This window comes from Triticum dicoccoides, chromosome 3B, assembly GCF_002162155.2.
Source record: "Triticum dicoccoides isolate Atlit2015 ecotype Zavitan chromosome 3B, WEW_v2.0, whole genome shotgun sequence".
In the NCBI taxonomy this organism is placed as follows: Eukaryota; Viridiplantae; Streptophyta; class Magnoliopsida; order Poales; family Poaceae; genus Triticum; species Triticum dicoccoides.
Window position 1 is genome coordinate 670985270 of NC_041385.1, and position 71464 is coordinate 671056733.

At 48.0% G+C, this 71464-nt stretch overlaps 3 protein-coding genes across 3 annotated transcripts; 2 read left to right on the forward strand and 1 right to left on the reverse strand.

Moving 5' to 3' along the window:
* The first annotated feature begins 28193 nt into the window (after window positions 1–28193).
* On the forward strand, window positions 28194–32954 carry LOC119277750 (serine/threonine-protein kinase SAPK4-like). Its single transcript, XM_037559067.1, has 9 exons — window positions 28194–28591; window positions 28746–28820; window positions 29305–29406; window positions 29489–29542; window positions 29759–29851; window positions 29936–30028; window positions 31875–31979; window positions 32083–32181; window positions 32285–32954. Exons 1-9 carry the CDS (start codon window positions 28472–28474, stop codon window positions 32633–32635), a joined length of 1092 nt encoding a protein of 363 aa, XP_037414964.1. The 5' UTR covers window positions 28194–28471; the 3' UTR covers window positions 32636–32954.
* A 566-nt stretch (window positions 32955–33520) lies between these two features.
* On the reverse strand, window positions 33521–38781 carry LOC119277751 (probable ion channel POLLUX). Its single transcript, XM_037559068.1, has 12 exons — window positions 37800–38781; window positions 37643–37711; window positions 36935–37546; window positions 36405–36587; window positions 36235–36294; window positions 35939–36142; window positions 35540–35788; window positions 35325–35423; window positions 35050–35244; window positions 34784–34876; window positions 34324–34587; window positions 33521–34115 (listed from the first exon to the last, which is right to left on the reverse strand). The coding sequence occupies exons 1-12, from the start codon at window positions 38373–38375 to the stop codon at window positions 33897–33899; spliced, it is 2823 nt and encodes a 940-aa protein (XP_037414965.1). The 5' UTR covers window positions 38376–38781; the 3' UTR covers window positions 33521–33896.
* Window positions 38782–61570: 22789 nt separating this feature from the next.
* Window positions 61571–63476, forward strand: LOC119279774 (UDP-glucuronate:xylan alpha-glucuronosyltransferase 1-like). Its single transcript, XM_037560900.1, has 2 exons — window positions 61571–61641; window positions 61748–63476. Exons 1-2 carry the CDS (start codon window positions 61571–61573, stop codon window positions 63474–63476), a joined length of 1800 nt encoding a protein of 599 aa, XP_037416797.1.
* Window positions 63477–71464: the final 7988 nt, after the last annotated feature.

Consider the following 71464-nt stretch of genomic DNA (forward strand, 5'->3'; position numbering starts at 1 on the left):
CGGTGACTCAGTACAAATCTCTTACGATTTCTTCCGTGTCACACGAAGGGCCGGTTTTTACCTGGCCGGGTGTCTACAACACCTGAATTTGGATAGTCGAACAATACAAGGGGCTACGCCTACAATCTTATTGTAAAATTCCCATGGCTAAGTGAGAGTGATAAAGCTGCATAGTATGATTGCCTGGTTCGCCGCACTAGCACCTCCTTCAAGGACCAAGTCATTGGGATAAGTGTGCTTTTGTGCTGTTACGAACACCCCCGTAGTATCTACGCGAGGGGATGAAGCCGACGACTGGCCAACTCTCAGCTTTCATAAACGGCCACAACAGAGGATAAATAATTTCACAGGAAACCAGACTAAAATTATATGAACGATTTGTTTTCATTACAAAGTTCAGGCATCACAGATACATTCATTCAAACATGACATCCTTCGAATACAAGCCCTCTATAATGCGGGATCCTTCAAGGACGTCGTTGAAATACTTCTCCGGCGTACGATGCTCCTTGCATGCAGGCGGTCCCTTGGTTGCAAGATCGGTGGCATTCATCTTCGCCCACTGTACCTTGACACGGGTGAAGGCCATCTGGCACCTTCGATGTAGACCGACCGCTTTATAGCATCTAACCGTGGGCAGGCATCGACCAGCCACTTCAGAAGCCCAAAGTAGCTATTAGGTATTGGTTCGGCTGGCTAGAGACGGACTATAACATCCTTCATGGCCAGTTCGGCCATCCTATGTAGCTCAGTCAGTTGTTTCAGCTGATCGCTGAGGGGCAAGGGCTGCTCTAGCTCAAGGTATTGTGACCAGAACAATTTCTCTGTTGAGCCCCCCTCTTCGGCTTGGAAGAACTCCGTGGCATCTGCAACACTTCGGGGCAGATCCGCAAACGCTCCTGGGTAACTCCAAATGCGTGTCAGAAAGTTATACTTCCTCCTTACGTATTTGCTCTGCATATTAAAAGTCTTACCAGTCGCGATCTTCTTGGCTTCGCGGATCTCCTGATAGGCACCTTGGCTTCAACCCGGGCCTCTTTTGCACTTTGGAGAACCGCAGCAAGTTTGGATTCTTGATCCGACACCTTGTGCTCCAAAGTCTCACACTCTCTTATAGCATCTGTGAGCTCTTGTTCGACTTCATCCAACCTCGCCTCGTGCTTTTGGCGGGCAGCTCGTTCCTCGTCCGCCTCCTTCCTGGCTTCGGCCGGTGCACTCTTGAGGGCTTCGACATCAGACGTGTCAACTATGAGCATAAACATAAAGCTTAGTCAGATAACAAATTTGAACTTATATCAGTTCGGATATGCTCCGGTACCAGATACCTTATTTTTCCTCCAGCCTCCGCTTTAGCTTGGAGACTTCGGCCGCATGCGAGGCTACTTTTAGCTTCACAGCCTGCTCATGCAAATAAACATATGTGTTAGCTCCTGTGACATATTATTCGATCCTCTGTTCGCCCCTTCTTCGGGAAATGTCGAACAGAGTCGCAGGGGCTACTATCTATATATAGTTGTTCCTTTTGGACATAACTAAAAATATATTACTTCACATACCTCAAAGCCTGTTAGAAGGCTGTTAAAGGCTTGGTTCCATCCGCTTTTAGCGGATCGAACCTTTTCAACCACTGTACCCATAAGGGTACGGTGCTTGTCGGTGTCAAAACCGGCGGATCTCGGGTAGGGGGTCCCGAACTATGCGTCTAGGCGGATGGTAACAAGAGACAAGGGACACGATGTTTTTACCCAAGTTCGGGCCCTCTCGATGGAGGTAAAACCCTACTCCTGCTTGATTAATATTGATGATATGGGTAGTACAAGAGTAGATCTACCATGAGATCGGAGTGGCTAAACCCTAGAAGCTAGCTTATGGTATGATTGTTGTTCGTCCTACGGACTAAAACTCTCCGGTTAATATAGACACCGGAGAGGGCTAGGGTTACACAGAGTCGGTTACAATGGGAGGAGATCTTCATATCGTATCGCCAAGCTTGCCTTCCACCCCAAGGAAAGTCCCATCCGGACACGGGACGGAGTCTTCAATCTTGTATCTTCATAGTCCAGGAGTCCGGCCAAAGGTCTTAGTCCGGCTAGCCGGACACCCCCTAATCCAGGACTCCCTCAGTAGCCCCCGAACCAGGCTTCAATGACGTCGAGTCCGGCGCGCAAGTTGTCTTCGGCATTGTAAGGTGGGTTCTCCTTCAAATTCCTTGTATCCGTCGAATAGTGTCCGGCTTCTAGTGCATGCTGTCCTCCTCGGCTTCTGTGCCCCATAATGACCATCTTCCATGCGTCAAAGAATGCAAAAAGCCAGGGGATTTTCTTTTCACTTACCCCCCTGGTTGCGTTAATGAGCCGCCCATAAAAGAGACGGGGATTTAGATCCAATTCGCACCATCTTCCCTCCGCGAGTCTTCATCAGAGCGTCTCTGACAGAGATCCATTCCACCATGGTCAGTCAGTGTCGCTCCTCCTCTCGCGCCTCCAGCCCTCGGCCCGGAGATTGGGGGCGGTGCTCCGTCCCGCATAGCGAGTTAGTAGTGCTTCAGTCCAAGGGGCTCCTCCCCCCAGCATATATGGTCCCAGTTCGAGCCAGGATCGCTGCTTATAACGGCGGAGAGCAGGCGGAGGGCATTCCCAATCCCTCTCAAGGAGAGCAGGTATGTTTAGTCCCTTATTTGATGAGAGGGCTAGGGTTTCCAATTCATCCGTTTCTCTGAGGGTTGCTAGAGTTCTACGACCTCCAGCTACATAACCTCACGCCCGCCTCCATTTTACACATCGCGGGCTTCGTGGCCCTCTGTGAGCTGTTCTTGGGTGTTGAGGCCCATTTCGCACTGTGGAAGAGGTTGTTTTGCCTTGTGCCCCATTCTCAGGAGGGGTCTATTTATCAGGTGGGCGGAGCCGAACTATGGCGCATCGCCGGGACCGGATATCTATCCGGCACCCCAAAGAGGGTGTCCGAAGACTGGCCCTCGGAGTGGTTTTATATTGATGACGTCCCCCTGTCGGACCCTGTACGGATCGGCCTCCCCGAATTCAATAACGCCCCGTTGAAGAAGCGCCTGAGTTGGCGCCCGTGGAACCCTCAAAGGGAAGCTGACAGGGACGTCCTGTACCTGATGAGCCGGATAAGGTTATTGGCTCATTCCGGACTGACCATGATCAAGGTCATGGCCATATGCATTACGCAAGGGGTGCAGCCGCTTCAATACAGAGGCCACCCCATGTGGGATTTCAACGGGGAGGATGACGCTACCCGGTGCGGTCGCAAGGGGCCAGATTCGGCCGCCACTTTAACGAGAATCTTATCCGCTTTATATAAGGGGGAAGAGGAAGAATTCCTCCGTGTCAACCCGGAAGGCGGATTCTCCATGTACAATCCACCTAGTTGGGTGAGCGGACACTGTCACTTGCCCATCTGCTTTTGAAATTCCCATGGTTGAGTACTTAGTGTAGTAATGTTTAAACGCAAGAGCGGCGCCAGGCTGTGAACGAAATAAACAACACTGCTCCACAACCCGAGGACCCGGAACGGTCCCTCGATCCGGACTCCCAAGAAGATCCGGACTTATGCGTGGAGTTGATTGATGGAGTATTTCATCAATTGAGTAAGGATAACTCCTTAGTGGCCATCACGGCCGACTATCCCGGACTACTTCCAGCCTCCAAGGTAATTAAGACCGAAGTCCCAGTATTCTCATGCTTTATCTTGCACGCCGTATACTAACAGCGTTTCACAGGGTAAATCCTTGAGGCGGAAGGCCGAGCCCACGGCGGGCAGCCAACAAGGGCCACTGAAGCCAGGCGGGTCAAAAAGAAGTGCGGACCAGATCGAGATTCCGGCGCAACGGTATGGCGTGCCAATTTAATGCCTAGGGTTTATGCCCTTGAGTCCTACTAATGCTCATGATTTTTTAGAAAGAAGAGAGCCCGCCGGACTATGTCCATTGGCCAAGGTTCGAGGCCGGGTCCGGAAGCGGAGGCGGACACGGGACGCGCCTCGGGCGCTCCTCCGACAGAGGACGACGACGGGCTATCTGCCACCAATTCAGAAGTGGAGAGTGCCCTGAACCACAGGCATCGCCGGACTGTTCTTCGTGAAGCGTGTTTTTCCCCGGAGGCGTTGGACGCCTTTAATATAGGAGATGCGTATCTCCGTGGTGCTCAAAGTGGTCTAGCCAGAGCCATAGAGCAGTATGTGAAAGACATACAGGTGAGTAGAATTGAAGGTTATATATGTCAGTAGCCCCTAAGACTTGAAACAGTGAAGATAACTGTTTGAAGGATCATGTGTTATGCAGTGTCTTACAAAGAAGAATAGGCAATTGTCCCAGGAGCTCGAAGAGTGCAAGTCCCAGCTCGAGGCCGCATTAGCCTCTTCAGAAAATGTCACGGGGACGCCCGCAGGTAATATATACTTTGAAAGATACTTCCGTTTTGAAATGCGGCAGGCGTGCAACCCTGACGATAATAATGCAGATGAGGCCGGAGTAAATCCGGACAGGCAACAACTCCTACGCCAACTAAAGGCTGGCGAGAGCATGCTGACAAGGGTGAGGCAAGAGAAGAACAAGCTTCAAGACGCCAATACCCAGCTGGGCGAGGAACTGAAAGATGTTCGCATTCAGCTGTCTTCTACCGTGAAGGAGAATCGGCGACTTCGACGCGGCATTTTTAGTAAGTGCTTGAACAAATCTTCAAAAAAAGAATTCGGCGAGGAAGTCGATTAACAGAGCTATGTTTGTAGGTGTGCTGACGGATCGTCCTGCGGAGGAAATGCCTGGTTCAACGGGAGACCTTCTTCCCGAGCTGTTGCAACTACACGAACAAGTTCGGCAGGCAATGCAAAGCATCATCCAGGCTATGTGGCCATCCCTCTCCGTGCCCGAAGGCCTTGAGGAGCTTACAAAGAAGCTGGAGGGAGTGCAGCAGCGCTTCCGGTTGTGGAAGATATCGGCTTGCCGTCAAGGTGCCAGGGAGGCCTGGGCCATGGTGAAGACTCGGTACACGAAGGCTGACCCAAACCACATGGCCGAGGTCGGCCCTATAGGTCTGGACGGAAAGGACATACCAGTCAGCTTAGCATATGGCCAGGTGGAGCTGGCTGCAAAGTATTCCCAACAGGACTGTAAATTAGACCGCCTGTTGGATGGTATTGAAGCAGAATATGCCGAGTCGGAATGACTCTGTAAAAATGACATAAAATATGCCTTCTAGCCGGATTGTAGATCGTTTGTCATTGCGGACCTTTTCGCTTCGACCTCTGGACCCTATAGTCCGGAGTGTTTCCGAATACCCTCTCGATTATGTAAGAACCGGGGCATGCATGGAGACAAGGCGTAGGGGTCATAAGTGCTTTAGCAGACAAGTGCCCAACTAGTTATGTTATATTACATGGTTAGTAAGAAACATCTTCCAGGGAGAATAGTTCCGTTAGGGGTTCCTTTCCCTGGGAGGCATGCCCTAAAGTGCATGTCCGAACTGCCATAAAGGGCAGAAAAGCATCTGGGGGCAAATGAATAAATACGAAAGATCATCTTTTAGTTCACCGACCGAATATTCCCTTAAGAACGCTAGCTTTCGGCTTCACCCAGTCTGAGCTACACATCCGGCTGACCCGGCAGTAACAATCGCAGAGGTGCTCCCTTTACCACCTAGCCGAACGAACGGGAACGTAGGGGTAAGCACAGGAGCCAGGCAACCCAGCTTGGCCAAAACTTAAGTCATATCGATGCATATAATGGTGTATAAAAGGTTCATGCGGAAGCACCACACATGTTTTGGGCATGAGGCCCATTTTATATAAACTTCTTGGTAAAGAAGCCCCCAGGTATTATGAGCGCAGGTAGCGCGTCGGGTGTGTGCGAACAATGCACAAGCAAGCCCCTAAGGGCTTGTTAGAAAAAGAGGGTAGGGAGAAGGAACAAAATCCTGGACTGCCAACAAAAAAATAAAAAATAAAACAAAGGGATGGAGGAAGGAAACGAACATGGAGTCCGGCGCTAGGCGTAGAACCTTCGTAGGCGTGCTACGTTCCATGGGTTCGGCTCGAGTCGGTTATCCGATGCGTTTTGCAGACGGTACGCTCCGCCAGTCAGTACTTGGTCGATTATGAAGGGGCCCTCCCATTTGGGCTTTAATTTATCCTTTTTCTTGTCCGGCAGGCGTAGAACTAGTTCGCCAATGTTATAGGTTTTGGCCCGTACTTCTCTTCTTTGGTATCTTCGAGCCTGCTGTTGATAGGATGTGGAACGAGCTTTTGCCACGTCGTGCTCCTCTTCCAATGCATCCAAGCTGTCCTGCCGATCGAGCTCGGCTTCTCTTTCTTCGTACATATGCACTCTAGGTGAGTCATGGATTATGTCGCATGGCAGTACTGCCTGTGCACCGTATATCATAAAAAATGGTGTGAATCCGGTAGTGCGATTCGGCGTGGTTCGCAACCCCCAGAGTACGGAGTCAAGCTCCTCTACCCAGTGCGTGTTAGATTCCTTGAGGGATCACACTAGTCTGGGTTTGATGCCGCTCATAATGAGATCGTTGGCCCGTTCGACTTGACCGTTAGTTTGAGGGTGATAGACTGAAGCATAGTCGAGCTTGATGCCCATGTTTTTGCACCAAAGTTTGACTTCCTCGGCCGTGAAGTTTGTGCCGTTGTCGGTTATGATGCTGTGGGGGACGCCGTAACGATGTACTACCACGGATATGAAGTCTATCAATGGTCTGGATTCGGCCGTCTTTACAGGCTTGGCTTCTATCCATTTGGTGAATTTGTCCACCATGACTAGTAGATATTTTTGCTTGTGGGTTCCTCCTTTAAGGGGTCCGACCATGTCAAGCCCCCAGACCGCGAAAGGCCAGGTAATGGGTATAGTTTGTAGGGCGGTAGGCGGCATGTGGCTTTGGTTGGCGAATAACTGGCAACCAACACATTGTTGCACTAAGTCTTGAGCGTCTGCCCGGGCCGTTGGCCAATAAAATCCGGTACGGAAGGCCTTGCTTACAAGGGCCCGGGCTGCGGCGTGGTGCCTGCCGAGTCCGGCATGAATTTCAGCCAAAAGGTCTCGCCCTTCCTCTTCGGAGATACACCTTTGAAGGACTCCGGTTGTGCTTTTCTTGTAAAGTTCTCCCTCGTGGACTTTGTAGGCTTTAGATCGCCGCACTATGCAGCGGGCCTCGTTTTCGTCCTCGGGAAGTTCCTTCCTAGTTAGGTAGGCTAGGAATGGTCTGTCCAAGGGGCAATCACTGCCATTATTGCGTGAGCTGACGGGTGTTGTTTCGTTGGCGGAGCCCCCGTCTGTGCCAGAGTGTTCGGTGAGGGGCGGTGTAGCTGTGTCCGGGCTATTGTCTCCGGATTCTCCTTCCCATGAGACAGATGGCTTGAACAGCCTTTCTAGGAAGATGTTGGGAGGGACGGCCTCGCGCTTAGCGCCAATGCGTGCCAACACGTCTGCTGCCTGGTTATTTTCCCGGGCTATGTGATGAAATTCAAGCCCCTCAAACTGAGCTGACATCTTTAAGATGGCGTTGCGATAAGCTGCCATTTTCGGATCCTTGGCGTCGAAGTCTCCATTTATTTTGGGATATTGCGAGGTTTGAATCCCCGCGGACCTCTAGGCGCTGAATGCCCATGGAGACTGCCATCCGGAGGCCATGTAAAAGGGCCTCGTATTCGGCTGTGTTGTTGGAATCCGTGTACATTATCTGAAGTACGTATTGGACTGTGTCTCCGGTTGGGGACGTCAGAACGACGCCAGCCCCCAGGCCAGCCAACATTTTGGAGCCGTCGAAGTGCATGATCCAGTTGGAGTATGCGCCGTACTCTTTAGGGAGTTCAGCTTCGGTCCATCCGGCGATGAAGTCGGCCAAAACCTGCGACTTAATAGCTCGCCTTGGTTTGTAGGTTATGTCGAACGGGAGGAGCTCGATGGCCCATTTGGCAATCCGGCCCGTTGCGTCGCGGTTGTTTATAATATCACTAAGGGGTACTTCGGATGCCACTGTTATGGAGCACTCTTGAAAGTAGTGTCGCAGCTTCCGGGATGCCATGAACACCGCGTACGCTATCTTTTGGTAATGCGGGTACCGTGACTTGCATGGAGTTAGTACAGTGGACACGTAGTACACTGGTTTTTGGAGGGGGAACTTGTGTCCGTCCGCTTCTCGTTCGACGATGAGCACCGCGCTTACAACTTGATGGGTTGCCGTGATGTATAATAGCATTGGTTCGCCTGTGTTGGGTGCGGCCAAGACCAGATTTGTTGCCAGTATGGCTTTTATTTCTTCGAGTCCGGCCGTGGCGGCATCCGTCCACTCGAAGTGGTTAGTGCACCGCAGGAGACGGTAGAGGGGTAATGCCTTTTCTCCTAAGCGGGAGATAAAGCGGCTTAGAGCCGCCATGCATCCTGTCAGTTTTTGTATCTGTTTGAGGTCCTTTGGGGTATCCAATTGTGACAGAGCTCGGATCTTGGCTGGGTTTGCTTCAATTCCTCTACCGGATACGATGAAGCCCAAGAGCTTTCCGGCTGGTACGCCGAAAACGCATTTTTCCGGGTTGAGCTTGATGTCATATGTTCGGAGATTGTTGAACGTGAGCCTCAAGTCATCTACTAGAGTGTCGACGTGTTTTGTTTTGACGACCACGTCGTCTATGTATGCTTCAACTGTTTTGCCGATCTGGTTTGCCAGACATGTCTGAATCATGCGCTGATATGTTGCGCCAGCATTTTCGAGCCCGAAGGGCATCGTGTTGAAGCAGAATGGGCCGTATGGGGTGATGAATGCCGTTGCAGCTTGGTCTGACTCTGCCATCTTGATTTGATGGTAGCCAGAGTATGCATCGAGGAAACACAATGAGCCGTGTCCTGCGGTGGTGTCGATGATTTGATCAATTCGGGGGAGTGGGAAAGGGTCCTTTGGACAGGCCTTATTTAGGTCTTTGAAATCGACACATAGGCGCCAAGATTTGTCCTTCTTTGGTACCATCACCAGGTTTGCTAGCCAGTCCGGATGTTTTATGTCTCTGATGAATCCGGCTTCCAGCAGTTTTGCTAGCTCCTCTCCCATGGCTTGTCTCTTGGGCTCGGAAAAACGCCGTAGAGTCTGCTTGATGGGTTTAAACCCTTTTAGGATGTTCAGGCTGTGCTCAGCCAGCCTGCGTGGGATTCCTGGCATATCTGAGGGGTGCCAGGCGAAAATGTCCCAATTTTCTCGCAGGAAGTCTCTGAGTGCGGCGTCTACATCGGGTTTTACTTGTGCCCCGATGGAGGCCGTTTTTGTAGGGTCCGTTGGATGGACTTGGAATTTGACTATTTCGTCCACTGGTTTAAAAGAGGTGGACTTGGATCTCTTGTCTAGTATCACGTCGTCCCTGTCCACCATAGAGCGCAACGCGGTTAATTCCTCGGCCACTAGGGCCTCGGATAATGCCTCCAGGGCCAGTGCGACTGTCTTGTTTTCAGGATGGAGCGCTATGTCCGGATCACTTGCGAGAGTGATAATTCCGTTGGGTCTGGGCATTTTGAGCTTCATGTACCCGTAATGGGGTATGGCTTGGAAAATTGTAAATGCTTCTCGCCCTAGCAGAGCGTGGTATCCGCTGCTGAACGGGGCCACTTGAAATGTGACTTCCTCGGATCTGTAATTATCCAGCTTGCCGAACACCACATACAGTGTGATTTTTCCTGAACAGCACGCTTCCCAACTTGGAATTATTCCCCTAAAAGTTGTGTTGCTTCGCTCAATGCGGTTCCAGTCAATTTCCATTTTTCGCAGGGTTTCCTCGTAGATGAGGTTGAGTCCGCTGCCGCCGTCCATGAGTACCTTTGTGAGTCGGAAGTTGTCCACTATCGGACTGAGGACCAATGCGGCTGGTGCTCGGGCTGTCGGGAATTTAGGTTCGTCACTAGCATTAAAGGTGATAGCCGTGTCACTCCATGGGTTTATTGTTGCTACTTGGTAGACGTCGGCAAGGTTGCAGAGCGTTCGTTTCCTTGCATTGTTTGATGTGAAGGTCTCGAAGACTGTCGACACCGTACTGGGGAGGTATTCTTCGGGTGCTGGAGTTAAAAGCTCCTCGCCACTGCGGGCCACCTGCCGTAGTATCCAACATGCTCTAAGGCTGTGCGTTGGTGTGGCTTCCCCCAAATTATGAATTTTACAGGGTCCATTGAGCCATCCTTCCAATACGGTCTCGTACCCTGTAGAGGGTTTTTGTTTTTTGATGTTCGATTCAGATGCCTGGCGATAATGCGCCCTTTTGTTTCGGACTCGTGTTATATTCGGGGCCGGATTGTCCCAAAATTTATCTTCGGTTTTCCGAACGCTTTCAGTCGCACAGTACTTTCGTACTATGGATGTCAAGTCGGCGAATCGTGTAATTTCGCGGCGACTTATGGTGTTGAGGATTCCGATGTGCGTGCAATTGTAGCAGAAGAGTCAAATTGCTTCTTTCTCATGGCAGTCCTTTATCCTGTTCATAACCAGGAGGAATCTGGCCCAGTAGTGGTGTACTGTTTCTCCGGGCTCTTGTCGTATTAGGGATAAATCCCGTATAGTTGGGTGGGTGGGTGGAGTAAATTCCGGAACCCTGCCCGATGTAAGATTCAAGGGCCCAGCGGTTTCCGAATTCGGAAGCTTTCTTTCTTGGATATTATTCAATGAATCGGGCCTGCTGTCTGACTTTAGGTTCAGGGTTTGGGCGACATCCTCCCCTCCCCGGGTGTCCGTCTTGGAGGGATCGGGAATCCGGACACATCTGGTCCTTAGGGCGGGCGAAGACTCGCCGCATTGTTCTTCCACCACTTCGACGTGATGGGTGATCTGGGAAGAGTCAATCTCTCTCTGATCGGGTTTAAGCCCAATCTGGTCGTAATCAGTAGCGACTCCTAGGGCCGCGATGCGATCCAAGAGCTCGTTCAGGGAGACGAGCTCTATCGGATCTAACTGCTCGGCAAGCTCCAAGCTGATGTGAAGATTGCTTTCGATGGCCCGAGAGGTCATCGTCGGTGCGGCGGCCGGACAGGCGGTCATCAAAAACCCGCCTAGCCGGAGAGTTTGGCCGACAGCCAAAGCTCCTTTAGCAACGACGCCGTCTTTAAAGACGTGATGCGGCATCCTTCCTTGTGGTGAAGACACAGCGGAACTCTCAATGAAAGCACCAATGTCGGTGTCAAAACCGGCGGATCTCAGGTAGGGGGTCCCAAACTGTGCGTCTAGGCGAATGGTAACAGGAGACAAGGGACACGATGTTTTTACCCAGGTTCGGGCCCTCTCAATGGAGGTAAAACCCTACTCATGCTTGATTCATATTGATGATATGGGTAGTACAAGAGTAGATCTACCACGAGATCGGAGTGGCTAAACCCTAGAAGCTAGCTGTCGGTGTCAAAACCGGCGGATCTCAGGTAGGGGGTCCCGAACTGTGCGTCTAGGCGGATGGTAACAGGAGACAAGGGACACGATGTTTTACCCAGGTTCGGGCCCTCTTGATGGAGGTAAAACCCTACGTCCTGCTTGATTAATATTGATGATGTGTGTTACAAGAGTGGATCTACCACGAGATCAAGGAGGCTAAACCCTAGAAGCTAGCCTATGGTATGATTGTTGTTCGTCCTATGGACTAAAGCCATCCGGTTTATATAGACACCGGAGAGGGCTAGGGTTACACAGAGTCGGTTACAATGGTAGGAGATCTACATATCCGTATCGCCAAGCTTGCCTTCCACGCCAAGGAAAGTCCCATCCGGACACGGGATGAAGTCTTCAATCTTGTATCTTCATAGTCTTGGAGTCCGGCCGATGATGATAGTTTGGCTATCCGGACACCCCCTAGTCCAGGACTCCCTCAGTAGCCCTCGAACCAGGCTTCAATGACGAGTCCGGCGCGTATATTGTCTTCGGCATTGCAAGGCGGGTTCTCCTTCAAACTTCATGTTCCTGTCGAATAGTGTCCGGCTTTCTTATAAATGTCGTGCTCCTTGGCTTCTATGCCCAATAATGGCCTTCTTCCACGTGTCGTATGAATGCGAAAAGCTAGGGTATTTTTACATTTTTCCCCTAGTCGTGCGAACGAGCCGCCTATAAGAGAGGCGAGGATCTAGATCCAACTCACACCATCCTCCTTCCGCAAGTACTCATCGAAGCGCCTCTGACAAAAATCCATTCTATCATGGATAGTCGATGCGGCTCCTCCTCTCGCGCTCCCAGCCCTAAGCCAGGAGATTGGGGGAGATGCTCAGTTCCACACAGCGAGCTAGTGGCGCTCCAAACCGAGGGATATCTTCCCCCAGCCTTCATGGTTCCGGTTCGAGCCGGACTGGCCACCTTCAGGGGTGGAAAGCAGGCGAAGAGCGTTCCCAACCCCTCCAAAGGAGAGCGGGTATGCTTTGTCCCTTATCTAATAAGGGGACTCGAATTTCCCATACATCTGTTTCTCCGGGGGCTCCTGGAGTTCTACGGACTCCAGCTTCACCACCTTACACCTGCCTCCATTTTGCACATCGCGGGCTTCGTAGCTCTTTGCGAGATGTTCTTGGGCATCAAGCCCCATTTTACGCTATGGAAGAGATTGTTTTGCCTCGTACCCCGTTCTCACGAGGGGTCGATATATCAAGTGGGTGGAGCCGAAATATGGCGCATCGCCAGGACCGGATATCTATCTGGCACCCCGAAGAAGGCGTCCGAAGACTGGCCTTTGGAATGGTTCTATACGGAGGACGCCCCTCTGCCGGATCCAGTTCGGATCGGCCTCCCAGAGTTCAGCAATGCTCCCTTGAAGAAACGCCTGAGTTGGCGCCCGCGGAGCCCTCAACGGGAGGATGACGGGAGCGTCCATTATCTGATGGGCCAGATTAGGTTACTGGCCCACTCCGGACTGACCATGATCGGAATCATGGCCACGTGCATTATGCGAGGGGTGCAGCCACTCCAATATAGGGGCCACCCCATGTGGGATTTCAACGGGGAGAAAGACACCACCCATCATGGCCGCAAGGGGCCGGGATCGGTTGCGGATCTGGTGAAGATCCTGTCGGGCTTGTACAAGGGGGAGAAGGAGGACTTTCTCCAGACGAGCCCATTGAATGGGTTCTCCATGAATAACCCTCGGAGTTGGGTAAGCGAACGTTTATTCATCCGACCCGTGCTTTCGAAGTTAAATGCCTTACTTTATGATTTTGACACAGGAACTGCATCGGGGTGTGGAGGGCATACACAGTCCGGCTCCACAACCCGAGGATCCGGGAAGATCCCTTGATCCGGCCTCCGAAGAGGATCCGGACATAAAGGTGGATCTAATTGGCGGGGTGTTCCACCAACTCAGCATGGATAATGCTTTAGTCTCCATTACGGCTGACTACCCCGGTTTGTTTCCGGCCTCCCAGGTGACTACGACCGAGGCCCTGACACCATCATTTGATCCATGCTCAATTCTGACCATCCGATACTGGTGGTGCATCGCAGGAGGTGCCTTTAAGGCGGGAAGCCGAACCCACGGCGGCTGACCAGCACGGGTCAGTTCGGCCCAGCAGGCAGAAGAGGAGTGCGACGCGAATCGAAACGTCGCTGCAACGGTACGGCGCACCGCTGTTTTTAAGGGAAGGATCCCTAGGAGGTATATTAATGCTCATAACTTTTCCAGGAGAAAGAGCACTCGCCGGACAGTGTCCGGAGAGGTTGCCAATCAAGCCTCCGCCAGCCATGCTCCAACGCGTGGTCCGGAAGGGGAGGCCAACACAGGGCATGAGCCGGATGCTCCTCCAACGGAGGAGGCCGACAGGTTGTCCGCCACCCGTTCTGAGGTGGAGAGCGCCATGAATCACAGGCGTCGTCGGACAGTTCTTCGTGACGCGTGTTTCTCCCTGGAGGCGTTGAATGCCTTTGATGCGGGAGACGCGCACCTCCGTGCCGCTCAAGATGGTTTAACCAAGCCACGGAGCAGTATGTGAAGGACATACGGTTAAGTAATTTAATAGTTATATATGCCAGTAGCCCCCGAGACTTAAAATAGTTAAAATAACTGATTTAAGGATCATTTATTATGCAGGATCTTACGGAGAAGAATACCCACCTGTCCCAGGAGCTTCAAGAGTGCAAGGCCCAACTTGAGGCCGCACTGGCCGCCATAGGGGGAGCCACAGAGACCCCCGCTGGTAATACGTACTTCGAAAAAGATAAGTAGTTAACAAAGTGCGGCATGTGCGTAAATCTGACAATAATATTGCAGATGTTGCCGGACTTGATCCGGACAAGCAACAGCTACTGCGCCAGTTGAAGGCCGGCGAGAGGGTGCTTATGAAGGTGCAGCAGGAGAGGAACAAACTCCAAGATGCCCACACCCAGCTTGGAGAAGAGCTAAAAGGTATTCGGGCCCAGCTGTCTAGCTCCTTGAAGGAGAATCAGCGGCTTCGTCGCGGCATATATAGTAAGTGCTTGAGCAAACTCTTTTGAAAAGAAGAGTTCGGCGAGGAAGTCGGTTGACAGAAATATGTCTGTAGGTGTGCTCACAGGTCGCCCTATGGAGGAAATGTCCGGTTCAACGGGTCACCAACTTCCCGAGCTGGTGCAACTGCTTGAACGTGTTCGGCAGGCGATGAGTGGCGTCGTTCAGGCCTTATGGCCTTCCGTCTCCCTACCTGAGGGCCTTGGAGGGCTTGCTGAGAAGCTTCAGGGAGTACGGCGACGTCTCCGTCTGTGGAAAATATCGGCATGCCGTCAAGGCGCCAGGGAGGCCTGGGCCATGGTGAAGACGCGGTACCCGAAGGCTGACCCAAACCACATGGCCGAGGTCGGACCTGCGGGGCCTGATGGGAAGGAGATCCCTGTGAGCTTGATGTACGGCCAAGTAGAGATGGCCGCGAAATATTCCCAACAGGACTGTAAATAAGACAACCTGTTAGATGGGATTGAAGAGGAGTACAATCAGTCAGTTTGACAATGTAATTTTAAAATGACATGTAAAATGCCTTCTAGCCGGATTGTAGATCGTTTGCCTTTGCGGACCTTTTCGCTTCAACCTCGGGACCCAACGGTCCGGAGTGTGTCCGAATACCCTGACGGTTATAAAAGAACCGGGGCATGCATGGAGACAAGGCGTAGGGGTCATAATTGCTTTATTAGACAAGTGCCCAACTAGCTATGTTATATTACATGGTTAGTAAGAAACATCTTCCAGGGAGAATAGTTCCGTTAAGGGTTCCTTTCCCTGGGAGGCATGCCCTAAAGTGCATGTCCGGACTGCGAAAATAGCAGAAAAAGCATCTAGGGGCAGATAAATAAGTAAGTAATAAATCATCTTTCAGGTCACCGACCGAATATTCCCTTAAGAACGCTAGCCTTCGGCTTCACCCAGTCTGAGGTACACATCCGGCTGACCCGGCAGTAACAATCACAGAGGTGCTCCCTTTACCTCCTAGCCGAACAATTGGGAACGTAGGGGTAAGCACAGGAGCCAGGCAACCCGTCTTGGCCAAAACTTAAGTCATATCGATGCATATAATGGTGATCAAAAGGTACATGCGGAAGTGTGACACATGTGGTGGGCATGAAGCCCATATAAATAAGCTTTTGTTAAAGAAGCCCCCAGGTATAACGAGTGCGAGTAGCACATCGAGCGAGTGCGAACAAAGCACAGATTAGCCCTCAAGAGGTTTGTACTGAAAGAGGGAGGAAAAGGGAGGGAAAACGAAGACAGCGAAAAAACATGAAAGGTGGACGGAGGAAGGAGACGAACCCTGAGTCCGGCGCTAGGCGTAAAATCTTCGGAGACGGGCTGCGTTCCATGGGTTTGGCTCGAGTCGGTTGTCAGATGCGTTGCGTAGACGGTATGCACCGCCAGTAAGGACTTGGTCGATGATGAATGGACCTTCCCATTTGGGCTTAAGTTTGTCCTTTTTCTTGTCCGGCAGGCGTAGAACTAGCTCGCCAACATTGTAAGTTTTGGCCCGTACTTCTCTGCTTTGATATCTTCGAGCCTGCTGTTGATAGAATGCCGAACGGGATTTTGCCACGTCGCGCTCCTCCTCTAAAGCGTCCAAACTGTCCTGCCGATCCAACTCGGCTTCTCTTTCTTCGTACATGCGCACGCGAGGTGAGTCATGAATTATATTGCAGGGCAGAACTGCCTCTGCGCCGTACACCATAAAAAATGGTGTGAATCCGGTAGTGCGGTTTGGCGTGGTCCGCAGCCCCCAGAGTACGGAGTCGAGCTCCTCTACCCAGTGCGTGTTAGATTCCGTGAGGGACCGCACTAATCTAGGTTTAATGCCGCTCATGATGAGACCATTTGCCTATTCCACTTGACCATTAGTTTGAGGGTGGTAGACTGAAGCGTAGTCGAGCTTGATGCCCATGTTTTTGCACCAGAGTTTAACCTCGTCGGCCGTGAAATTCGTGCCATTGTCAGTGATGATGCTGTGGGGGACGCCAAAACGGTGTACTACCCCGGATATGAAGTCTATCACAGGTCCGGATTCTGCCGTTTTAACCGGCTTGGCCTCTATCCATTTGGTGAATTTGTCCACCATGACCAATAAGTATTTGTGCTTGTGGGTTCCCCCTTTAAGGGGTCCAACCATGTCAAGCCCCCAGACCGCGAACGTCCAGGTGATGGGTATAGTTTTGAGGGCGGTGGGTGGCATGTGGCTCTGATTAGCAAAGAGTTGGCAACCGACGCATCGTTGGACTAAGTCCTGAGCATCTGCCCGGGCTGTCCGCCAATAAAATCCTGTACGGAAGGCCTTGCCTACAAGGGCCCGGGCTGCAGCGTGGTGCCCGCCGAGTCCGGCGTGAATTTCAGCCAGGAGATTTCGCCCTTCCTCTTCGGAGATACACCTTTGAAGGACTCCGGTTGTGCTTTTCTTATAAAGTTCTCCCTCATGGACCTTGTAGGCTTTAGATCACCGAACTATGCAGCGGGCCTCGTTTTGGTCTTCGGGAAGTTCCTGCCGGATTAGGTAGGCTAGGAATGGTTCCGTCCACGGGGCAATTATTGCCAGTATTTCGTGGGCTGAATCTGTTATTTCATTGGCTGAGCCACCGATTGTGTCAGAATGTTCTGCGTTAGGTGATGCAGTTGGTTCCGGATTGTTATTTTTGGACTCCTCTTCCCATAATACGGATGGCTTAAAGAGCCGTTCTAGGAAGATGTTTGGAGGGACGGCGTCGCGTTTTGCGCCGATGCGTGCCAACACGTCTGCTGCCTGGTTATTATCTCTTGCTACATGGTGGAATTCGAGTCCTTCGAACCGAGCTGACATTTTTAGGACGGCGTTGCGGTAGGCTGCCATTTTCGGATCTTTGGCGTCAAATTCTCCATTTACTTGGGATATTGCAAGGTTTGAATCCCCGCGCACCTCTATGCGTTGAATGCCCATGGAGATTGCCATCCGAAGGCCATGTAGAAGGGCCTCGTATTCGGCTGCATTGTTGGAGTCTGTGTATATTATTTGAAGTACGTATTGGACTGTGTCTCCGGTTGGGGACGTCAAGACGACGCCAGCCCCCAAGCCAGCCAACATTTTGGATCCGTCGAAATGCATGATCCAGTTGGAGTACGCGCCGTACTCTTTAGGGAGTTCGGCTTCGGTCCATTCGGCGACGAAGTCAGCCAGAACTTGCGACTTTATAGCTCGCCGTGGTTTGTAGGTTATGTCAAATGGTAAGAGCTCAATGGCCCATTTTGCAATCCTGCCCGTTGCGTCGCGATTGTTTATAATATCGTTGAGAGGTACTTCGGAGGCCACCGTTATGGAACACTCTTGAAAGTAGTGCCGCAGCTTCCGGGATGCCATGAACACCGCATACGCTATCTTTTGATAGTGTGGGTACTGGGACTTGCATGGAGTTAAGGCAGTGGATACGTAGTACACTGGTTTTTGAAGAGGGAATTTGTGCCCTTCTATTTCTCGTTCGACGACGAGTACCGCGCTGACAACTTGATGTGTTGCTGCTATATATAACAGCATTGGTTCGCCCAGGTTGGGCGCCGCCAGGACCGGATTTGTTGCCAATACGGCCTTTATTTCTTCGAGTCCGGCCGTGGCAGCATCCGTCCATTCGAAATGTTCGGTGCGCCGGAGGAGGCGATAGAGGGGCAGTGCCTTCCTAGACGGGAGATGAAGCGGCTTAGAGCCGCCACGCATCCAGTTAGTTTTTGTATTTGCTTGAGGTCTTTTGGGATATCCAATTGTGACAGAGCTTGGATCTTGGCTGGGTTTGCTTCAATTCCTCTACCGGATACAATGAAGCCCAAGAGCTTTCCGGCTGGTACGCCGAAACGCATTTTTCCGGGTTGAGCTTAATGTCATATGCTCGGAGGTTGTCGAATGTCACCCTCAAGTCGTGTACTAGAGTTTCAACGTGTTTGGTCTTGACGACCACATCGTCTATGTATGCCTCTACTGTTTTGCCTATCTGGGTAGCCAGACATGTCTGAATCATGCGCTGATATGTTGCGCCGGTGTTTTTGAGTCCGAAGGGCATTCTGTTGAAGCAGAATGGCCCATATGGAGTAATGAATGCCGTTGCGGCCTGGTCTTTTTCCTCCATCTTGATTTGATGGTATCCGGAGTATGCGTCGAGGAAGCACAATGAATCGTGCCCTGCGGTAGCATCGATGATTTGGTCGATGCGAGGGAGAGGGAAAGGGTCCTTTGGACATGCCTTGTTAAGGTCTTTGAAATCGACGCAAAGGCGCCAGGATTTGTCCTTTTTTGGTACCATTACTAGGTTGGCTAGCCAGTCCGGATGTTTTATATCTCTGATGAATCCGGCTTCTAAGAGTTTGGCTAGCTCCTCTCCCATTGCCTGTCTTTTGGGTTCGGAAAATCCCCGAAGAGCTTGTTTGACTGGCTTGAATCCTTTTAGGATATTTAGGCTATGCTCTGCCAGCCTGCGTGGGATTCCTGGCATGTCTGAAGGGTGCCAGGCAAAAATGTCCCAATTTTCCCGAAGGAATTCTCGTAGTGCGGCTTCTACATCCGGATTTAATTGTGCCCCAATGGAGGCCGTCTTTGTGGGGTCCGTTGGATGGACCTGAAATTTGACTATTTCGTCTGCTGGTTTAAAAGAGGTGGACTTGGACCTCTTATCGAGTATCACATCGTCCCTATCCACCGTGGAGCGCAGCGCAGTTAGTTCCTCTGCCGCTAGGGCTTCGGATAATGCCTCTAGGGCCAGTGCGGCTGTCTTATTTTCAGTGCGGGAGTGCTATATCTGGATCACTGGCGAGAGTGATTATTCCATTGGGTCCGGGCATTTTGGGCTTCATGTACCCGTAATGGGGTATAGCTTGGAAGATTGTGAATGCTTCTCGCCCTAACAAGGCGTGATATCCGCTGCCGAATGGGGCCACTTGGAACGTGACCTCTTCGGACCTGTAATTGTTCGGCGAGCCGAACACTACATCTAGTGTGATTTTTCCTGTGCAGCGTACTTCTCGACTAGGGATTATTCCCCTGAAGGTTGTGCTGCTTCGCTCAATGCGGCTCCAGTCAATTTCCATTTTTTGAAGGGTTTCTTCGTAGATGAGGTTTAATCCGCTGCCGCCATCCATGAGTACCTTGGTAAGACGAAAGCTGTCTACTATCGGACTGAGGACCAATGCGGCTGGTGCTCTAGCTGTTCGGAATTTAGGTTCGTCGCTGGCATTGAAGGTGATAGCCGTGTCACTCCATGGATTTGTTGTTGCTACTTGGTAGACTTCGGCGAGGCTGCGGATTGTTCGTTTCTGCATGTTATTTGATGCGAAAGTCTCGAAGACTGTTAATACCGTACTGGTACTGCTGGGCTGGTTACCCGGGGCTAAAAATCCTTCGCCACTTTTGGCCACCTGCCGTAGTATCCAACATGCTCGAAGGCTATGTGTTGGAGTAGCGCCCTCCGTACTGTGGATTTTGCAGGGTCCGCTGAGCCATCCCTCCAGTACGGTTCCGTACCCTTTAGGGGGGTTTTGCTTCTTGGTTTTTAACCCAGGCGCTTGAGTATGACGCACCCTTTTATTTCGGACTGGGGCTGTATTCAGGGCCGGATTGTCCCAAAACCTAGTTTCGGTTTTCCAGGCACTCTCCATCGCGCAGTATTTTTGTACAATGGTCGCTAGGTCGGCGAAGCGTGTAACTTCGCAACGACTGATGGCGTTTATGATTCCCTTGTCCGTGCAATTGTTGCAGAAAATTGAAATCACGCTTTCTTCACGGCAGTCCATTATCCTGTTCATAACCAGGAGGAATCTGGCCCAGTAATGATGTACTGTTTCATCGGGCTCTTGCCGTATTTGAGATAGATCGCTTATGTTTGGGTGGGCGGGTGGAATTAAGTTCGGAACCCCGCCTGATCTGAGGCTCAAAGGCCAAGAAGCTTCCGGATTTGGAAGCTTGGTTTGTTTGATGCTTTCCAACAAATCTGGTCCGGTGCCTGACTTTAGGTTCAACATTTGGTTGGCGCCCGTCCCTCCGCGGGAATCCGGCATGGAGGGATCGGGAATCCGGACATAGTTGGTTTTTAACATAGAAGAAGAGTCGCCGCATTGTTCCTCTACCACAACAACGTGGTGGGTAACCTGGGGAGAGTTAATTTCTCTCAGATCGGTTTTAATCCCAATCTGATCGTAGTCGGTAGCGACTCCCAGGGCGGCGATGCGATCCAAGAGCCCGTTTACGGAGGAGAGCTCAATTGGATCTAGCTGCTCGGCGAATTCCAAGCTGACGTGAAGATCGCTTTTAATGACCTGAGAGGTCATTGTCGGAGTGGTGGCCGAACAGGCGGTCATAAGAAAACCGCCTAGCCGGATAGTCTCGCCGGCGGCCAAAGCTCCCTTGATGACGGCGCCATCTTTAAATACGGGAAAAGGCATCCTTCCTGATGGCGACGGCACAGAGAAACTCTCAATGAAAGCACCAATGTAGGTGTCAAAACCGACGGATCTCGGGTAGGGGGTCCCGAACTGTGCGTCTAGGCGGATGGTAACAGGAGACACGGGACACGATGTTTTACCCAGGTTCGGGCCCTCTTGATGGAGGTAAAACCCTACGTCCTGCTTGATTAATATTGATGATGTGTGTTACAAGAATGGATCTACCACGAGATCAAGGAGGCTAAACCCTAGAAGCTAGCCTATGGTATGATTGTTGTTCGTCCTATGGACTAAATCCATCCGGTTTATATAGACACCGGAGAGGGCTGGGGTTACACAGAGTCGGTTACAATGGTAGGAGATCTACATATCCGTATCGCCAAGCTTGCCTTCCACGCCAAGGAAAGTCCCATCCGGACACGGGACGAAGTCTTCAATCTTGTATCTTCATAGTCTTGGAGTCCGGCCGATGATGATAGTTCGGCTATCCGGACACCCCCTAGTCCAGGACTCCCTCACTAGCCTATGGTATGATTGTTGTTCGTCCTACGGACTAAAACTCTCCGGTTTATATAGACACCGGAGAGGGCTAGGGTTACACAGAGTCGGTTACAATGGGAGGAGATCTTCATATCGTATCGCCAAGCTTGCCTTCCACGCCAAGGAAAGTCCCATCCGGACACGGGACGGAGTCTTCAATCTTGTATCTTCATAGTCCAGGAGTCCGGCCAAAGGTCTTAGTCCGGCTAGCCGGACACCCCCTAATCCAGGACTCCCTCAGTGCTCCTCCACAATGGAAGCACCTTGAAGCGCTTCAGAGTGTCCAGCACCTCTGGATTGACATAGGACACCGGTGGAGACGGCACACCCCCTTCCCTTGAAGAAGGCTGCTGGTCCGATTTCGGAGTCGTATGGGTCTCCAAAATAATATTCGGTTGGGGGCCAAATTGAGTGTTGCCCCCATCGCCGATCTCCATGGGGTTTGATTTCCCCCTATTTTCGGCAACAGAGGTATTACCCTCCGTCGCCACCTTCACGGCCTCCCGAGACAACACTTCAGTGTTATCCTGGGCAGTGGGTGGAGAGATCTGCAGAGGCGACTCGCTCTCCATTGCATTCGTCCCTAGCGAGTTCCCAGATGACGATGATCGTTGGGGGAGATCGCAAGTCGGCCTATAATGCACACTTTAGTATGATAAAATAATAAGGTATAAAATCGAATGTGTATATGGTGTCTTCGGATACTTGCGATTCAGCCGAAGGCTTTGGCCTGAGGCACCGCTTTGGGGTGGCGTCGGCATCCGCTTCGGAATCATCCAAAAACGAGGGTTTTCCCTTCTTGGCCGCCTCCGCCTCCAGATCTGTGGAAGCCACCCTTTTCTTCTCCCCCCCTTGGGGGGAGAGTTGCTCTCTTCCTCCTCTACGTCTTCGTCATGGGAGGAGGCGACTTCGGAGTCTTCGGACATGGCGTCTAAAGTACCTTTACGACGGAGGCCACCTCTGGTCTCCTTGCCCTTCTTCTTGGCCTTCTTCTCCGGTGCCGATACGACGCCCGAACCAACATCTTGGCCAGCAAGGGAGTGGCTTGGTCCTTGGGCAGCGGAGCCGGACATTCGATCTGCTCCGCCTTCTTTATCCAGCCCTGTGGGAACCAGAAAGTTCAGTATACCCCTTGTATTTACAAATAAAAGTTATCATTAAAACTTACGAGAGTGGCCGGAAATGTGCTATCATAGCCGCGGTCTTCGGCTATCCCTGGCCACGACTTTTGGGTCTTGAAAAGAAGTTTCCATATGTCTTCGTGCGTCGTGCCGAAGAACCGCTGCAGAGTCCGAGGACCGGCAAGGTCGAATTCCCACATATATTGAGTCCGGCGTTAACAAGGGAGAATCCAGCGAAAAAGCATCACCTGGATCACGCTGGCGAGGAGCGAGTGTTCTTATTTATCACGCCCTTGACACGGCTCTCCAGCGCCGTCACCTCGTTAGGCGATTCCCAATCCAGACCCTTATTAATCCAGGATGTAAGCCGCATCGGGGCCCCAGATTTGAACTCAAGAGCAGCGGCCCATGCGACATCGTGGGGTTCCGTGATGTAGAACCACCCCTGATGCCATCCTTTGACGCTTTCCACGAAGGTCCCCTTTGGCCAGTTAACGTTGGGGAGTTTACTCACCATGGCCCCGCCGCACTCCGTGTGTTGGCCCTCGACCACCTTCGGCTTCACATTGAAGACCTTGAGCCATAGGCCAAAGTGGGGAGGGATACGGAGGAATGCCTCGCACATGACGATAAACACCGAAAGGTTGAGGAAAGAATTTGGGGCTAGATCATGGAAATCTAGCCCATAGTAGAACATGAGACCGCGCACGAAAGGATGAAGGGGAAACCCTAGTCCGCAGAGGAAATGGGGGATGAACACTACCCTTTCGTTGGGCTCTGGAGTGGGAATGATCTGCTTTTTAGCAGGGAGCCGATGGACTATGTCCGTGGCCAGATACCCAGCCTCCCAGAGCTTCGTGATGCTCTCCTCTGTAACAGAGGAGGCCATCCATTTGCCCTGTGCTCCAGATCCGGACATGGCTAGGAGTGCTTGGGTGAGGGGAAGGACTGATACTTGGGCATTGGATCTCGAGCGGCGGATAGGCAGAGGAAGGAGAAGGCGTGGGGTAAAAAGGCGGATTCTTATCTTCTTATAAAGGCAGTGGATGTCAAGCGCCCCTCACAAGCCTTAAATCTCGCCTATTCCCAAGGGGACGTGTGAACGACACGGTTGGATAACCCAAACCCTCATTATGAAAATCCCGTGACAAGGGGACACGATCTCTGATTTGACAAGACGTGTCAATGGTCATGCCTCGAAATACGAAATGAGGTTGTGAAACGGTTCAGAATTCTAACCAGGCCAGGACATAATGCCTCGCTGGAAAAATCGCCTATGTACGTGGCTTGTTTCGTTTCGAATGTTTTTGCCTTTACAGCTTAAGGTTGTAATTGTTCAAAGCCGGATACAACTGTTTTGCAAGGAGGAATGCATTGAAGTATTCGGAGAAGGAACCTGCCTTGCAATGCCGAAGACAATCTGCGTGCCGAACACATCGTCATTCAAGCCCGGTTCAGGGGCTACTGAGGGAGTCCTGGACTATGGGGTCCTCGAGAAGTCGGCCTATGTGACATGGGCCGGACTGGTGGGCCGTGAAGATACAAGGTAGAAGGACCTCTCCCCTATCCGGATAGGGCTCTCCCTTGCATGGACGGCAAGCTTAGCGTTCAGATCATGTACCTTCCTTTCTTTGTAACCGACTTTGTACAGCCCTAGATCCCTCCGGTGTCTATATAAACTGGAGGGCTTAGTCCATAGGCAGGAGAACAATCATACATGCCAGACATCTAGGGTTTAGCCATTACGATCTCGAGGTAGATCAACTCTTGTAACCCCTATACTCATCAAAGTCAATCAAGCAGGAAGTAGGGTATTACCTCCATTAAGAGGGCCTGAACCTGGGTAAACATCCTGTCCCCTGCCTCCTTGTTACCTTCGATCCTTAGACGCATAGTTCGGGACTCCCTACCCGAGATCTACCGGTTTTGACACCGACAGAGAGCCCCGAACCTGGGTAAACCACTGTGTGTTGTTTACCCAATCCCGTCCCCGGATATTCCACTGTAGCCTTGCTCCACCACGATAAGCCACCCCGTGGCATCTGCTGTGACGCGGTATCCCCTGGCTACCCCCGCGAAAATACCACGACATAATGCATGGTTCCTCGTTTTTTGGTTGTCAACATGGATTTGGTGGTGTCTATTATTTTTGTCGATGTGTTTTCCTTAAGTTGCAGCCAACCAATTGAGGATCCTTTGTGGTGTAGTGACCCACGGGTCGAGGGTTTAAGAAGAGTGGGTTCCACACTTTTGTTGATCGTTTGGTGGTCATTGGGCTTTGTTGTCTAGAGTAGTATGCATGTCTTGTAAGGTTGCTACTTGTTTGTATTTTGTCTTGAAGTTTGTAACGGTTGTCGTTAGATTTTCGCTAATTATTTGAAAAAATATTTTTGTTTAACTAATGGATGAGTCAAATATTTAGTCTTCATTTTGAAATCAAAATTAACACAACTGTTGAAGGAACCCAAGGAAAATAAAATTAGCCAGGTCCAGCAGCTTTGTGAGATATAGGAAACATAGAAAGAAATCCAGTCCTCAGTAGATGTTGACCTTGTTGGAGATACTTTGGCCAGCCTCCCCTGCTGTCGTCTTGCTTTGACACAACAAGGGAATAAGGGCCTCCCATTATAGGGTGCAGATGAAGCCATACAGGGTCAATGACAAAGTCGATGGGTGGTCGGCGATCCACCCATGCCTCCCCAGAGGCACATCACATAGTTTTTGTAGATCCACAACCTAGGTGCCGGAGGTCTTTATGTGCAATAAGATCATTGATGCCACCCCCCTAGAGTGACAGATCAAAGGAAATCGAAGACAGATTCACCCCCAGTTCTTTTACCGCCCCACGATGGTTTGGGAAGAGGGAATGGAGATTTGGCACACCGCCAAGCTTATTGAGGGAGGGATTTGTTGGGAAACGTAGTACAAAACAAAAAAATCGCCCTACGATCACCCAGGGACTAATGAAGATGCATATAGGGTTCAGATCAACGATCATTACCGACTCCGGGAGTGCAGCGAAACTAGACGAGTCGGTGTAGATCCTACTTGGACTCCCTCAAAAATCGACGAAGATCCTGCGAACCGCCCTGGAATGATCCTTCGAGCAGAAGACGGAAGGCATGACCTCTCTACTTGGTTGCAAGCGTACGGTCTTCGCAATCCGGCGGCGCTTCGCCATCCAGAACTAATCATCGCTGGAGAATTAGAGGGAGAAGATTAGAAACCACACAAGGCTTCTAATTATGAGGAATAAAGGTGGCTAGGGCTAGCTCTAATTAGTCAACTAGGACCAACTAGAACTAGAACTAGATCAATTAGAGGAGGCTCCAAAACTTGTGTTACATAGGGTGGAAATCCTCTAGTATATAGGTTTAGGGGAGAGGAGGGGGCGCCACAAAAGGGGGAAGGACTCCCCTTCGCTTGCTTCGACCAAGGGGGAAGGAGGAGTCCTTCCCCCACTAGGATTCGGCCTCCCCATAGGGGAAAGGGGGGCGCCACAAAAGGGGGAAGGACTCCCCTTCGCTTGCTTCGGCCAAGGGGGAAGGAGGAGTCCTTCCCCCACTAGGATTCGGCCTCCCCATAGGGGAAAGGGGGTCGCCTTCCCTATTGGGCCCTTGTGGCCCAATTCCTTCTCCACCTCTTGGCCTTATTAGGCCCATTGATATTAAATTAAATATATATTCATTCTAAACATTTTTAGAGCATTATATATATGTAATTTAACATCCCGGAAACATTTTCCACCTATATATAATTAATCAGTAATACCCGGTATTCACCAAAACCCTTCCGATTTGTGTGCTTTTGTTGATCGCCGTGGTGGTCGTTGGACTTTGGTGTCTGGGAGTAGTCTGCATGCCTTGTGCGGTTGTTGCTTGTTTGTATTTTATGGTCAAGTTTGTAATGGATTTCGCTCAATGTTCACAAATATTTAGGCAAGTATTTTTTTCCTTAACTACTAGAGAGTCAAATAATTTGTCTGCATTTCAAAATTAAAATTAACACAACAGTTGAAGGAACCTAATGCAAATAAATTTAGCCAAGTCTTTGAACTTCTCGGTAAGCACCCGTTATAGGAAACATATAAAGCAAACCAATCCTTGAGTAGATGTTGACCTCGTTGGAGACACTTTGGAGAACGTCCCCTACCGCCGCCTTGCTTAGACACAACAAGGGAACAAGGGCCTCCCATTAGAGGTTGCAGATGAAGGCACATCCAATAAGAAAAGTCAACGGGCGTCGACGACCCATACCTTTCAAGAGGCACATCGAAGAGTGTTTTGTCATTAGATACACGACTCAGGTGGCGGAGGTCTTCCCGTACAATAAGAAAAGCAAAAGATCATCGATACCAGCCTCCCCCTCCGAGCGCCATACCAGGGGAAGCCGATGACATATTCACCCCCAATTTTTTACTAACCCCACGACTGCTCAAGGGGAGGGGATGGAGATCTACGTTTGTCCGGTTTGGCCCATTGCCAGGCTTATTGAGGGAGCACTCATTAGATCTACCATCAATTGCTAGCTTCCTCCATAGAAAACGACTAGGGGAAAAGCACGACAACCATCACACACCATCTGCATGGTACATTGAAGAACTCCAAACAAGCACAAAGCCACATGCCCTTAAGGTGACTACTACTACTACCCTAGTTTACTATGTAAATAGGTTACTCGAGCTCCCTCCCTTTCCCACTCCGGTTGACGACAACGACTGAGGAGAAGGGAGAGGAGTCGGGGTAGAACACGGGGGACTCTCGATGAGAAAGGGGATGGGGGAGAGATAAAGAGAAGAACAAAAATGAGAGCTTACGAAACCATGGTTATGTGATGAGCTAATGGTGTTAAGTGTTATCAGATGGTGTTAAGTGTTATCAGATTTCAAAACTATTCAGCGCTGTGCCCGTGAATTTGGTATGCTAGCTACAATCATGTAATATCTTACTTGATGTTATTTTTTAGTGGTTACCTTCGAAGTTTTTGGACCTGGGCATAATTACAGGACTCCTCGAGGGGGTTTCTTGTAAGTTTGGACGAGCTTTTCCTACGCCGGTTGGATCCATGATCCAACGTCCCAGGAAGTCCAGTAGCATGAAAGCACGGGAGGGCTGGAAGCACATGATCCTCTTCCCCCTATACAACTATGGTACAATATTACCACCCAGACCCAGTTCACAAAATCAGCCGGCTAAGATAACACAAAGATACGATAAAGTAAATTTCAAAAAAGAAAAGGATACGATAAAGTAAAGCCGACATGCGACGCTGTGATCTGATTAGTACAGCATTAATTATACCCAGTGGGATCATTCCTTTGATGGAAACAGGTATTCATAGCAGCAGGATACCAAATGGATGTTTTCCCGTTTTTCCCGTCCGGGATATTTTTCCGCCGATCAAACAGCGCAAGCTCCAGCAGGAGAGAACCATTTTGGACACATCGAAACGAATCCAGCGGCGAACAGGAACCAGCCAGGCGGCAGGCAAGCGGGGTCCGCGCGCCACGCTGCGTGACGCGGACCCGCCGACGGCGTGGCCCACCGGACAGCCCCTCCGCCCACTCCACCTCCCCGCGCCCCCTCCCGCCTGGCTCCTCCTCCACCTCGCTGGCCGCGCGCCTCCCCCCTGGGTATATAATCCTCCCCGCGACACACGCCCACGCACCGCCCCCACACACGCGCCACCGCAGACGCAACCCGCCGCACGGCCCAGAACCAACCTACCGACCCAACGAACGAGGCACGGCGCGAGCCCCCACCCCACCGCACCGCACCGCCCCGCCTCGCGCCCTTCAGCCGCCGCCGCCGTGCCCTCCGTCCCGCTGCTCCGGCCGGTAGGCCGTCGTGGGTCCCACGGGGATCGTGCGCGCGAGGGAGGAGGCGGAGGGGCAGGGGCAGGGGGGCGCGACCGGCGACGCGCGAGGGGCGGCTGGAGGCGGAGGAGGGAGGGAGGGGATGGAGAAGTACGAGGCGGTGCGGGACATCGGGTCGGGCAACTTCGGGGTGGCGCGGCTGATGCGCAACCGCGAGACCCGCGAGCTCGTCGCCGTCAAGTGCATCGAGCGCGGCCACCGGGTTCGTTCGTCTGTCTTCCTCCCCCCGTCCTCTCCGTTTATTTATTTATTTTTGTACTACATACATACAAGGAGGAGTAATTGGGCTGGCTGGCTTGCTTGCTTGTCCGGCGGGAGGTGGATTAATTGCCGTTTTGGGGATCTGTGCCCTGCAGATTGACGAGAATGTCTACAGGGAGATCATCAACCACCGCTCGCTGCGCCACCCCAACATCATCCGCTTCAAGGAGGTTCGTGCAAAAATTCGTCCACATGGGCCAGTTCTCTGTTTTTTAAAACAAAATTTTCGCGTTTCTGAACACAAATCGTTGGATGTTTACGGGGTAGGAATGGCGCGGATGCTTTTTTTTTTCCTGTGAAAAATTCTCTTAACTGCATGTGGTGAGGAATCTTCGATTGCTACCTAATGTTTGATACCTCCCTTCTTTTTTCCCCTTTCCTGATTTCGCTTTACACAAGCCCCTTGTATATTTGTGTGGTTTGGGCATGGATTCTCATGTTACAGATGCATGTCGCCGAGAGACACCTTCTCCGTGGCAATTATTCACCTGAAACATAAAGGCGTATCTTTCTGTTTGCATTGTAATAGCACAAACTTTTGATGGAAGAAGGAATCAGATTGTGCTTTTAGCTTTATTATTTACTTGTTCCTTATCACAACCACGCGTCCACACACATGATTTTAATTAGTTGTTCCGGGGAAAAATTCTCCAGGTGGTACTGACGCCAACAAATCTTATGATTGTCATGGAGTTCGCAGCAGGTGGGGAGCTGTTTGAGCGAATCTGTGATCGTGGGCGGTTCAGTGAGGATGAGGTCTCGTGATTTATTCCTCAATTTTATAATCTTATGGATTTGGGTGGAGGAGCTATACTTAATCTGGTTTTGCTTCACGCAGGCAAGGTATTTCTTTCAGCAGTTGATCTGTGGTGTGAGCTACTGCCATCACATGGTACGAACACGCAAGCAAGAGTATTGTTATAATAATTTACATCCCACTTTCCTTAAGCACAAATGACTAGTGTGCCTACTGTTTCACCTTTCAAGTTTCTTTTATGTTTCACGGCTGGTTTCACTGTTAACCTTCTGCTGTCTTATGTATGAGCCAAGATCTAGTGTACTGTATTTCTATTAACTTGATTCTCGGGACAATCTTGTCATATGCCAGCAAATATGCCATAGAGATTTGAAGCTGGAGAATGTTCTCTTGGATGGCAGTGCAGCTCCACGGCTCAAAATATGCGATTTCGGCTACTCCAAGGTTGTCCCTGAACCCACTTATTGAACCTTCAAGTTATCGATGTCTATATTCTCACAGAAACTGTTCTTCCCATTTCTGGATCAGTCATCAGTATTGCATTCAAGGCCCAAATCAGCAGTGGGGACGCCAGCATATATTGCACCAGAGGTGCTATCCCGCCGTGAGTATGATGGAAAGGTGAGTTTGTAATTTTTTATTGTTTTACATTTACCGTATCTGGTTTCTGTTAGTCCTTTTGCAAGATAATCTGTTAGGTCATTAGAACAAACCTCTTTTCTAGGCATTGTATGTGCAAATATCTCTTTCATCTTGTGGTTTTCACTAGTGTCAAAAAACATCTTACATATGGGACGGAGTAGTATGCAAGTTTTACTCATGATTTCACTGAAATTATGAGTATTTGGCCATTTCGCCAAGCCTTTCTGATTGGTTAAATAGTCGGTGTCTTGACACTATTTAAACTTCTCCATTGAAACCATTTAGTGGATGCACTTGCGTCATGATTGTGACGTTACATATGCTTGGCCCCTCAATTTAATCAAAAGTCCGGTTGAATGACGGGCACTCCAAGGCTAAAGGAGTACCTTCCAAAAGCTTGCATTATCTGAAAATATTTTAGGAAATACCTGATATTTGGCTTTATTTAAATTGTGATTGACAATACATTATATTATATTTAAAAAATACCACAAATATTGGACAAACAGATTATCTGAAATTCTCTCGGCAAGCTTCTGTTTGATGAGGAGTCATTGTCAGCATTAAGTACTGGAACATCTTCTGTTTGGTTTGTCGAGGTAAGATGTACAACAAAGGATGTTGACATCGGAAAAGTGGAGTGGGCTATTAGTGAATGCAGATCATCCATCCACAAAATAGGTTCTTATCCTCTAGATTCTACATGTTTCTAGATATGATTCACCTTTTAACTGTTAATGGAGTTTTTGGATTCTACTCCCTCCGTCCTATAATGTGTAGTGTCAAAAAACGTCTTATATTATGGGACGGAGTAGTAGTTTCTTGTTTAGATCACTTCGTCGCAAAATAGGTAGGTTTGCCCGTTAACAAAGTAAGTTCAGACGGCCCCTGTCTGGCAAATTTTCTGCAGCCTACTTTCCTGCCTTGCTGTTTGCTTCTATTGAATTCATTGTATTTTGTGAAGTCTAAATTTTAGAGCATGGTAAATGCACCTAGATCTACAGAACCACTACCAATTACATACATGCAAGGATGTCTAATTCCCGTCCACATTGTAGGAAATGTGATGACATGGCTTCCTTGATACAAAGATGTATTGTATTGGCATATACTCCCTCCGTTCCAAAATAGATGGCTCAACTTTGTACTAACTTTATTCTAAAGTTAGTACAAAGTCGAGTCATCTATTTTGGAACGGAGGGGGTATTATGCAAATGTTGGGCTGTATTCCATAGCTTTTCACGGGAATGGAGAACTGTAGCATTGGCATGCCTGTTTCACTTAGTTTTTGCCATGTTGGTGCTTCCCTGATTGAACCAGCGACTGTGGGAGTGGTGGGTGGATTCATACACGTGACTATGCTCCATCAAATGAAGCCAGTTATTTTGCTTTAATCATTATTCATGGCTACCAGGCTAGTATAATTTATAAGTTGGTTTTGCTGATCAAGGCGATGATCCTTGTGGTTAATTTGTAAGTTCAGTCTTCAGTGTGCCAGCACACTGAAACTTCAATAACGCAAGGAAGAACCTTTAGGCTAAATGAATAACGCAACAACAGAACAGAAGTACAAAACTGCACTAGAACTGCATGATTACGATGCTTTATCTTGACACTGCAGAGTCAACACAATTTTCCTGTGCGGTTACTGAATATGAAGTTTAGCATCCTACAATAAACCATGCCAATCATATAGTCGCGCAAGAGATTGTCAGATGTCGGTCCTGAACTTTGTAGGTCTTCCAATGGATATTAGCTAGTATCTAGTGACATGAGAGTATTCTTCAGCTATACTAATTAGCAGCAATGGATCTTTTTAATGTAGCTTGCAGATGTGTGGTCTTGTGGGGTGACTCTTTACGTCATGCTTGTGGGAGGCTATCCATTTGAAGACCAGGATGACCCCAAGAATATACGCAAGACCATTCAGGTGACATTCTAGAATTATGCGACACAGATTTATCCTATTATGGGTCGCGGTATTTCCTTTTGCATGTCACATGACTCTCATTATGGCCACTCTTCATCTACAGCGAATAATGTCCGTGCAATATACCATACCTGATCATGTCCACATATCCATGGAATGCCGACAGCTTATGGCCCGTATCTTTGTTAACGTCCCATCGAAGGTAATGATCTCAATCTGTATCTTTTGCCTTCTTCTTTTTAGGAAGTCACCATGTTTCATAGCAAGTGACATAGGGTTGACATGATAATTTGAATGCTGTCCAGAGAATCACAATGAGGGAGATAAAGAATCACCCATGGTTCCTGAAGAACCTACCAAGGGAGCTCACAGAGACAGCGCAGGCCATGTACTTCAGGAGGGATAACGCGGTGCCTTCTTTCTCGGAGCAGACTTCAGAAGAGATCATGAAGATCGTCCAGGAGGCAAGGACCATGCCGAAGTCATCCAGGCCAAGCTATGGTTGGGGCGATGAGGGTTCGGACGACGAGGAAGAGAAGGAAGAGGAAGAGAGACCAGAAGTGGCGGAGGAGGAAGAGGAGGATGAGTACGACAAGAGGGTCAAGGAGGTTCATGCAAGCGGAGAGCTCCGCATGAGCTCGCTACGCATATCATGAAAGTATGCGGAGTAAGTTACCTGTAGATAATCGGCCTATCGTGGAACTTCTGCGCTCAGTGGGATGTGCAATTTTGTGGAAGTTTGCTTCTGTTTGGTTTTGGTTCGTGTAACATAATTTACATGGGACAATGGGGCTTGATGAATGCTGTAATATTTGGCTCTTGGCAGAGAAACTTATGTACATATAAAGCGTATGCTTGTATTCCCTGTGACCGGGAGAAATAGCTCGCCTCAGGCTGTCCAGCGGTTCATGTTTAAAGCATGCCGACGAATTCTGTGGTTCGCCCTAAAACTGGAAATTTGTGCTATTTAGTGGAGAAGTAGCAGGATCAGTGCTTGAAGTGGTCCTTACTAAAAGAAAACGTTCTTTACTTGCAATGCCAGGCGCAAGCAACTTGCGTTGTGAATGCCGCTGGCGCCAGCGTGGGTGTTAAGGTGGATACACCCTCTTCAGAATGTCCCTTGCCTACTTTTGGTACAACAGTTTAGTTCCTTCCACCAACCCATCCTAAACCGCAGCTACAGCTATGGTTACAGCATCACAGTTCACAGGGGCCAACGAGCTAGCACCAGCACATACCTCCGACGATATGCTTCTATCACGGAGATGCTCCATTTCACAGTTGCTGCTCGATTTGCAACAAAATTTAACTAGTCGATATAGAAAGTAAAAAGAACCAATATGCTCTGTGCACAAGTACAACTATGGTTATAGCATCACAGGGGCCTTCACAGGCTACACTGCATGCCCCTCTTTCTTGGAACATCAACATAGCATGGCAAAAGTAAAAAAAAAAAAAAAAAAACGAAGATGCACGCTGTTCAGCTATGTTTAGATAGAATTACAGGAGCCTTCGCAGAATACACTGCATGCACTATTTCCTTTGAACATCAACACAGCATGGCATATAGCATATCATGGATTCAATAATTAGCCGTGAGCTTACAAAATACAACATGAATCACAAGCTATTCCTACTGCATGGACCCACTGTACTGCTTATTTACTCATCAGCAACAACCTCTGGCTGGGGCCCCGAAGTTACCTACGTTGAGGTGAACTGAATGCCACGGAGACGACAGGAACCGACATGTTCAGTGCCAATGTCTCAGGTGAGATGAGATCACAACTGTACTTCAACATATGCTTTGCCCGGTTATCGTTTCTATCAGCTAGCATGGATTAGTATTGTACTATTATTACTATCATAGTATACACTTGCACTTCAAAAAAAGTGAGATGACACTATAAAAACTAGTCAGTCACCTTTCGCGATCACAACAAACACGTCGTCCAGAGACCACTTCTTAATCTCCGACTTGTGCTCTGGATTAATGATTGCCTCATCGGTGTTTGCGAGCCGGTAGCCGATCACAATCTCGTCTCTCTCACGAGCCCTCACCATTATGTCCAGGAAACTCAACTCCTCTTGTTCGTACAGGTAAAACTCAGCAGACCGTATGCACATCTCGTTGCCCTGTACCACAGGATTACCAGGGTCAGATCTAAGGCAGGTCACTCACTGGGTAGTTAACTTTAAAAACTATCATCTGGTACGTCATTAAATAGAGATGCTTCAAGTCATTGTTAACTGGTAAGTGTGGCTTGTACACATAGATTGTGGAAACAGCATGTTATTGCAATATTAAAGCACAATTAAAATTATGTCACAATTTAGATAGTACCTCCTCAGCAAAAAGTTCCTCAAGAACTCTGTTGATTTGCTTGTCTTCTGCTACCATTGCTAATGCCATACTGACAAGTTCATTTGACAGGACGTAATCGCTGATTTTGGAGACAGATACAAGGTTTCTAGTTCTTGAGTCCAGTATCTCACTGATTATTATTGATTTGTCCGATGCATGCTGCATCTTCCGAATCCAGGAGCTGTGAGAGAAGCCATTGTGATGTAGAGGTGATTTTGACTCCTTCGACGGAAGACGTTTGGACTACAGAAGAAGGTATATATCAGTAATGCAGCGGTCGTCTACCTGTGCACTGTCAGTTATACTCCCTCCGTTCGGAATTACTTGTCGTAGAAATGGATGTATCTAGATGTATTTTAGTTCTAGATGCATTCATTTCCGAGACAAGTAATTCCGAACGGAGGGAGTATATGCTACAGCCAGGCTGCTTGTTGCTTACCTGAACGTCACGAATTAGAAGAAGTGTAGCTAAGGACCGTGAATCTGATTGTACAATGGAGTCCTCCACTGACTCATCTGCAAGAATTAAAATCTGTGGTTTCAAAGTTAGCAATGGGTGTATTTCAGCATAGGTAAACTGAGAATAGAAGAAATGCGAGCCAAGATGACTAACTATTTTGGACAACATTGACGGTTTCATGAAACAATCATTGTTTGAATAGAAACTAGTACTATATTTGTCTCTATGATAGGGCATATACTCACAGAATCAAAGGTCTCAAGAGGCAAGCTTTCTAAGTGCCGCCTGATGACAGCATTCCCTTCTTTGTGTACAAGTTTAATGTTTGTTAGTCCAAGAATATCCATACCACCGTCAGTCAGTTTTGTCTCCCTCGCCTTCTCTGGCACCTCATTGAACATCCACAATTCAGAACCTGGAGCAAGAAATGCTTCTAGAACCTACACAACAGCGCCAACATTCATATCCAAAATGTGCGTAAACGTACATCGATCCTGCCAAAATGCGCAGGTTAACTTACCATTATCATATCGTGGATGTCACGTCGCCAACCACAGAACAAAATTTTCTCTGGATATTTAGGAGGGGTGGGAACGTTAGGTAGAAAACCCTTATGCACCTGGCAAGAAATAACATAGATCAAATAAAAATCTAAGTGAATAGAATTTTTTTATTGGGAAGTATGACAGGCTTGATGATAGTTGATACAAAGAGACCATAACTCAGAAAATTAACCTCTGGTAGAGGAGCAGGTGCATAAGTATCATCATCTTCTGCTATAACAAGGATCTCATCACCTTCTCTTAAAACATAATCATCATCCGGATTCATTAATATACTTCCAAATCTTGACGCAAGCTTCACTCCACAGGGCACAGCATCAGGGAATGAGATTAACACATCCCCAAACCGCATGCCATCCAATTCTGGCCATCTTTTTATATAGAACTCTGCATTTTCGAATCCCAAAATATCCTCCCATATCTGCAAAAGAATATGGTGGGTTAGCAATCATGTAGATACATCCCGGGCAAAAATACAGGACCAAACAGCATTGCAGTTTAGTATGCCAGGCTCAAAGATTTTGTTTCTTTTCTTTCTTACTGGAGAACCAAGTGTTACATTGAAATGTACCTGTGCCAAGCCAGGTTGGAGTGCACACTGTATCATCAAACGTCCAATGACATCATGGGCAACAACTGTTTCAATTAGTTCACCTCCAACCAATTTCACCAAAGGTTCATTGTCAAGGTCACTCATCTCTACAACAATATGCCCCCTTAAGCCCTCTTTTACTCCAGTCAGGCTCAGTACGACACGCAAAGCTCGTGCATCACTCTGGGGGGGAATGGAGAAAATGAACGTTGAGCAAATAATTATATGAGCTGTTAACCCCAAAATAGTAAAGGTGGATAGAAGAAAATACTAACTTGGTCTGCATTTTCATCAGATGCTAAAACAATAATAGCACGTGCTTTGGAAACAGAAACCTGTGGGGAGGAAAGGGCATTTCAGGTAGATATTTACATAACACATAGCAGGAAAAGAAACCATCCGAGGAGTGTATCCATAGTGGAAGATCAGAAGAATAGCTCGGTACCTTCTTCAGATCTGCTAGGATTAGAGGACTGCCGCTTCTACATATTACAGATGTTCCCATGAAGTCAAATCCTAGCTTTCCTATGTCCATCTCCATCTCTTCCTTGTCTCTTTCTGCCAGGACAACAACTACACCACCACCAATGCTTTTATTCGCTATAGCTAGCTGCTTCAGAAGAGAGCCCTGCTCCACATAGTGAAAAAAGTAGTAAACCAGTTGATTCAGTCTTTATCAATACCCAAGCAAGCAAATAAACCTCAGTGCTCAGTGCACAACTTCCCTCAGCAAGATTGGAGGATAATGTACAAAATGAAGTGCATAAAGTGACTAAAAATGGTGAAAAAAGACCAACATTTAAATTCCGAAGTTGGTTTGTCTAAAATGGAATTTAAAATACAGAATCAAGTCTTGAAAGCTTAATGTGTGTTGAATCCTAAAATATAAAACCCTACATGTCAGCATACATAACATTTCTTACAAGGATTGTTACTTATTATTGATACTAAAGCAATATTTCATCAGAACATTACCAGCTTGTCGCTCCATCCGAGGATTAGTATATGGTTGACCTCTATCACCTCGCTTTTCCCCTTACGCCAAGAATCTACCTTCTCCGATATGGCATCTGACACAAGCCCGAGCATCGTGGCAAACACCAGCATGCCACCGGCACTAATCGACACGGACACAATCCTTGGACCGAGGCCAACCTGGTCAGCATGGTTTCCTGAATCTGCCACAAAAGTCCAAGAAAGCCAAAGAGCCTCCAGGAACCCACTGCCACTGACAGAATACAGCGCAATGCCGCCCGAGGCGATGAGAACTACAGTGGCGATCAGGAGGGCAAGCAGCTTCGCATACGGATGCCCTGAGAAGAACACATCAACCTTGTAAGCAATCCGCTTCTCGAGAGGCACTTCTTCCTCGGTGCTTCTCGCCCTGCTGGAATTTTCTTTCTTACGCCGCAGCTGGTCAGCGTATTTAAAAAGGAATATCGGTATTGCCACAGCAAACATCGGAGCTAATTTCCAGCTCTCGGAGCTAACAAAGCCGGAACCAGGGTCCCCCAGAACCCAGGATGTCTCAGCAGTTTCCTCACTGTCCACAGCATCAGCACCACCACTGCATGATCTGACCTTTTCCTGCAAAGATGCAAGTGCTTATAAGCTGTCAGCGAGATCAGTTATGGTGAAACCAACTGGCACCACACAAATTTTGACAGGTGAAATAGGGAGTACCTGGAGTCCCAGCACTTTCATCCACTGCCAGAAGGCCAGGGAAGAGCTTGTGACGGTTACAACCAGCAACTGCAGCAATTAATTCACGGGGGAAATGGACCAGAATAGTAAGTCAGCTGCTGCAAATAAGGCTGGAGCTTTAAATGGCATTGCTTACTAGCAGGAGGCAGTACGGCGAGAGATCGAATCCGCGAGCGCGCGGCGGCGGCGGGGGCGGAGGCGAGAGCGGCCTCCTCTCCCCGAGCAGCGCGGACTGCTTGACCACGGAGGCCAGGGACTTCTCCTCGTCCCGCTGCGAGGCCGCCACCCTCCGCGTGGTGGCGGGATTGCTGCTAGGGTTCCGGCGGGCGGGGGCGGCGGCGGCGGCGGCGGGCGGCGGCGTCTGCTGCTGGCGCGGCGGGCGCGGGCGCGAGGCGTGCGGGCCGAGGAAGGACGGGTAGCACCAGTCGCGGTCGAGCACGCCGGCGTTGGGCGCCGCGTGGGAGGGGTCGTCCACGGCGACGGTGAGCCGCCTGGGCACCTGCGGGAGGGGCGCCGCCGCCGTTGTGGTCGAGCGGCGGGCGAGGATGCCGCCGTCCCTCCCGCCCCGCCTTATCTCGGCGGAGGCGGCGGCGGCCGCGGTGGCGGAGCCGGCGATGGTGCGCGATTTGGCGAGCTGCGGCCGCTGCGGGCGCGGGGCCGGGTCGTCGCGGCCGGCGCCGGGGTCCGCCTCGCCGCCGTCGCTCTCCGCCATTAGCAGCAGCGGAGCTCGAGCTCCCCCCCGTCCGGCGCTCGCCCAGCTGGTGGTGGCAGTAATAAGCCACTCGGCAGAATTCTTCCACTTTAACCACGTGATTAGTTATCCCGGCGACGCCAGACAGGATCAGCGGACCATGACTAGTGGGCCGGCCCCACCTGTCATCCGCCGTGGACGGTTAGTTGACCGTGACTGTGGAGTGAGCGGGGCAGCGGCGGCATGTCGTAGCTAGCTCGGCGGAGGTGGTAAGCATAAACAGCGCAACAGTAGCCGCGGGAGAGGAAGGGGGCGGCGATCGTGGCGCCGTGGCGGAGGCAGCGCACGTGCGGCGCGCGTGGGCAGCCGCAAAGGCAGCCGGAGCACAACACCAACAGCGACGGATGGATCCCCCGTCCCGTCCCGTGCGGTGATCTGATCTCTCTTCCTTTTCATTTCCGCGCGTAAAACCGCCGGACCGGGCCTGGGTCATGTGGAGCTGGTGGGAGGTCGGGCGATCTGGTCCGTCCGCCGCTCCACTTGGTGGCGAAGGCGCCGGATCTCGGCCGTCCGTCGGCGAATCGCCGGACCGGACGAAACTTTGCCGGGCAGCTTGTTGCAGGGAGAAAAAAAAGAAAGTTTGGTTAACTGCTATTTTTTCCGAATGTAGTTAACTGCTTAGCTGGCGGTGTAATTTCCTTTGTGTTAGCATGAGAGCATGTGCTCGCGCGTTGTTAATTTCAGGACAGAACTTTCCATCCCTGATTGGAGCAGTAATTCGTTTGTTTATTGCAGCGGCGGCAACAGAGCACATGTCCTGGTGTGTGTTTTTTTTTTTGCGAATTCCTGGTATTTTTTTTTCGGTTGCTTGCTTTCTTGCTACTTGCTAGCGTAGCGAGCATCCAAGGAGCACGCAAGTAAATTTTTTTCCTTTTTAGTTCGCCCTAAAAGAGCTATTTTCTATTTTCCTTTTTTGTAATCGTCCATTTTCCCTTCAGAGAATACCGTTTTGGCAATCTATATTGTAATTTTCTTTTTTTGCGAAAATGATTCAGATCTATAATCAAAGTTCACCGGAAGTACAAACCACCTCAAGCATGATAAAAATTACATTGAGATTTTGAGACCACCAAACACCGCTACCGTCGTTAGAATGAGCCGCCGACGCGCCGCTATTGCCGCTCCCCTACCGGAGCCGGCTTGACCTTGTCGATGACAGTCGGGAAGTCTTCATGCACGTGACCCTAAGGACCAGCGCCCTGGAGTCGCAGTGTCGTCGTTGAACCCCCTGAATAGATCTGAAACACCTGACACCAAATCTCGCCACATGACGAGAAACCCTAACCTCACTGTCCAAAGGAGGTTGCAGGAGTCTACGCTGGAGCTCTGTCGACTACGTCCAGATGAATGGACTCGAGGAGGATCGGAGTCCGAAAGACAAACTCGAAGAAGAAGTTTCACCATCCGTCCGTCGCACCTGCAAGAACTAAAAAACCCTAACCTAAACTACTAACTAGGGCGGAGGCACCGGGATTCCCCTCCCCGCCACCGGCCTCTAGAGCGGCGCAGAGGGGAGGCGAATCCACGGGCTCGACGGCGAAGTCCAGAAGGGAGAATTTACCCTAGCCGTACTTTTTTTTTCAAAAAATAACTACATGTCTCTACTATCCTATAAATTGGAGTTGGTGGTGAGTTCTCTCCCCCGAGCCACCCCTATCTTCCTCATCCATCTAGAACCCACCAGACCCTCCAATTGATGAGAGAAAAATAAAATCATACTATATTGCAATGGTGCTCTCATCGCTGCCATAGTTACGCAAGTGCGGCGTTGGCTACTTAATTGAGTTTCTTCTCATAGTATTACAGGATGCAGTTTCTTCTTGTATACAACTAATACAATGCAGTTGAATCATTTTTGTGGTTTCGTAGTAATGCATGAACCATGTTCTAGTCTACTAGTAATACTAGAAACTACTCAACAACGAGATACAAGTGGATACAAGGCGACCCTTCTCTGAGAAGAAGATACAGTGAGACCCTAACTGCCACATTTTTGTACATAGAATCTACACCGGCCTGAATTGTCTTCAGGAGGCTTTATATGGCATGTGCCAGCCTGAATCGCCTTCAAGAGGCTTTATAAACAGTACTAGGAACTCGCCTACAACGAGACAAAGGCTTCACTATTCGCATGTCGATCGAGACTTGGTCCTAACTTAGCGGGTGTGGATAAAGATGGCAAAATGGGACCCACAACATCTGGATGACCTGACCCATGAGAACACATCCTCGATGGCTCCATTCCGACATCAAAGAAGATGCCTCCATGACCAGGAAGGAGCCAAAGGACTTACTTATAGGAAACGACATCACCACCATGGCTCCGCTGCTTGGACACCAATACCTATAAAGAACAAACAACACACTTTGTGAAAATCACCCCCACCCCCACCACCGTTGAGCACACATGCAAACTATCGGAGGTGAGTGGACGCGCTAGATATCCGGCGTGGAGAGATGAGATCGCTTGTCGGAGAACCATCCAAGATGGTTTAGTGAGTAATGGCAAACTAACGGAGGTACATATCCTATGGATGTGGGTGGATTGTGCCAAAGGAAGAGCTTAGGTCATTTTAGGAATGGATTCATGAAACGTCACAATGAGGACTCTAGGTGGCCATCTACGCAACATTATATGGCATCCACCATGGTTGGCTATACATAGATGATTGCAAGGGCTTAGGGATTGCAATAGAAGTGGTGTTCCCTGAAGTGGAGCATAGGGAATGTATGCGACAACTAGCTGCTAATTTTACAAGGAACTTAGGGGGGAGTTTATGACGAGAACCTATAGCCAACATCATACACATGCAACTTCAGGAAGCACGAGCACCACTTAAGAGTGTTGTACACCGAGAATCCTTTGGTGTAGGAATACACTGAATCACATCATGGAAATGTGTGGTCAAAAAGCAGGTTCGATGAAATACACAAGGTAGAGTATGTGACCAGTAACCTTGAAGAGTGTTTTAATTCAAAGATTAAGTCAACGAAAGGGCTTATGTTGTGACAAACATTTGACAATACCAGGCATATGTTGATGATAAAGATAGATTTGCGCAAAAGAGTTGCATATACACAATATGTTGGCCATGCCATACTCTCATATGTGATTAAGGCATTGCATGCAAAGCTAGAGGATATGCTCAACCTATGAGGAAGAGATGACATATACAGACAGTAAAAACAAGGAATGGAGGTATCTAGTGGATTTACCAAGTGGTACATGTAGTTGTTGGCAATGGCAGATACGTGGCCAGCCAATGCATACGTGCCCTGGTCTTCATGGCGAACACCAAGGGTGCCAATGACACAATGTTCTCTTTTATAATATATTTTATATTATAAAGAAATCATAATTCCTATAGAAACATTGTTCACAATGGTAACACCCATTGTTGTGCAAATTTGGCCATGTTATCATGCACTATGCCATGGATGTGGCCATGACCATGACCATATGCCTTGAATTCCATGCATGCTCATATTAGATAGGCCATTTTGTGAAGATATTTTTTAAAATTTGTGGTATTGCAAGTTTATTATTTTTCCCACAAACTATTGCACATAAGGTGGCTCAATGCAAAAGCATTCCAATTTTTGAGTCTTTTTTCATTTCCTTTGATTTTCTCAAAATGGGATCAAACTAGGAAGGTTAACCATTCATACCAAATGGTTTTTAATTCCAACTTTAGTTGTCCCAAGTACATACATCACCAATATTAAATCATAAAATGATTTTTGTCAATTTTTAGTACCAAACTACATCACACTTGTAATTCAAATTTGAGAAAGTTCTGATAATTCACTAGGAATCCAGTAAATGAATGAAATATAGCAATAACACTCTTAAATTCATGAAACTTGGTTAGTGGGCATCCAATATGACATACTTTTGATGAAGAATGAAAAGGCCCAATTTTCAAACTTATTTCAGACACTTCCTTCACACAAAAGTCATTTCTCGCACTTGGAAAATGGAAAACAAATATTATAAAAAATCATAATTCCTATTGCAACATTGTTCACAATGGTAACACCCATAGTTGTGCCAAATGTGACCATGTTATCATGGACTATGCCATGCATGTGACCATGCATGGCATGCCCATATGCCTTGAATTCCATGCATGTTCATACTAGGTAGGCCATTTTGTGAAGGTTTTCTTTTCAAATTTGTGGTATTGCAAGCTTGTTGTTTTCCCCATAAACTAGTGCACATAAGAAGGCTCAATGCAAAAGCATTTCAATTTTTGAGTCTTTTTCCATTTTCTTTGATTTTTTTTTCAAAATGGAGTCAAACTAGAAAGGTTGGCCATTCATACCAAATGGTTTGCAATTTCACCTTTGGTTGTCCCAAGTGCATGCACCACCAACATTAAAGGCTAAAATGATTTTTTTTTCAATTTTCAAGACCAATCTACATCACAGCTGTAGTTCAAATTTAAGCAAGTTCTGATAATTCATTAGAAATCTAGTAAATCGATGAAATATAGCAATGACACTCTCAAATAAATAAAACTTGGTCAATGGGCATCCAACGTGACATAGTTTTGATGAAAAATGAAAATGCCCAAATTTTTAACTTATTTTAGGGACTTCCTTCATAAAAAAGTCATTGTTGGCACTTGGATGCCCATGTTGACAAAAAATTATAGAAAATGATGAAAGTCTCGAAAATGGAAATCTTTTTGCATATATCCCTTTTTTATGGACTAGTTTGTGGGGAAAATGATAAACAAACAATTTCAAATACTAGCAAAAAAACCATTCACACCCCCGGTGGTAGTCAATGAATCTTGGGTACATCCTTCGCGTCTGTGAGTACATACAAGGATGGTGGGTGTTTCAGAACACACATACACATACTAGCTCAGTTAGCGCTTCCGCTGTTCTTTGAGCGGCCGGTCTGGAGTTCGAGTACTCTTCCCGGAATTATAAGCCACCTTTTTCGGCCATTTAGCTAGGCACGGACACACGGGCCCTCTGGCCACCTACGACCACGCGGCCCACAGGTGCTGCCCCACGCGTCAATAACTGTGCCCACCTATGACCATCCAACCACTTACATATGGACCCGCATGGGGTATCTCGCACGACAATAACTGCGCCCACTTATGACCACACAGCTGCTGACAGATGGTACCGCACGGGGGTGTCCCATGCTGAAAGAACATGTGGTGCCCCCATGTTTGGTTTTGGTAATTGATGACAATCTCTATGGACTAATGGTTGCCTTGAGTTATATTTGAAGGTTTTGTCCATAGGATTTTCTTGAAGTCTATGTGTTGGTTTCAAGGAGTTTATGAGTTGACCAAGGTGCTATTAAGGAATTATCCAAAGATTGGTCATGTGAGTGTTGAGCTTATTGCAAGCATGTTTTGAAGAAGAAGATTGTGTGATCATTCATGTTTATCTTCAAGACATCATCCAAATGAAGAGAGTTGGAAAGATTCAAGGTTGATCAAGACTAAGTCAAGAGTGAATCAAGTTGATCAACTCACAAAGCGTAGAAGATGTACCGAGAGGGATCAAGTGATCCCATGGTATGGTAAGCATTGTCAATTACGCTCTGCGTACTAACCCATGGTCTTCGTGAGAGTTCTTTGTGGGGTTAGGATGCGGTGTGCAAGTTCAAGTGATGCATCATAAAGAGATCAAGTGCTTGAAGCTTGCTGCCCATTGTGGTGACAATGTGTTGGGGAACGTAGTGATTTCAAAAAAATTCCTACGCACACGCAAGATCATGGTGATGCATAGCAACGAGTGGGGAGAGTGTGTCCACGTACCCTCGTAGACCGAAAGCGGAAGCGTTAGAACAACGCGGTTGATGTAGTCGTACGTCTTCACGGCCCGACCGATCAAGCACCAAAACTACGGCACCTCCGAGTTGTAGCCCACGTTCAGCTCGATGATGTCCCTCGAACTCCGATCCAACTGAGTGTCGAGGGAGAGTTCCGTCGGCACGACGGCATGGTGACGATCTTGATGTTCTACCGTCGCAGGGCTTCACCTAAGCACCGCTACAATATTATCGAGGAGGGCTATGGTGGAGGGGGGCACCGCACACGGCTAAGAGATCAAGAGATCAATTGTCGTGCCTTGAGGTGCCCCTTGCCCTCGTATATAAAGGAGCCAGGGGGAGGGGGTCGGCCGGCCAGGAGGGGCGCGCCAGGAGGAGTCCTCCTCCCACTGGGAGTAGGACTCCCCCCTTCCTTGTTGGAGCAGGAGAGGAGAGGGAAGGAGAGAGTGGGGGAAGGATAGGGGGGCGCCGCCCCCCTCCTTGTCCAATTCAGACTTGGGGGGGAGGGGCGTGCGGCTGCCCCTTGGCCGCCTCTCCTCTTCCACCACTTGGGCCCATGAGGCCCATTAACCTCCGGGGGGGTTCCGATAACCCCCCGGTACTCCGGTATATACTCGATAACCCCCGAAAACATTCCGGTGTCCGAATATAGTCGTCCAATATATCATCTACATGTCTCGACCATTTCGAGACTCCTCGTCATGTCCGTAATCACATTCGGGACTCTGAACAAACTTCGGTACATCAAAACTCATAAACTCATAATATAACTGTCATTGAAACCTTAAGCGTGTGGACCCTACAGGTTCAAGAACTATGTAGACATGACCGAGAACCGTTTCCGGTCAATAACCAATAGTGGAACCTGGATGCTCATATTGGCTCCTACATATTCTACGAAGATCTTTATCGGTCAAACCGCATAACATCATACGTTGTTCCCTTTGTCATAGGTATGTTACTTGCCTGAGATTTGATCGTCGGTATCTCAATACCTAGTTCAATCTCGTTACCGGCAAGTCTCTTTACTCTTTATGTAATGCATCATTCCGTAACTAACTCATTAGCTACATTGCTTGCAAGGCTTATAGTGATGTGCATTACCGAGAGGGCCTAGAGATACCTCTCCGACAATCGGAGTGACAAATCCTAATCTCGAAATACGCCAACCCAACATGTACCTACAGAGACACCTATAGGGCTCCTTTATAATCACCCAGTTACATTGTGACGTTTGGTAGCACACAAAGTGTTCCTCCGGTAAACGGGAGTTGCATAATCTCATAGTTGTAGGAACATGTATAAGTCATGAAGAAAGCAATAGCAACATACTAAACGATCAAGTGCTAAGCTAACAGAATGGGTCATGTCAATCATATCATTCTCCTAATGATGTGATCCCGTTAATCAAATGACAACTCATGTCTATCATTAGGAAACATAAACATCTCTGATTAATGAGCTAGTCAAGTAGAGGCATACTAGTGACTTTAAGTTTGTTTATGTATTCACACATGTATTATGTTTCCGGCTAATACAATTATAGCATGAATAATAATCATTTATCATGATGTGAGGAAATAAATAATAACTTTATTATTGCCTCTAGGGCATATTTCCTTCAGTCTCCCACTTGCACTAGAGTCAATAATCTAGGTTACACAGTAATGATCCTAACACCCATGGAGTCTTGGTGCTGATCATGTTTTGCTTGTGGAAGAGGCTTAGTCAACGGGTCTGCAATATTCAGATCCGTATGTATCTTGCAAATCTCTATGTCTCCCACCTGGACTTGGTCCCGGATGGAATTGAAGCGTCTCTTGATGTGCTTGGTTCTCTTGTGAAATCTGGATTCCTTTGCCAAGGCAATTGCACCAGTATTGTCACAGAAGATCTTCATTGGTCCTGATGCACTAGGTATGACACCTAGATCGTAAATGAACTCCTTCATCCAGACTCCTTCATTTGCTGCTTCTGAAGCAGCTATGTACTCCACTTCGCATGTAGATCCCGCCACGACGCTTTGTTTAGAACTGCACCAACTGACAGCTCCACCGTTCAATATAAACATGTATCCGGTTTGCGATTTAGAATCGTACGTATCAATGTCAAAGCTTGCATCGACGTAACCATTTACGACTAGCTCTTTGTCACCTCCACAAACGAGAAACATATCCTTACTCCTTTTCAGGTATTTCAGGATGTTCTTGACCGCTGTCCAGTGATCCACTCCTCGATTACTTTGGTACCTCCCTGCCAAACCTATTGCTAAGCATACGTCAGGTCTGGTACACAACATTGCATACATGATAGAGCCTATGGCTGAAGCATAGAGAACATCTTTCATTTTCTCTCTATCTTCTGCTGTGGTCGGGCATTGAGTTTGACTCAACTTCACACCTTGTAATACAGGCAAGAACCCTTTCTTTGCCTGATCCATTTTGAACTTTTTCAAAACTTTATCAAGGTATGTGCTTTGTGAAAGTCCAATTAAGCGTCTTGATCTATCTCTATAGATCTTGATGCCCAATATGTAAGCAGCTTCATCGAGGTCTTTCATTGAAAAACTTTTATTCAAGTATCCCTTTATGCTATCCAGAAATTCTATATCATTTCCAATTAACAATATGTCGTCTACATATAATATCAGAAATGCTACAGAGCTCCCACTCACTTTCTTGCAAATACAGACTTCTCCAAAAGTCTGTATAAAACCATATGCTTTGATTACACTATCAAAGCGCTTATTCCAACTCCGAGAGGCTTACACCAATACATAAATGGATCGCTGGAGCTTGCATACTTTGTTATCACCTTTTGGATCGACAAAACCTTCTGGTTGCATCATATACAACTCTTCTTCTAGAAATCCATTCAGGAACGTAGTTTTGACATCCATTTGCCATATTTCATAATCATAAAATGCGGCAATCGCTAACATGATTTGGACAGACTTAAGCATCGCTACGGGTGAGAAAGTCTCATCGTAGTCAACCCCCTTGAACTTGTTGAAAACCTTTTGCAACAAGTCGAGCTTTGTAGACAGTTACATTACCATCAGCGTCAGCCTTCTTCTTGAAAATCCATTTATTCTCGATGGCTTGCCGATCATCAGGCAAGTCAACCAAAGTCCATACTTTGTTCTCATACATGGATCCCATCTCAGATTTCATGGCCTCAAGCCATTTTGCGGAATCTGGGCTCATCATCGCTTCCTCATAGTTCGTAGGTTCGTCATGGTCAAGTAACATGACTTCCAGAATAGGATTACCGTACCACTCTGGTGCGGATCTTACTCTGGTTGACCTACGAGGTTCGGTAGTAACTTGATCTGAAGTTTCATGATCAATATCATTATCTTCCTCACCGATTGGTGTAGTTGTCACAGGAACGGTTTCTTGTGATGAACTACTTTCCAATAAGGGAGCAGGTACAGTTACCTCATCAAGTTCTACTTTCCTCCCACTCACTTCTTTCAAGAGAAACTCCTTTTCTAGAAAGGATCCGAATTTAGCAACAAAAATCTTGCCCTCAGATCTGTGATAGAAGGTGTACCCAATAGTCTCTTTTGGGTATCCTATGAAGACACATTTCTCCGATTTGGGTTCGAGCTTATCTGGTTGAAGTTTCTTCACATAAGCATCGCAGCCCCAAACTTTAAGAAACGACAACTTTGGTTTCTTGCCAAACCACAGTTCATAAGGCGTCGTCTCAACGGTTGATGGTGCCCTATTTAACGTGAATGCGGCCGTCTCTAAAGCATAACCCCAAAAAGATAGCGGTAAATCAGTAAGAGACATCATAGATCACACCATATCTAGTAAAGTACGATTACGACGTTCGGACACACCATTTCGTTGTGGTGTTCCGGGTGGCATGAGTTGCGAAACTATTCCGCATTTCTTCAAATGTAAACCAAACTCGTAACTCAAATATTCTCCTTCACGATCAGATCATAGAAAATTTATTTTCTTGTTACGATGATTTTCCACTTCACTCTGAAATTCTTTGAACTTTTCAAATGTTTCAGACTTGTGTTTCATCAAGTAGATAGACCCATATCTGCTCAAATCATCTGTGAAGGTGAGAAAATAACGATACCAGCCGCGAGCCTCAATATTCATTGGACCACATACATCGGTATGTATGATTTCCAACAAATGAGTTGCTCGCTCCATAGTTCCGGAGAACGGCGTTTTAGTCATCTTGCCCATGAGGCACGGTTTGCAAGTACCAAGTGATTCATAATCAAGTGATTCCAGAAGTCCATCAGTATGGAGTTTCTTCATGCGCTTTACACCAATATGACCTAAACGGCAGTGCCACAAATAAGTTGCACTATCATTATCAACTCTGCATCTTTTGGCTTCAACATTATGAATATGTGTATCACTACTATCGAGATTTAATAAAAATAGACCACTCTTCAAGGGTGCATGACCATAAAAGATATTACCCATATAAATAGAACAACCATTATTCTCTGATTTAAATGAATAACCGTCTCACATCAAACAAGATCCAGATATAATGTTCATGCTCAACACTGGCACCAAATAACAATTATTCAGGTCTAAAACTAATCCCGAAGATAGATGTAGAGGTAGCGTGCCGACTGCGATCACATCGACTTTGGAACCATTTCCCATGCGCATCGTCACCTCGTCCTTAGCCAATATTCTCTTAATCCGTAGTCCCTGTTTCGAGTTGCAAATATTAGCAACAGAACCAGTATCAAATACCCAGGTGCTACTGCGAGCATTAGTAAGGTATACATCAATAACATGTATATCACATATACCTTTGTTCACCTTGCCATCCTTCTTATCCGCCAAATACTTGGGGCAGTTCCGCTTCCAGTGACCAGTCTGTTTGCAGTAGAAGCAAACAGTCTCAGGCTTAGGTCTAGACTTGGGTTTCTTCTCTTGAGCAGCAACTTGTTTGCTGTTCTTCTTGAAGTTCCCCTTCTTCTTCCCTTTACCCTTTTTCTTGAAACTAGTGGTCTTATTAACCATCAACACTTGATGCTCCTTATTGATTTCTACCTCCGCAGCCTTTAGCATTGCGAAGAGCTCGGGAATAGTCTTGCCCATCCCTTGCATATTATAGTTCATCACGAAGCTCTTGTAGCTTGGTGGCAGTGATTGAAGAATTTTGTCAATGACACTATCATCAGGAAGATTATCTCCCAATTGAATCAAGTGATTATTATACCCTGACATTTTGAGTATGTGTTCACTGACAGAACTATTCTCCTCCATCTTGCAGCTATAAAACTTATTGGAGACTTCATATCTCTCAATCCGGGCATTTGCTTGAAATATTAACTTCAACTCCTGGAACATCTCATATGCTCCATGACGTTCAAAACGTCGTTGAAGTCCCGGTTCTAAGCCGTAGAGCATGGCACACTGAACTATCGAGTAGCCATCAGCTTTGCTCTGCCAAACGTTCACAACGTCCGCAGTTGCATCGGCAGCAGGCTTGGCACCCAGCGGTGCATCCAGGACGTAATTCTTCTATGCAGCAATGAGGATAATCCTCAAGTTACGGACCCAGTCCGTGTAATTGCTACCATCATCTTTCAACTTTGCTTTCTCAAGGAACGCATTAAAATTCAATGGAACAACAGCACGAGCCATCTATCTACAACAAACATAGACATGCAAAATACTATCAGGTACTAAGTTCATGATAAATTTAAGTTCAATTAATCATATTACTAAAGAACTCCCACTAAGACAGACATCTCTCTAGTCATCTAAGTGATCACGTGATCCAAATCAACTAAACCATGTCCGATCATCACGTGAGATGGAGTAGTTTTCAATGGTGAACATCACTATGTTGATCATATCTACTATATGATTCACGTTCGACCTTTCGGTCTCCGTGTTCCGAGGCCATATCTGTATATGCTAGGCTCGTCAAGTTTAACCTGAGTATTCCGCGTGTGCAACTGTTTTGCACCCGTTGTATTTGAACATAGAGCCTATCACACCCGATCATCACGTGGTGTCTCACTACGAAGAACTTTCGCAACGGTGCATACTCAAGGAGAACACTTCTTGATAATTAGTGAGAGATCATATTAAAATGCTACCGTCAATCAAAGCAAGATAAGATGCATAAAGGATAAACATCACATGCAATCAATATAAGTGATATGATATGGCCATCATCATCTTGTGCTTGTGATCTCCATCTCCAAAGCACCGTCATGATCACCATCGTCACCGGCGCGACACCTTGATCACAATCGTAGCGTCGTTGTCGTTTCGCCATCTATTGCTTCTACGACTATCGCTACTGCTTAGTGATAAAGAAAAGCAATTACAGGGCGCTTGCATTTCATACAATAAAGCGACAACCATATGGCTCCTGCCAGTTGCCGATAACTCGGTTACAAAACATGATCATCTCATACAATAAAATATATCATCACGTCTTGACCATATCACATCACAACATACCCTGCAAAAACAAGTTAGACATCCTCTACTTTATTGTTGTAAATTTTACGTGGCTGCTACGGGCTGAGCAAGAATCGTTCTTACCTACGCATCAAAACCACAACGATAGTTCGTCAAGTTAGTGCTGTTTTAACCTTCGCAAGGACCGGGCGTAGCCACACTCGGTTCAACTAAAGTTGGAGAAAACTGACACCCGCCAGCCACCTGTGTGCAAAGCACGTCGGTAGAACCAATCTCGCGTAAGCGTACGCATAATGTCTGTCCAGGCCGCTTCATCCAACAATACCGCCGAACCAAAGTATGACATGCTGGTAAGCAGTATGACTTATATCACCCACAACTCACTTGTGTTCTACTCGTGCATATAACATCAACGCATAAAACCTAGGCTCGGATGCCACAGTTGGGGAACGAGGTAATTTCAAAAAAAATCCTACGCAAACGCAAGATCATGGTGATGCATAGCAACGAGCGGGGAGAGTGTGTCCACGTACCCTCATAGACCGAAAGCAGAAGTGTTAGAACAACATGGTTGATGTAGACGTACGTCTTCACAGCCCGACCGATCAAGCACCGAAACTACGACACCTTCGAGTTCTAGCACACGTTCAGCTCGATGACGTCCCTCGAACTCCAATCTAGCCGAGTGTCGAGGGAGAGTTCCGTCAGCACGACGGTGTGGTGACGATCTTGATGTTCTACCAACGCAGGGCTTCGCCTAAGCACCGCTACAATATTATCGAGGAGGACTATGGTGGAGGGGGGCACCGCACATGGCTAAGAGATCAAGAGATCAATTGTTGTGCCTTGAGGTGCCCCCTGCCCCCGTATATAAAGGAGCCAAAGGGAGGGGGTCGGCCGGCCAGGAGGAGTCCTCCTCCCACCGGGAGTAGGACTCCCCCCTTCCTTGTTGGAGTAGGAGAGAAGAGGGAAGGAGAGAGAGGGGGAAAGGAAAGGGGGGCGCCGCCCCCCCTCCTTGTTCAATTTGGACTTGGGGGGGGGGAGGGGCGCGCGGCTGCCCCTTGGCCGCCTCTCCTCTTCCACCACTTGGGCCCATGAGGCCCATTAACCTCCGGGGGGGTTCCGATAACCCCCCGGTACTTCGGTATATATCTGATAACCCCCGAAACCATTCCGGTGTCCGAATATAGCCGTCCAATATATCAATCTTCATGTCTCGACCATTTCGAGACTCCTCGTCGTGTCCGTAATCACATTCGGGACTCCGAACAAACTTCGGTACATCAAAACTCATAAACTCATAATATAACTGTCATCGAAACCTTAAGCGTGCGGACCGTACGGGTTCGAGAACTATGTAGACATGACCGAGAACCGTTTCCGGTCAATAACCAATAGCGGAACCTGGATGCTCATATTGGCTCCTACATATTCTACGAAGATCTTTAACGGTCAAACTGCATAACATCATACGTTGTTCCCTTTGTCACCGGTATGTTACTTGCCCGAGATTTAATCGTCGGTATCTCAATACCTAGTTCAATCTCGTTAACGACAAGTCTCTTTACTCGTTAGGTAATGCATCATTCCGTAACTAACTCATTAGCTACATTGCTTGCAAGGCTTATAGTGATGTGCATTACCGAGAGGGCCCAGATATACCTCTCCGACAATCGGAGTGACAAATCCTAATCTCGAAATACACGAACCCAACATGTACCTTCGGATACACCTGTAGAGCTCCTTTATAATCACCCAGTTATGTTGTGACGTTTGGTAGCACATAAAGTGTTCCTCCGGTAAACGGGAGTTGCATAATCTCATAGTTGTAGGAACATGTATAAGTCATGAAGAAAGCAATAGCAACATACTAAACGATCAAGTGCTAAGCTAACGGAATGGGTCATGTCAATCATATCATTCTCCTAATGATGTGATCCCATTAATCAAATGACAACTCATGTCTATCATTAGGAAACATAACCATCTTTGATTAATGAGCTAGTCAAGTAGAGGCATACTAGTGACTTTAAGTTTGTCTATGTATTCACACATGTATTATGTTTCCGGCTAATACAATTATAGCATGAATAATAAACATTTATCATGATATGAGGAAATAAATACTAACTTTATTATTTCCTCTAGGGCATATTTCCTTCACAATGGACTTGTGAAGATGAGCCAAAGAGTGGCTCACCCATAGTGGACTATGGGGGAGCAATCATCTAGTCTTCATCGAGCCAACGCAATCAAGAAAGGTGGTCCAACTTGAGGGAGTCAAGATCGTCATCATCTAGCTCAAGTGGACCATGTGCAAGGCAAGGGTTTTCCCTTGATAGGTTTTCTATTTTACCGGACTCATGGTGGTAGTTGGGAGACCGGGTTATAGGATCGTTTGCCGTACTATCAAGGGGGGCTCTCAAGTTGGTAGCTTGATCGTATCGTTAGTAGAGAGCTCAAACCATTGCATCCTTGCATCTTGTTTCTTGGTTCTTGTTTGGTTCTCTTTATGAGTCTTAGAGCTTATGTTCATCTTGATGACAAGCTTGAGTTCATCGAAAACGGAGTTCGCATGCGTCTTCTATGATGTTTTCGGTGTTGGAGGTTTTACCGGTCTTATCCGAGGAAGGATTCTCACCATTTTCTTATGGGTATTTTCTAATTTGCTTCTTATTGATATTTATTTCAAGATTGTGTTATCCCTTGTCGCTAGCTTTCCAACAAACTTGGTTTCATTGAATTCGGAGTCCGTTTGCAAAAGTTGTGGCAGTTTTGGTGTTGTGAAAAGGCTGCAGCGGTACTACCGCGAATTGGAGCGGATGTAATTTTTTACTACCACTCCATAGCGGTACTACCGCGGCTCCTACAGCGGTAGTACCTCTCTGGACCAAAAACTCGTCCCAAGTCCTGCGATGGTAGGCCCGGATGTAATTTTTTAGTACCGCTCGCAAGCAGTAGTACCGCTACCCTTAGCTATAGTACCGCTACCCCTAGCGGTAGTACCGTGAGGTCAAGCGGTACTACCGCTCCAATGGTTCTTCTGGCCTTTTTGCCTCCTCGCAGTTTTGTTTCAAAGGGGTACTACTGCCCTAGCGGTAGTACCGCTCCTTGGAGCGGTAGTACCGCTCTGTGCAGGCTGTGAGCATAACGGTTGGATTTTTCCCCACCTATAAAAGGGGGTCTTCTTCCCCATTGAAGCTCATCCCTTGAGCTCGTGTTTTTCCCCCATTGTTGACCTTCTTCGAGCTTGCTAACTCTCAATCCCTCCATGGATTCTTGCTAGTTTTTTGAGGGAAAAGAGAGAGGAGATCTAGATCCACATTTCCACCAATCACTTTCTCCTCTATGTGAGGGGAACCCCTTGGATATAGATCTTGGAGTTCTTGGTGTTATCCTTCTTGTTCTTCCTCTCATATTCCTCCCTAGCATTAGTTGCTTTGGTGAGATTTGAGAGAGAAGGACTTGGGCACTCCGTGTGCCCTTGCCATTGCATTTGGTGCATCGGTTTGAGTTCTCCACGTGATACGTGGAAGTTACAAGTTGAGAAGTTTATTACTCTTGGGTGCTTGGTACCCTTGAGCTTGTTACTCTTGGGTGTTTGGACACCCTAGAGCTTGTTCCTCTTGGGTGCCTTGGCGCCCTAGACGGTTGGTGTTGTTCGAAGCTCAATCATTGTGGTGTAAAGCTTCGGGCAAGCGTCGGGGTCTCCAATTAGGTTGTGGAGATCGCACCGAGCAATTTGACGGGTACCGGTGACCGCCCCCAAGGGTTGCCAAAGTGTACGGGTTCGGTGACTGCCCCCAAGGGTCACCATTTGTACGGGTTCGGTGATCGTCCTCAAGGGTCCCTTAGTGGAATCACGGCATCTTGCATTGTGCGAGGGTGTGAGGAGATTACGATGGCCCTAGTGGCTTCTTGGGGAGAATTGTGCCTCCACACCGCTCCAAACGGAGATTAGCATCCGCAAGGGTGTGAACTTCGGGATACATTGCCATCTCTGCGTGCCTTGGTTGTCTCTTTCCCGAGCCCTTTACTTATGCACTTTACTTTGTGATAGCCATATTGTTCTTTGTCATATATCTTGCTATCACATAGTTGCTTATCTTGCTTAGCATAAGTTGTGGTGCATATAGGTGAGCCTAGTTGTTTTAGGTTTTGTGCTTGACAAATTAATCGCTAGGTTTATTCCACATTTGTTCAAGCCTTAACTATAATTATTTTAAAGCGCCTATTCACCCCCCTTCTAGGCAACATCCTCGATATTTCAATTGGTATCAGAGCCTCGTCTCTCTTTGTTAGGCTGAACCGCCTAGAGAGTAAAGATGTCGACTAGGGGATTAGGATTCTCTGACACTCTTAGTTTCGATGGCACAAATTTTGATGTTTGGGTAATTCGCATGCTTAACCTCTTTAGGGTCATGGACCCAAATTTAGAGCGAATTGTAGATATGGGTTTTTCTCCTCCAAAGGATCCCCAAAGATTGTCTTTAGAGGATGAGAAAAACTCTTATCTCAATGCTCAGGCTTCTAATGTGCTTTTCGATGCTTTGAGCAATGTAGTTATATTTCAACTCATGTCGTTCCGGGATGCTCATGAGTTATGGACAAAGCTTCAAGATAAATATGGTGTGTCCAAGATTTGTGGGGATGATTGTTATCCCTCCTCCTCCGGCCGTGTTGACTTCTCAACTTCTCTACTTCACCTACATGTGGATTGCCACAAGGTAATGCTAGGGTGAGTAGTGGTGGTCATTGCAATGATGATAGTGTGCTTGTTCTTGGTGATTCTTCATCACTATCTTATTGCAATGGTCCTTCTTTGGACTTTAACACTTCGAGCACCTTACATGTTTCACATGCTCGTGTTGGTAGTCCTTGCATATCATGTAGAAATTTCTTGCTCAAATCTCATGATGATATGCTTGCTATGTCTTGTTGCCATGATAAAAATGTATCTATTTCCTCGAGTTGTTGTGCTAACAATGTAGAGGAAACTCAACACTCCATGGAACAAGATGTGGTCTTGAATGGTGCTTCAAGGGATCCTACATCATCATCTATTGCATTTTGCCTTATGGCCAAGGCCTCAAAGGCATCTCCCACTTTGAATCCCAATATATCTTGTGATGATATTGATGATGGAAAGAATGATGATGATGTTGATTATGATGAAGGGAATGATAATGTTGCCTCCTTAAAAATTAAGGGGGAAATGGTTTTTAAAGCTCTTCATAAAAATAAAATTGCTCGTTCCAACTTCATGGAAATTATGTCCATTGCCATTGAGGGCAAGAAATATATTGAGGAATTGGAATCTCATCTCAAGGAGCATGAGGTCACCATTGAGAAAATGGAAGGTCATGAGCGTGATTACGCTAATGAGATTGTGGACATCTCTCAAGCTCTTGAACTTGAACAAAACACCAAGGAATCTCTTGAGGAGACTTTTGCTCTAGAATTATCTAGAGTAAGGGAATCTCGTGATAGAGCTCTTGATGTAGCCAATGATTTTGAAACTAAAAATGAGGAGCTTGAAGTTGCGCATGCTAAACTCCTTGAGGACTTTGAGCACCTCGAAAATGGCTCAAGGGTCATTAAGAGTGAGCTCATCAAACTCACCGAGTCTCATGCTCAACTTAAAGCTCCATATTCAAAAGAGCTTGCCAAGTTGTCTTCTCCTCTTGTTACTAATGATGATGCTTGTGCTACTAACTCTATCTCTTGTGAAGCATCCATATTGAAGGAGAATGCTGAGCTATGGGCTCAACTTGAGTTGCTATCTAGCAAATATGGGAAACTGGAAGAAAGTCATGAAAAGCTCTCAAACTCCCATGATGATCTTCTAGTATCCCATAATGTGCTAAAGATAGCTCATGAGGCCATGCTTGCTAAGGTAACATCTAGTGAGCCTCATGTGGATACTAGATGTGCCCTTGCCATTGCATTTGGTGCATCGTTTTGAGTTCTCCACGTGATACGTGGAAGTTACAAGTTGAGAAGCTTATTACTCTTGGGTGCTTGGTACCCTTGAGCTTGTTACTCTTGGGTGTTTGGACACCCTAGAGCTTGTTCCTCTTGGGTGCCTTGGCGCCCTAGATGGTTGGTGTTGTTCGGAGCTCAATCATTATGGTGTAAAGCTCCGGGCAAGCGTTGGGGTCTCCAATTAGGTTGTGGAGATCACCCCGAGCAATTTGACGGGTACCGGTGACCGCCCCCAAGGGTTGCCAAAGTGTACGGGTTCGATGACCACCCCCAAGAGTCACCATTTGTACGGGTTCGGTGACCGCCCTCAAGGGTCCCTTAGTGGAATCACGGCATCTTGCATTGTGTGAGGGCGTGAGGAGATTACGGTGGCCCTAGTGGCTTCTTGGGGAGCATTGTGCATCCACACCGCTCCAAACCGAGATTAGCATCCGCAAGGGTGTGAACTTCAGGATACATCGTCGTCTCCGCGTGCCTCGGTTATCTCTTTCTCGAGCCCTTTACTTATGCACTTTACTTTGTGATAGCCATATTATTCTTTGTCATATATCTTGCTATCACATAGTTGCTTATCTTGCTTAACATAAGTTGTTGGTGCACATAGGTGAGCCTAGTTGTTTTAGGTTTTGTGTTTGACAAATTAACCGCTAGGTTTATTCCACATTTGTTCAAGCCTTAACCATAATTATTTTAAAGCGCCTATTCACCCCCCTCTAGGCGACATCCTTGATCTTTCACATGCGTCAGTAAATGCACCCACCTATGATCGTGCAGCCACTGCCAGATGGGCCCGCACGGAAGTGTCCCACGCGTGTGTAATTGCGCCAAGTAACGGTCAAAGACTAACAAGCTAAACAACGGGGACGTCGAGTGAATGAGATATGACGACATCTTAGCTATATGAGCTCCACACGCTGTCATTGCTTAATTAGTTATTACCTTTGTAAATTAATATAAAACATTTTAGATCACTAATAATGATCTAAAACGTCTAAAGATATAGCTACATCTCAGCTAGATGAGCTCCAGAATATCTCATTAGTTAATTAGTTATTCCCTCTATAAATAAATGTAAGATGTTTTAGGTCACTTATGTTTACAGAAAGACTATTATGTAAAGGACTGTGATATTTGGCACATGTGTGCCATATAAGCAAAACTGCCACACCTATACTTCTTTCACTTCAAAGTACCACACAACCCCCCTTCCTTCGACCATGCCTCCTCTTGAATGACCCCGCAGGCTCGCCCGAGAAACCTGCTTCCTCCGTAAATCTCGCGCGCCCACGCCCGAGAAAACTACCACTTCTTCACGTCTACCACATGATAAAAAAATATTGCGCATGTGGGATTGGAACCCACAACTACCTGGCACCAAAGCGCGCCACCACAACCAACTCATCCTTAGGTATTTGTGGCTCAAACTAAAGAAACTAATCGTTTTGACCCTTTTTTTTACAGTTGTGTTATTACAGAAAATTATCATGATTTCCCCTTAGGTCAAAGTTACCATGGTATTCATATGCAAGTTATCAAGCCTGTGTTCCGTAAACTACCGTGCTATTTACATTGAACTTACCAGGTACTATTTTCAACAACTACACCCCTTTCAAAGTTACCACTGTGTTTTGTACACAAGTTATATAGTTTTCGATGTGTAAAATACCGTGGTACTTACACATAAGTTATCAGTGTATGTATACATCAACCTCTCCCCGGTCAAATTTACCATGTGGGATTGTACATGAGTTACCGGGTCTACAGTTCGTATATTATCATAGTACTTACACCTAAAAACATGGGTGTGTTTCGGTAGCTTTTTACATAGGTCAAAAATTACCACGATGTTTTTAGTAACTTATCATGGTACTTACACCTAAAAACATGGGTCGTTTTTCTGGGCCAACCCACGAGCACGTGTGCCCCTCATGACACTAATCATTATGTGACTTTCTCGTGGCACGCCATGTGTTGTGTTCATCCAAGAGACCCCGCGAGGCGAGTGTATGTTTTGAACAACTTTTTTTCTTTGACAAAAATTATCGGGGATGTTTTGAACAACTTTTTCTCGGGACGAAAAGTTATCATGGTGATTCTAGGTAATCTATCAAGCCCGAGTGCTTAAAATATCATGCTATTTACACAAAAACATTCAGGGGTATGTTTCACCAAAATTCCCCCCCACAGGTAAATTCTTTTATCATGGTGTTTAGTTATCACAGTGCACATGTTTTCATGCTATTTACACATAAAAATACCAGGGGAAGGAGGTATACTACCGTGTTATTTACACAGAAGATACCGAAGTATCTTTTTTCAAAACAAATCATCCCTATGGTCAAAGTTACCATGGTGTTCCTACCTCAGTTATCAGATATGCGCTGCGTATATTACCATCTATTTACACATAAATTATCGGGTATCTTTTCACATTTTTCTTCCCCAATGGTTAAAGTTACCACGATATTTGTATCTAAATTATTAGCTCTATGGCGTGAATGTTATCGTGCTATTTATAGAAATTATCGGGGGGTGGAGGGTGGGGGGCGGGTTCAACAAATTTCTTCCCAATGATCAAAGTTACCATGATGCTTTCACCAAAGTTATCACACCTTCGGTGCTTATGACCATGCTACTTACACATAATATACCATGTGGTATACAAAAGTTATCATGTGGTGGTGCATCATTTATCATGGTGGCGATGAGAATTTACCACGGGAAAAGTTTATGTGCCAGGTTTGATAGGTGAAATAAATTTTTTTCAGTGCTAACATATTAAAGGCAAAACATGTCAAATACAGTATTTCCTTTAGGTTGTTCAACAATGAGTGTCATAGGTGAGGTGGTTAGCTCTCTGCGTTGATTACTTGCAGACCAGAGATCAAATCCCAATCCAAGCATTATTTTCGCCTGAAAATCGAGAAAGCGCATGGGGCATGATTACGAAAATTAGGAAGGCACGACCAGGTGTGCGGGAAAGGAAGGAAATCGAGGCGGGCGGGTAGGACGTGCGGGAAAAGGAAGAAAATCGGGAGGGCGGTCGGATCTCACGGCGCTGGATGGGTGTAGCAGTTTTGCAATCTGCCACACGGTTGCCACATACATATTTCGTTATGTAAAACCGAATATTCATTCTGAGCATGAGCTCATCTGCATCCTATGAACAGTAAAATTGAAGAAAAAATAAAAAATCAATAGATTCTGATTTATTTATTTTTGCATGGTAGATGACTCAGTGCGTGAGGTCCCTACAAAATTTAGATCGTTCGGACATGTGAGTAGCTCTCAGTAAAAAAAGAATCGGTCTGAACAGTATATGAACTATACACTTTTTCATATACCCTAAATTTAATTTTTTTTGCTGAGAGCTCCTCATATGTCGAAATGAGCTGAAATTTTGCACAAACCTCACACACTGAAACATCTACTACGCAAAATAAAGGGATTTTTTTAAAAAAATTCTAGTAATTTTTTGATTTCATTGTTCATGGCGGGTGTAGATTAGCTCAGGAGCCAAATCACACCTCTCAGAATCGTCTTAGAGCATCTCCAACAGCCGCGCTAAACTAGCGCCGCGCCACAAAATAGGCCTTTTTAGCGCGCGCGCAACGCGGCGGCTCGCTCCAGCGGGCGCGCAAAAACGGCGCGCGCGCGATAACGGGTTGGGCGCGCGGTCAAAAACACTTATCCGCGCGGTGTATTTGAAGCGCCAGCTACAGCGCGCGGCACACTCGAGCACTCGCGCCCGCACTCTCTCCCTCTCCTCGTCCTACGCCCCACGCGCGTCCGGCGAGTCGCGCGCGCTGTATTTTTGCGCTCTGCAGGAACGGCGCGCGCGCACTGCATTATGGCGCGGCTGCTGGAGCTAGCGCAGGCGGGCGCGCAAAACCAGCCGCAGCGCGCGCGCTAAAAGGTTTTTTTGCGCGCGGCGCTATAGCGCGGCTGTCGGAGATGCTCTTATATTAACTTAAAGAGAGAGTAGTTGGCGAATTGAAGTTGGATATGAACTAAAGATGTAACACGCGTGCAGTCACCGATCCACGTCAAATAAACCGAACGATCTCTCACGGTGCGATAATCAATTAGGTGTCACAATCAGACAAATATGGTCGATGCCATGGTGCTACAGCTAGCTAGACAGGTGAGGCGAGGTGAACAATACAAGATTTGTTACCAAACCTACAATTCCCATCTGCACCAAACCTGAAAGAAAAAGTACGTACCACATCCACTGGTCTACATGGATGGAGCAAGACCTCCTCAACGTTAATTGCATAGCTTGTACTAGATAGATATACAAGTACGCAGCATCCATTGACATAGTCTCTCTTCTCCCTCCTCTTCTGCACTAGTGCCAACTGCCACAACCAGCTGGCCTTGGCCAAGCAAATCAAATCATGTACTTAATATACTATGCATCAAGACAAGCTAGCACTTTTTCAGAAAAGAAAAAAAGAAGCAAACCACAAAGCACAGTTTTTGTAAGCCGGGGAGGAACTTGGAAAGACCGATGTTAGTCAGAGCTCTAGCTCGCCTGAATGTAGCCAAATGGCTGCCATTTAGTAGTTAATTATCCGGCCAGGCCTATCGGGTATCGAAGTCAGGATTAATCTCCAAATGTCGTGAGTTAGACCACGGCCTACCTATCACTTGTAATCACATGATTAATCACCTCCAACTTAGTCAAAGACATGAGACAAACTGAAAACCACGGTTGTACGTGGAGGCATCGATCGATACATATATAGTGTGGCTTGAGAGATAGAGCGAAGCAAGGGCTTAACCATTCCCCAGCCAGCCAGGGCCAGGCTGCATGCACGTACGCTATACCTATGCAGATCGGATGAGATCGTCGACCAGCAGCTAGCTACCCCGCCGGCCCGCGATCGTGTGTGAAGAACTAAGCAGGGCCGAGTGATCGGAAGGAAAAGATGGCTCCTCATGCTCTCTTGTCTCCGGAGTCTCGCAACCGCGCTGCCATCCTGCCACTGCTACGCATACTGTGAGTTGATCGATCGAGGAGAAAAGATGGCATGCTTTCTTGGTTAAGTACGTCTGGATTTTGGACTCACGATCATGGTGCATATACGTACGTTGTTGTTTTGCAGAGAAGATCATGGCGCAGATGCGCGGAAGACCAGGCCGGCGGCCGCCACCTCCAAGGCCGGCAGGAAGAAGAAGGTGCTGGTGCTGACCGTGGTCGTGTCCGTCGTGCTCATGTGCGCCCTCCTCAAGACCAGAACCCTAGACGGCCGGATATTACTCCGTCATCGTCCAGCTCCTACGATTAGTGTTCCACGGCCCCCCTACGGCGCGCACCGGCGCGTCCGGTGGGACAGCGTCACCGCCTCCCTGGTGGCGGCGCAGGCGGGGTCGGTGGCGCTGCTCAACTTCAGTCCGGCGGAGGTGAAGCGGTGGAGGAAGCTGCAGCCACTCCACACGACAGTCCGGACGGTGCGGTTGCAGGCCGTGGACAGCACCGTCACCTGGGCCGCCCTCTACCCGGAGTGGATCGACGAGGACGGTAACGGCACCAGCAGCGGCAGCTGCCCCTCACTCCCGGACCCCGAGGATCAAGGAGGCCGGCGCTTCGACCTCGTCGCCGTCAACCTCCCGTGCCGCAGCCGTAACGATAGCGGCCGCTGGTCCAGGGACGTGGCCAGGCTCCATCTCCAGCTCTCCGCCGCCAAGCTCGCCGTCTCCGTCCAGTCGTCGCATGTCCTCGTCGTCTCTGACTGTCTCCCACTCCCCAACCTCTTCCCATGCAAGCACCTCTTCCACCAACACGACCACGCCCGGCTCTACAGGGCTCACGCTGCCTACCTCCGCCCCCGCACTCGCCTTCCCATTGGCTCATGCGACCTCGCTCTACGTCTTCCGACGATTCCTATGAAGCCGCTTACGGTGCTCAGGCGGCGGCGGGAGGCGTACGCGACGGTGCTGCACTCGTCGGACGCTTACGTGTGCGGCGCCATCGCGGTGGCGCAGAGCATCCGGCAGTCGGGCTCCACCAGGGACCTGGTGGCGCTGGTGGACTACGGCAGCATCGGCGCGGAGCAGCGCGCCGGCCTGGCGGCAGCGGGGTGGCAGGTGCGCGCCATGGCCGGCCGCATCCGAAACCCGCGCGCGGTGCCCGGCACGTACAACGAGTGGAACTACAGCAAGCTCCGCCTCTGGCAGCAGCTCACCGACTACCGCAGGGTCGTGTTCGTGGACGCCGACCAGCTCGTGCTGCGCAACATCGACTTCCTCTTCGACGCCCCGGAGGTGAGCGCCACCGGGAACAGCCGGACGCTCTTCAACTCCGGCGTCATGGTGCTGGAGCCCTGCAACTGCACGTTCGACATGCTCATGGCGCGCGTCCGCGACGTCCGGTCCTACAACGGCGGCGACCAGGGGTTCCTCAACGAGGTCTTCACGTGGTGGCACCGCCTGCCGCGCACCGTCAACGTCCTAAAGTACTACCACCAACAGGGCCATGCTGCTAGTGCTCCTGCTGCCTCGGCGGCGCCGCAGCCGGAGCCGTACCTGCTGCATTACCTGGGCATCAAGCCGTGGCTGTGCTTCCGCGACTACGACTGCAACTGGAACTTGCCGTCGCTGCGCCAGTTCGCCAACGACGAGGCGCACGCGCGGTGGTGGGCGGTGCACGACCGGATCAAACCGAGGGAGCTCGCCACCAGGTTCTGCGCGTTGCCGAAGAGTCAGAGATCGGCGCTGCAGTATGACCGGAGGCAGGCGGAGAAGGCCAACGCCACCGACATGCACTGGAGCCGTCCGATCACTGACCCAAGGAACACCCAACAACTCTTGTTGCCAATGCCACCCACCGCATGATTCTATCCGCTTGCTTGTACCTATGGTGTTTTTGTAAATTTGCTTTTAGAAAAATCTGACGTCGGTCGATTTTCCTAGCCGTTGGATTGCAATCATCCAATGGCCGAGCGTCTCGTTCTACTCCCAACCCCTCTCTTCTTCTTCCTGAGCACCCTCCTCTTCCGCCCGCTCACCGCTGGCCACAGCATCCCTGTCTTAGGCGAGGTCCTATCCCGGTCTGGCTGGGACGCCGTGGCCAGCCTATTGTCTTTGTCTCACCCTCAGAGCTCCGCATGTACCTCACTTAGGCCTCCTTTGGTTCATAAGATAGAAATGTTATAGGAATAGTAAAATTATAGGAAGTGAAACGACATGCATCTCAATTCCTATAGAGAAAGAGATGTCATTTGATGCATATGATAGGAATTTTTCCATTGAGTCTTAGCTAATGTTCTTTTCCTCTAAAATATGAAGGATTGATTCCTATCCTACATAGGAATAGGAATCCATTCTTACAAACCAAAGGGCTTCAAAGGAAATTTTCCTATACAAATCTTATCCTATGAAAATCCTATGAAATTCCTACAAACCAAAGGAGCCCTTATTCTTCCAGAAAACCGACTAATGTCACTCGCGTTTTCACGCGACTTACAAATAACGAATACCCATTTATAATTCTACGAAGGGTGTGGCTAGGTCTAAGTCGACTGAGACTTAGGCTGGTCGTAATGGGAGTATCATAAATATTATCATGCATGCCAACTAGGCAAATTTGATGAGGTAGCATAGAAATAAATGAAGAAAGAGTGGAGTAAGTATCATGTCATGATACCGTATCATATTAAATGTTGTGCTAATATGTGTCATGCATGACAATAAACGAAGTTATCTATGATACTAACACATGATACTATGCACTACAGATGTAGTACATGGTACTAGTGTATGATACTCACCATTACGACCAGCCTTAACCAAGTCTCAGTCAAGCGATATAGTATGTAAGAAGAAAAGAAAAACTAAAAACAATTTTTTTATACAAACCTCCGTGCAAAATCAAAGTGTTTGACATGAAAAATAATAAAACAATATGGGTTATTATATTATTATCTCTCTACGCACCAGGAAAAATAAAATGTTGCGGACGTGCCAGTGTACTAAGTACACAATTAAAGATAGGGAAACATGCACTTTATTAATCTGTCAATGGAGAAACAAAAATACAAGATCCCTTTATATATGCGCTCCTTGGCCTACTAGCGCGGCCAGCCTGACTGTAGCGATTGCGGTCTCTTGGTTCCCGGGGCCTCGGAAGGCTCCCGGTTAATTACTCCCGCGGGTTACTCCGCGAGACACCTCCGATTAAGCCGTGCGGTCGTCTTCGTCGTTTTCGCTTCGCGTTCTCCATGCATGATGACGATGGTGTGTGTGTGTGGTGTGAGCGGCGGCAAAGCCCGTGTCCTCGTCGATACACGTGCCGCTCAAAACATGACTTTGTGTTAGCCATGCCCGTCCTCGCCGTCGCGCCTCGTCGGTCTTGACAGCGTTGATGTAGTTGGTGTTGGAATAGCATGGATCCTGCTTGGCTCGGACTTCTTGACGATGTAGCCGCTTCGTCGGGGTACACAAGGGGTCGCCTCGCGAGAGTATTCTTTTGTGGAGACCGGCGTCGGTGTAAAACCAACGCTCGCTCATATCGGCAAGGCCGGCGTGGTTGGCACCTCGTCTCAGCTGGACGCCGAGTTTACGGCGGTCCGTCAAGACAAGGGACACCGCCTCACGGGGCCATCGAAACTTAGTGTTGGTGAAGCCATGTCGCCTCCTCGCCATCACGCCTCGTCTTCATGGGCTCTGGGCCACGGAGAGCACCATGTAGTGGTACCTCGTCTCGACTGGACGCCGAGTTTACAGCGGTCTGCCAAGACAAGGGCACACCTCACGGGACCGTGGTAAGGGTTGGTAAAGCCATGTTGTCGCGTAGCGCCTCTTCCTCGCATAGCGGGCTCCATGTTGCGGGCAGCACCGAGGGCATGTGTCATCTTCATGACTCCGGGCCGTGGGCTCCATCTTTACGAGGTAGACATCGGTGGTGTCGTCCCGCGAGCTCCACGCCTCCGTCCTCCGCGACACCAGCTTGATGATGTTGATGATGGACGTCATCCTGACAAGCTCCATGTCCTCGTCGTCCTCCGCGGCAAACGGCGGCATCCCAGCGAGCTCCATGCCTCCGGTGTCCAGCTTGATGATGTTAACATTGGCGTCGTCTTGGTGAACTCCGTGGCGCCATCCACCGCGGCATGGCGGTGACATCCTCACGAGCCTCCATGCCTTCGTCCTTCGTGGCGCCAACTTGATGAAGAAGACTATGGGCGTCGTCTTGGCGAGCTCCGTGGCGTCATCCACCGCGGCACGACGGTGGCATCCTCGCGAGCCTCCACGCCTTCGTCCTCCGTGGCGCCAGCTTGATGAAGAAGCCGATGGGCGTCGTCCTGGCGAGCTCCATATCGCCATCCTCCACGGCACGACGACGACATCCTCGTGAGCCTCCATGCCTCCGGGCTCCAGCTTGACGAAGCAGACATCGACGGTGTCCCCAACGAGCGCCACACCTACGTCCTCCTTGCGTGCTCCACACCGCAATCCCCTGCGGCACTGTGTTGATGATGTTGGCGATGGACCTGGCGGTGTTGATGCAGTCTCCTTGTCCTGCGTCGTCGTCCACTGGTACGAGGAAGAGCGCCGCTTCGTCCGCAGCCACCACCGCCGGGTCTATCGTCATCCACCGCCTGATTGCGCTGGGTACGAGAAGAGCGCTTATCGTCCGCGGCCACCTCCGTTGGGCGCGTCGTCGACCGCCTCGACAACACCTTGTACGGGAAGAGCGTCACTTCGTCCGCGGCCACCTCCATTGGGCACCTCGTCCACCGCCTCAACTGCTCCTACGAGAAGAGCGCCACATCGTTCGCAGCCACCTCCGTTGAGCGCGTCGCCCGTCACCTCCATAGCACCGGCTACGAGAAGAGCGTAGCATAGTCCGCGGCCACCTCCATTGGGCGTGTTGTGCGCTGCCACCAGGTACGAGAAGAGCGCCGCATCGTCCACGGTCTTTCCCACTAGGCGCATCGTCCGCCGCCTCTGTTGCACCTGGTACAGGAAAAACAAAAAAAACGTACGTACCATAGAGAAAGAAGAGGACGTGCTAGCCGTTGCACATATCTCCCGAGTGCCCAACCATTATTTCGGCTCCATGACGTGTGAGCTTGGAACGCATCCGCCGTGAGAGCGCCACGCTCGTTCTCTCATCTCCATTGTCTCCCGGTTGATGACTTTGCTGCAGGAGATGCATCGCCTCCGGCTGAGTGGTGCTTCGACTTGGTGCCTTGTTCTCTTGATGCAATCTGCTGTAATAAGAATATAAAAGAAACGACAATGAAGTGAAGGGCACCGTATGTGCTCTTGCGTGCATGTGCCATGCAACGCTGGATGTCTCCAGGCCCTCTAAAGAACTAGCTTGACTTGACATGCAACGGCCTCATGTGTGCTCCGTCGCCGTGGTCGAGCTCGGACCGAGTGTCACCGCCGCGGCCGCATCCTCTCGCATGTGTACTTGCACCGTCGTGAACCAGGTCGCCGTACACGTTGCCGCCGCCGGCGGCGCGTCTCGCCTGGCTGGCGTTTCCTCTCCTCTTCCCCGGTTGCGTGAGATCCTCTTGGATTGCTGTAACACCTGTAGGATGAAAGACAAGAAGTACAATAAATTAGTGGGGCTTGCTTTGCTCCCTGTTCTCCATCCCGGCAGGCGCCGGTTTGCTTACGGGCAGCCGAACTCCAGTCGGAGGCAATCCATTGCAGGCGCGCTCATCACTGCCATCGAGTGTGTGCCTCCGCGGTGTCGTTGCCGTCATCGCCGCATCTTTTCTGGCTTGCGTGCCACCGATGCCGTAGGCGCGTCCACTGTGTGGCTCTTCTCCTGATGCTTCGTGCCCCGTCTCTGCCGTGTACGGGCGTGAGGTTCTACTGCGTTCTTCTGCCTCCTCCTGTGAAACCTGTTTGACCAAAATACATATATATCAAAGAAGTGAGTCAGCAGGGCATGCGTTGCTGCCTGTTCTTCATCTCGCCAAACGCCTGCTCGCCATCCGCAACACGCTCCCACTGCCGCCGCCCTTGCGGACGCGTTCTTCTTCTCTAGTGCCGCGAAGCATCCGTCTGGCGCCACTGCAAGCGGCACGTGGTAGCGAACACGCAGGGCGCGCCTTACACACACCCACCGTAGCAGCCGCCGGCCCATCACATAGAGTGGAACATAGCCAGCGCCACCTCTGAGGCAGTGCGCGTACGTCCGCCCGATCTCTTTGACGCTGCACCACGGGTGCTTCTCCTTCCTGGCCTCTGGTCTTTGCCTCCTCCTCTTGCGTGGGTTCCCCCCCTCTTGCGGTCTTGTGTTTATATAGGCACGAGGAGGCGAGGTACTCACGTAGTCTCTGGCCGTCCCCATCTTCTTTACCAAGAAAATGTCTTCTTGTTTCCTTGTTTAATCTCTTCAATAGTACTTACTTTGTTCGTTGATCTTCTTGACATACACGCCAGCGCAAAGAAAGGAAAGCTACACTCGTGCATACCATACCAGAATCTGAGCGGTAATTGCAGCAGATGGTACTTCCATTGGCAACGACGGTGCTTGTAAAATCCCTAGTTAGCCGTAAGGTTTTATTCTGAATTAATCTTTACTTACCAAATCAAACCTTGTACGTGCTCATCGAAGTGTTACTAGCCAAAAACTCAGCCACGTACGTGTGTAAGTGCATATTGGACCCAATGCAACATTAGCTTTCACGTATTTCAAGTACGTATTCATTGCGGGTACTCGGAGAAGTATACACGCGCTTGCCGGCCGGCCGTAAATACTCGAACACATATTTGTACAAACTCTACGTACATGCATGTGCTGGGCTAAGTAGTTTATACATGCAGACATGCAATACAGGCGCCATGCACATGCAATATAGACACGTACACGTAGGCACTTCTTGCTCCATGTGTACAACTAAATAATATTGGTCCAAATCACCATTTAGGCAACTTTTATTTTGAAGTTATCCTCCCTCCTTATTTTCGTATCGTAGTGCAAAAATCTCATCGAACACAAAGAAAGATAGCATCAACTGAAACATAACGAAGTTTCAGTCGACTGAGACTTAGCAAAACTGTTCTACGAACATCATCAAGCCTGTTGTATGAATATGACTAAATGATGAAATGCAGTAACCTTGATCGAGACAATTACTCATCAGTTATCTAGACAACAAAATAGCACCACCTTAAAGCCAAATGGTATATATAGTAAATAACCATGACAAAACCATGACGTTTGTCGACGTGCCATAGTACGGCTTTGAATGTAACCTGCAACTTAGTTGGAGGATACCATAAAAGATCGACCAAACCAACGAGATTAAACAACATGGCCATGCCTCCAACGCAACCACATGTCATGAGACTGCTGCATTCATAAACTAATGCTTGGAGCAGCTGGATGGAAAACAAATGACTAGATCATCATCTTCTATCTTCAGTAGGGATGTAAATCGGGTCTCATTTAAGCCCACTTATGGTCTAATAGTTCGATAAAGTTTTTTGTCGCCTAAAACGGGGTTTGTAGGCGCCCTTTATTGCGCCATTTACATCCCTAATATTCAATCATTCTACCCCTCCCCCCTCCCCCACCACCTGGTTTGATCCAACAGTGCACAGTCTCCTCCCTCCCCCTGATCTAGTCGGTCCATGCCTCTTCATCACCACCTTCAGGGCTTCGACGGCGTCCTATACGACCCCTCGCCGGCTATGCGGCAGCATGTCGCAGCCTCCCCGTCTCGCCTCGGGCTCCGTCCAATCAGACTAAGGTCAATACGAAAACCGCGTGGCATACATTGTGCGAGCACTCGTCCAATCAGATCTTATTCCGTTGCAACGCCTCGCGCTCAAGCTTCGCATCCCTAATATATATAGAAGTATGGTTAGTACAATTTTAAAGTAAGATTCAATACAATTTTCTAGCGCATATTTTTCCCCAGAAAAATTCAGCGAAACATATCAATATGAGATCTAATTTTCAATATCGTGATGGGACTAACGCGTCGATGAAAATGGTTTGTGAATTGGACAAATGGTTCAAGAGATAAATCCTTTTGAAAAATCAAATCTATGGAAAAGCACAAATAAACCCACTTATTTCTCCTGCGGGTGGAAAAAATTCACCAAAATTCTCTAACTACAACAAATAACATACTCCCTCTATTCCTAAATATAAGACCTTTTAGAGATTTTCAATACGGACTACATATGAAGCAAAATGAGTGAATCTATATTAAATACGTCTATATATATTCGTATGTATTTTATATTGAAATTTCTAAAAAGAATTATATTTAGAAACGGAGGGAGTACACACAACGCGTCACTTGTCACCATCACTAGAGAAAATGGAATGATCTTTGAAAGGTTCCTATTTCACGACTAGGACAATGCCCGTGCGTTGCAACGGGATATAAATATTTTAGTATGTTAGCTTGTCATTTATCTGTTCATATTAATTCGATTGTGTAAATAAATGTTTATCAAATTCGGCTCGTGGTTTAGCTTATATTTTGGTGAGAAGTTTGGTAAGTAAATTAAATAGAATTGATTTAGAAGTCAAGTAGATTAAAGTGATTGAGGGAAGGTTGAACGAAGGGGTAGTGAAAACAAAAGTGATACATGGAACCCTATATTCTCTTTAATTACTATGAATAGTAATAGTTAATGATTCGTGCGTTGCAACGGGAGCCATATATATTTTGATGGTTCAACATCTATAATATATAGCTTTAGCTTCATCGTGCACATCACACAATATTGTGTTCCTTTACTACTAATTTAATCTTCTTCTTCTCCTCCTCCATCCACTATCTTCGCCTCTCCACCTCTCGAATCCAAGTTCGCCGCGTTTTTCACTAGTGCTCTGGGTCAACCTCGCCTTCATGAGTTTTTATATCACACACACGTATAACCCTACAATCCTAAATTTCAAGAAAACGTTCACCAAATTGCACAAAGAAACAACATCTAACAAACTGTTTTGAAGACTCGCATGTAAAAAAAACTGACTTATTGTAGAAAGAATATATCAAAAACTCATGAAGGCGAGGTTGACCCTGACAACTATTTTGATTGAGTAGGTTATTATATATGATGATTTCTAATAAAACTTTGACACAAAAGAGGATACACCATATTCGAATGCACATGGCGTAATGCATGTAAAATAAACATTTTAAATATCAAATATTTGTATGATAGCTGAATGCCCGTGCCTTGCCACGGGACAAATTTAAGTTTGTTCAAAAAAAATGTTGAATAGAGTAGGCAATATATATAATTCCCACATTTGATAATTCCCATATCAATTATGCACATACATTTCTCAAAAATGAAACAAATACAAGCTTTAAGAAATAAAAAGAATTAAGTTCTCATGTGTCCATAAGAAAGCGGCTAAGATCAACATACTTCTTGACCAGTACCATCTTATCACCAGGCATACCCACAAACGGCATGAACTAAATCCTAGGTCTGCAGTTGTATGTACTATATATATTTTATTTTTGTGAAAAATACTATAAGACACAAAGCACCTATGATCTTCAGGAATGGACATCTGCTCTGTCGTTAAAATGTGTGCATCATGTCCAACTTGGCAGGATCTACAGAGGATAATCATTTTCTCACAGTCCATGGAAGACAATTTTCTGCAACCGACCGACATCTCATGGAATAATACCACATGTTACAAGGCAAAAACTTGGATTACCATACAATACTGCCTCGTCCTAAGCAGCCGGCCTCTCCAGATCTCCAAGACGTGCCTTCTCCACAGATAACCCCTCCTCGGATTCTTGTAATCAGGACAGAGGAGATGGATGTTATTGGACAAAACACAGCCAAATCTCTTCTATGTGGAGAGAAAGAAA

Excerpts from the sequence above, each read along its gene's own strand:
- LOC119279774 (XM_037560900.1), top strand. The coding sequence starts at position 61,571 with ATGGCTCCTCATGCTCTCTTGTCTCCGGAGTCTCGCAACCGCGCTGCC. Across the intron at positions 61,642-61,747 it reads CTGCCACTGCTACGCATACT|AGAAGATCATGGCGCAGATG; the intron begins GTGAGTTGATCG and ends GTTGTTTTGCAG.
- LOC119277751 (XM_037559068.1), bottom strand. The coding sequence starts at position 38,375 with ATGGCGGAGAGCGACGGCGGCGAGGCGGACCCCGGCGCCGGCCGCGAC. Across the intron at positions 36,143-36,234 it reads CTGATGAAAATGCAGACCAA|AGTGATGCACGAGCTTTGCG; the intron begins GTTAGTATTTTC and ends ATTCCCCCCCAG. Across the intron at positions 34,877-35,049 it reads CTCTTGAGACCTTTGATTCT|ATTTTAATTCTTGCAGATGA; the intron begins GTGAGTATATGC and ends TTGAAACCACAG.
- LOC119277750 (XM_037559067.1), top strand. The coding sequence starts at position 28,472 with ATGGAGAAGTACGAGGCGGTGCGGGACATCGGGTCGGGCAACTTCGGG. Across the intron at positions 29,407-29,488 it reads GGCGGTTCAGTGAGGATGAG|GCAAGGTATTTCTTTCAGCA; the intron begins GTCTCGTGATTT and ends TGCTTCACGCAG. Across the intron at positions 31,980-32,082 it reads ATATACGCAAGACCATTCAG|CGAATAATGTCCGTGCAATA; the intron begins GTGACATTCTAG and ends CTTCATCTACAG.